This window comes from Peromyscus californicus, unplaced genomic scaffold (assembly GCF_007827085.1).
Source record: "Peromyscus californicus insignis strain IS unplaced genomic scaffold, ASM782708v3 Scaffold_8__1_contigs__length_139910024, whole genome shotgun sequence".
Classification (NCBI taxonomy): Eukaryota; Metazoa; Chordata; class Mammalia; order Rodentia; family Cricetidae; genus Peromyscus; species Peromyscus californicus.
Window position 1 is genome coordinate 97,253,188 of NW_026294606.1, and position 71,522 is coordinate 97,324,709.

At 44.1% G+C, this 71,522-nt stretch overlaps 2 protein-coding genes, 1 long non-coding RNA gene and 1 pseudogene across 4 annotated transcripts in view; 2 read left to right on the forward strand and 2 right to left on the reverse strand.

Annotated features, from left to right (window-relative positions):
• Positions 1 to 21,392: 21,392 nt before the first annotated feature.
• Syce1l (synaptonemal complex central element protein 1 like) lies at positions 21,393 to 36,621 on the reverse strand. The gene is made up of 11 exons (XM_052728202.1): positions 36,390 to 36,621; positions 27,763 to 27,825; positions 25,958 to 26,017; positions 25,719 to 25,817; positions 25,111 to 25,158; positions 24,821 to 24,875; positions 24,159 to 24,222; positions 23,347 to 23,416; positions 23,183 to 23,267; positions 22,994 to 23,066; positions 21,393 to 22,781 (listed from the first exon to the last, which is right to left on the reverse strand). The coding sequence occupies exons 1-11, from the start codon at positions 36,619 to 36,621 to the stop codon at positions 22,677 to 22,679; spliced, it is 954 nt and encodes a 317-aa protein (XP_052584162.1). The 3' UTR covers positions 21,393 to 22,676.
• On the forward strand, positions 29,594 to 30,175 carry LOC128103665 (phosphatidylinositol N-acetylglucosaminyltransferase subunit P-like; annotated as a pseudogene).
• Mon1b (MON1 homolog B, secretory trafficking associated) lies at positions 34,553 to 45,748 on the reverse strand. Of its 2 annotated transcripts, XM_052728201.1 has the most exons (6): positions 45,362 to 45,748; positions 44,985 to 45,142; positions 43,236 to 43,595; positions 41,898 to 42,717; positions 41,461 to 41,608; positions 34,553 to 37,691 (listed from the first exon to the last, which is right to left on the reverse strand). In XM_052728201.1, the coding sequence occupies exons 2-6, from the start codon at positions 45,130 to 45,132 to the stop codon at positions 37,491 to 37,493; spliced, it is 1,677 nt and encodes a 558-aa protein (XP_052584161.1). In that variant the 5' UTR covers positions 45,133 to 45,142; positions 45,362 to 45,748; the 3' UTR covers positions 34,553 to 37,490. The 2 variants fall into 2 exon arrangements, with proteins under 2 accessions (XP_052584161.1, XP_052584160.1); XM_052728200.1 differs by having other exon boundaries at positions 44,985 to 45,738.
• A 10,504-nt stretch (positions 45,749 to 56,252) lies between these two features.
• The window catches only part of LOC128104021 (uncharacterized), a 26,502-nt gene continuing 11,232 nt past the window's right edge, over positions 56,253 to 71,522 (forward strand). The window contains exon 1 of the long non-coding RNA XR_008215842.1: positions 56,253 to 56,327. This is a non-coding gene — a long non-coding RNA (uncharacterized LOC128104021). The remainder of the gene's footprint in view (positions 56,328 to 71,522) is intronic.

Here is a 71,522-nt window from a genome sequence, read left to right on the forward strand (position 1 = left end):
CATTTCAGTGTTCACAATGAAGCCAAATACGGTCTTTGCAGACTATCAATTCGCAAGCAGAATCTCTCCTTTACTCCAAAGGAAACACTGTAGGAACCAGGATTCAGAGACGATGGAAGCAGGGGTCCAGCATGTACCATAATCACGGTAGTGACCAAATTCATAGGCATGAAAAAAGTCTGGGTTTACTTTCTAGAGTGCCTATGAAATGACACTTCAGATGCACAAACTCAAACCTCGCTGTCTAAATCCCATGCTGTAAACATTTTCATGCTGGACTCATATTCATCGTGATCTTATGTACAAGGATAGTAGTTCTCACCTCTGAGACAACCAAGTGCGTAGGGGGCACAGACTGGTATAGGTGTAAGCATGGTTTTCCTGTATGCCTTCTCCCACAATTTCTCCTGATTCTCTGATACCAATTTTTTTTGAGAACTTCTCTGAGTAGACCAGCTATGTTCTCCTACTTCCTATCCGGAAGATATTGTGGCCCCTTCCTTCCATTCTCCCAATCCTCTTTGTCCCTCAAAAATTTACTTCTTGGATTCACTTTAAATTTACTACAGTTTTTTCTTTTTTTTTTTTTTTTGGTGGCGACGGGGGGGGGGGGGGGGGGGGGGGGGGGGGGGGGGGGGGGGGGAGTTACTTGTTTGTTTTTCCAGAAGAAAAAAAGCAGTAGTTTAAATGAGATGGTCATAAGATTTTCCAGAACCTATCACCGATATCATTGCAAGTTGGAGTCAGTTTCATCTTTGGTCAGACCTGGACTAGGAACAGACTTGCCTTGAGCAATGGAAACTGTTTAATCGAAAGTTGGAATGTTCATTCTACAACCAGACTCCCCAAATGTCTTCAAACACCCTTCTTTGGCCTCTTGAAATGGTGGAGTGAGACCACAATATAAAGATACTATGTCTACCGCATTTAAGGCTAAGAACATGGTAGGAAATAACTAAGGGACCAGGGGATTTCAGCACCAACTACCAGAAACGTGAAGCCACCTGGACCACACACACACATGATAGCAACTTCATAAATGATACCAGATAGATCAAAAGGAGAAACACCTGGCTGAGACTATTCCAGGCTAGGACTCTTGAGCTAACACCATCATGACTCCCAACTGCAACCCTGGGCTCTCCTTAGGTAGCCACAGACAGTTTCCCTGAGTGCGCTTGAAAGTTTACAAATGTATGGCCCTTCACAGGTACTTTTGTGCTTGAGAAGGCAGATGGTTCCCATGAGAAAATCCTCTTCCCTTTGTGCTCCTTATCCAACTAATACCTACTGACTACTGTTGAAATTTGCAGGCAGCCATTGGCGTGGACAAGGCTCCGACACTGTCCTCACCAGACCAAACCAATGCAGACTTTAATGACAGTAGCTAAGCTTTGGTTAATTGCAGGCTGCTCTGAAACCACTTACCCAATTAAGCTGTTCCCAGTTCAGGCCTCTATGCTGCACTCCCGCTTTAGATAAATGCTGTCAGCCCGTGCTTTGGTGGGAATTCACAGAACGTTCTTTTAGTTCCAGGAGCTGCATGTTTCGTGAATTACTTGGTTTTGTTTTGCTCAAATAAACTCTACCACATTTAATTGGTCTGAGGAATTTTCCTTTCTTAGTGCTATTCAGGTCTCAGATTGGACACCGTTCCTCTGGGAATTGTTCCTGCTCCTTCACCCACCCACCCACCCATCCACCCCTCACCCCCGTGAAAGTGTTCTCATGGCCTCCTCGGTGTTTTGCTCCTTCCTCTGGTTTTTTTTTAACTATTATTATCACATTCATTTATATATTTTCTCTGTATCTGTCTCTCTGTGCCTTTGTCTATGTGTGTTCGTGTGTGTCTGTCTATCTGTGCAATAAAGTACAGTGAGCATGTGAAGGTCAGAGGACAACCTACAATTGTCTATTATCTCCTTCCACCATGCGGGTCTTGGGGATCCAGACCAGGTAGTCAGGCTTGGCAGCAAGCTCTTCTCCCTTCTGAGCCATCTCACTGGCCCTCTTTTCTCTGTAACACACCATGTGTCTCCCATCCTGAGGCTGTACTATGAGTTTCCCTCCCCAGACTGAAGCCTTGATAAAGCAACGCCAGTGCCTGTCTTGACTAGCACTGTATCCCAGCATCCAGCTTAGTACAAGCCATTTGTAGAAGATTCCATTATGTTTGCCATCAGTCCAACGCCGTCATCCCTCTCTGATCAGGACACCAATTTGATGATGGGTTCCTACTATGGATGTAGGACAGTGGTTCCCAACCTTCCTAGTGCTGCGACCCTTTAATACAGTCCCTCATGTTGTGTTGACCCCCCCACCATAAAATTATTTCGTTGCCACTTCATAACTGTAATTTTGCTACTTTTATGAATCGTAATATAAATATCTGATATGTGACCCCCAAAGGGGTTGGGACCCACAGTGTTAATCCCACCAATTGAAATAAGACCACTACCACAGTTTAAAGCCAAATTTGAAGCAAGCTGTAATTAAATACTGACCAGGTGAATGGGCTCTGGCCAAGTCTATACCCAGGTTCCCAGAAAAGGGCCCAGAATCACAGTTTGCAGCAACTTAAAAAAAAAAAAAAAAAAAAACATAATTCATTGCATTTTCCATCAGGTCCAATTAGGAGCAAGCATACACCCTGACATACCTCCAACCTACAACCAATCAGGGGCAAGGGTACATCCTGACGAATTTCCTGCCTGTGAACCTCCTGCCCACATGTGATCAAGCACATCTGGTGCAGATGGGTCAAACAAACTTGTTTAGGGAAGTGAAAACCTGTGACTTGTTATCTCCATAAACAACAGCCTCCAGCATTTCAGGAACTGTCTGTCCTTGGGCAGGGGGCTTGCAGATCAGAGGCATTTTTGTGTCATGGATCCCTAAGGCATAATAATTAAAACTTAAAGTGTAACTTTGGCTCTCACAACAGGTTGAGAAGGGTTGATGTAAGGGATCTACTCCACCTCTGTGTCTACCTCTGTTCATAGGTCTGTATCTGACCACGTTCCCCCTGCACTCCCCCCCACACACACACTGGAGTGCAGGTACAAGGCTCTCCCCATTACCTCTCCCCCAGCCTATAGTGTAAGGAGCAGCTGCACCCCCAGTTCAGGAGGCCTGGCCCAGAGTCTTAACCAACTGGCCTGATGCTCTTCTGATACTTTTCTAGTTGCCAAAACAGATTTTCAAAAGGTTGCAACTGAAGCTCAGCACCACCCTCAGTGGTCTGACCATGGCAGGGTAGAAAAAACTGATGGCATCTGCGACTTAGAACCCTATCCCTTTATTAATAATGCCACTTGGAACCCTCACTGATTTACTAGGTAGCCTGATTTTGCTGATTTACACTGGCCTCGTTGCCAGCAACAGCCTGAGTGAGAAGAGACTTGGCATCCACTGGCATCCCACCTCAGACAGAGGATGGACTAACATTGTAAGTAATAAGCGTGGCCATTTTATTTAGCCTTGTTTTAAAATGCATATAATTTGGCCTTTTATATATTGTTATTTTTTTAAACTATAGTATGCAAGGCTCCTGAGACTTCCATTGAGCCAGAATTCCATATCTCATTCAACTTTACTAGAACTTGCCTTTGGCATAGACATTTCTGTTCAGCTCTTGGGAAAAGTTTTCTTTTACTCAATGGCATTCTATTTGAAAAAGGAAAATGACTTACAAGTGACACTAAATTCCTTTCAGATAAGTGAATATTCTCTTACGTCGTAAGGGAAGCCAGAGCCATAGAACAAATCTGGGCGTGGGTACCAGGCAAACTGGAGCTTAAATTTGTTGATGTTTTATGACATTGGGGATCTAACCCAGGGCCTCACACCTGCTATGCAAGTACACCAAGCCCTCAGCTCCACGGCTGAATCTTTTTTCTATTCTGTTTACAGTTTTATTTAGAAACAACAACAAAAAGTGTCTCGGAGGTGACATTAAAAATCAACTTATCAAAGCATAAGGAAATGAAGATATATTGCTTGTGGTGTCAATTTATATATCTACATTGATGTAAGTCGACACAACCTCATTTGATACAGCATCAGGGACCATGGCCATGGTGGCAGGTACAGTGTAGGAGCAGGCATCGGATTTGTCCTCATTATTTGTTTCTTGGTTCCTGGGAGAGACAACTCCTATCCAATTTTTACTCTCAGTGCTCATGATGTCTAATAAACGCTGACACTGAAACCGGATTTGGGGACCAGGGAGACGTCTCAGTCAGTAAGAGTGTGTACTGCTCCTGAGAGGACCCAACTTTGGTTCCCAGAAGCCAGGTCAGGCAGCTTCTAACTGTCTGTGACTCCAGCTCCAGGTATCTGATGTCCTCTTCTGTCCTCCACAAGCACTTGCGCTTATGGGCACGTACCTAAGGATAGACACGCGCACATAATTAAAAATAAAAACAAACTTTAGGAAGAGAGAAACAGGTGTTTGGTGCAGAAAGCTTTCTCTGTATGACTACTGCAATGCAAAAGGAAAGGTAAAAATATCGTGTCTGAAAGATTAGACGTTATGTCCGGATGGAGAAAAAAGGAACATAGAGCAATGATTTCCTAAGTACAGAGTTTCTGTTTTGTGTGATGGAAAAGCCCCACAAACGGACAGTAGTAACAGGACATAATAACATGAATGTAATAAATCATATCATAAATATAGTTATTTAATGAATATTGCGAATGTAATCAATGAATACCACAAATGTAATTAATATCATGAGTGTAATTAATGAATATAATGAGTATAATTAATATCTTGAATGTAATTCATGCCACTGAAGTGTGAGCTTAAAAATGATTACAATTGCAAATATTATGTTCATTTAAAAAAAATAAGGAATGTAATCACCAAAAAATAAATAAAGTGAGCAAAGCTGAGGCTAGACAAAAATAAATATGGTGTCTGTCTTTTCTGTTTCCCTCTCTCTGTGTGTATTTCTCTCTCTCTCTCTCATCTGTCTCTCTCTCTCCTCTCTTTTTGTCTACCTCTGTGTGTGTGTGTGTGTCTCTCTCTCTCAGAACTCAGAAACTTTGTCTCAGCTTGGAAATGTTATGTGATGGCATGCACATGTGGAACAGTCACACTGATGTAGAAAACCGTAGACACAAAGGCTATTCTTACAAGAACCTCTAAACCAGCCCTTGCACCCAGTAATGGAGCCTTCTCGCCCTCTGCTGTTCGTTAAACATAGTACATGGCATCCTGAGGTATTTAGAGGGGGTTTGTGTGTCTCTGGGCAGATGCTGCCATCTTCTGGTCACACTTACACTTAGCAACCCTGCCGAGGCAGACTAGAAGTTTCAAGGGCTGGGTCTATGTGACCCGTATCTCCAAACAGGTCTTGGAAGGTATGAAAGCTCAAGAGACAAGCAAGATGGCCACTGTGAGAGTTTCCAATGGCCTCAAAGTGCCTTCCTGTCTGGTGGGAGCTCTTTCCTTAGAGTTGAATGTTCTCTTTTGGAGGGAGCAGGAGACTCATAAGACTGGATGCTCAGAAAATCATTAGTAACAAAGCCCCTCCCCCAGGTTACAGAAGCAGTAACAGCTGCAGGGGTGTGGAGAGACTCCACTTGAGAGCTGCCTGCAATCTGTGCAGCTCCAGGAAGCAGCTTGCACGAGCTGTCCCCCACGCTGGAGCAGGCTTTTCACTGACACAGCTCCCTTTTTCACCCCTGCTGTTTGAAGGGACCCCAGCAAATGCTTAGCTTACCAGGCTAGAACTGGGTGGAATCTTTGATCTACAATCATTGTTCTATCCTGGGTGAGGAGATGTTTGTCTACATCTCCCAGGGAAAGTCATACAACACTGCCACCCACATATCAAAAAACATATTGTTTTTCTCTCTGGGTCCCACCAAGCCCTGGCAGTTCCGTAGCCCACTTGTAAAATAAACACACAGATGCTTATAGTATTTAAACTGCTCAGTCATTAGCTCAGGCCTGCCATTGTCTAGCTCTTACACTTATACTCAGCCCATTTCTGTTAATCTATATGTCGTCACATGTTCCATGGCTTTACATGATGCTTCCTGGACGGCAGGCTGGCATCTCCTCCAGACTTCCACCTCCCAGCCTCTCCTCTCTGTTTGTCCCGCCTATCCTATACTTCCTGCCTGGCTACTGGCCAATCAGTGTTTTATTTATTCACAACGTACAGGACATCCCACAGCAACAATATATGTTATATATTATTGATTTTATAATATATACATTATACAATCAATGATTAAAGATTAATGGATTGGGGAGGGGGTGGAGAAAACATATATGGCAGGGCTATGAGCAAGGAGAGGGAAGGGGAGAATAATATAACTATGTTTTAATTAAAATTTAAATGAGGGAAAGAAAAAGCAAATATGCATGTACTTTAGTGTATAATGCTGTCTTAGTTGGGTTCCTGTTGCTGGGATAAACACCATGACCAAAAGCGACTTCCAGAGGAGAGAGTTTATTTCATCGTACAGCTCTCAGGGCATACTCCACCACTGAGAGAAACCAGGGCAAAACCTCAAGGCAGGAACCCAGAGGCAGGAGCTGATGCAGAAGCATGGAGGAGTGCTGCTTACTAGCTTGCTTTCTATAGCTTTCTTGCTTGTTTTCTTATACAACTCAAGACCACCTACAATTACCTGGAGTCTCCCATATTGATCATTAATCAAGAAAGGACATTTTGTCAACGGAAAGGATTTGAAATTTTTTTTCTGTGAAGAAATGACTGGAGACACAGATACGCTTATCAAGATTTAAACATCATATACAATATATTCAGGTATCCAAACACCATGTGGCAGCACTCCATCATATGTACAAGTTTAATGTATCAATTAAAACATTGTAAGAGAGCAGTATGAAGGCACACACCTGTAACCTCAGTACTTCAGATGCCGAAACAGGGGGATTGCTGTAAGTTCAAAGTCAGCTTGGACAACACAACACACGCCAGCTAGCTAGGACTAAATAGCAAGACCTTGTCTCAAATAAAACAAACAAATAGAAAATTGTCATATGTCCAGAGTATGGTACCCAAAGTAAGCACAAATAAAAACTAATTTCTACCTTGGGAGATGTGGAGATGGGCAGGTGGGATGCAGAGCAGTGAGAGGTGGTGAAGAGAGGTGCATTGCATAGGACTAGGAGGGAGGGCCTGGCTTTCTGGAACAAGGATTTGGGGCTTAACCCTGTAGTTCATAGGAAATCACCAATGTAATAAATTGGTATCAGTTCATTGTTTCTGGCCATGCTGTGGTTGATAAATGCTCATTTGATGAGACTAGAGGCAAAGTGAGGAATCAGATTCTTAGAGATGCCAGGCAGGGGCAATGACAGTCAGGGAAGTTGGTGGCACGAGGCGAAAGATGACAAGAAGGTAGGTGCCAGACGCACACTTGACAGACAGGAGGGGGATGGTAACTTATGCTATGAATTTTATGTAAGATTCAAATTCCTCTCCTTGCAATGAGGAATAAGAACACTGTGACAAACAGATGGGGCGGCAGACCCGAGAGCCCTCTTGAACTGCATAGCTTCCAGGACTCCACACTAACACAGCTCAACACCAGCAAAATCACCAGCCAATCAGGAAGGCTGATGGAAGGCCAGTCATCTGTGGGACCGTCTGGAAAAGAGCCTTTGGTCTTTTAAAAGTCACTCACATTGCAAAGCTAAAGAGCCATCAACCCACTCTGAAAATAGAAATGGATGCGGTAGGGTTTGCTGGACACTGCCAGCTGTACTCCATCTCCTGGATAGTTTTACAGTATGGGCAGCGCTAGCCCATTCGGATGAATGTTTCTCAGTTTCACTCTGATCCAAAGCAATCATTCAAGGGCCTAGAGGTTTATAAAGAATTAAAAGTGGGCAAAGGTCATTCCTCTACATTTAGCAGACTCCCATGGGATAGTACAAGTTGAATAGCTTTTGGACTCAGGTGGACCTAGCTGGGCTTCTCTGTTCTGTTACTGGCTTTGAATAAAAGATATAATCTCTCTGGAATTCAGACCTCATTTGTCAAAAAAAAAAATGGGGAACTAGGACTTTTTGGTACTGTGACAGGAGGTATCAAGAAAACATAAAAAGCTGGTTGTCAAAGGAAGACAGGAATTCCCCCCACAACCCCCATGCACACCCCCAACTATGGTCTACATATAACAAAGCAGAGCATGCCCAGAACAGCCCACTACCTCTTAATGTTGGTACTTACCGGCATTCTATTTATGCCATCAGGGAACCCACCAACATTTAAGGTGAGTCTTCCTACCTTAATTGATATAATCTACATAATCCTCCACAGATCTGCCCAGAGGCTTGTTTCTATGAAAATTTTAGAAACTGTCAAGTGAACAATCAAGATTAGCCATCATAATGATCTTGGGATCAACTCCTCTGGAAGGGGAGGAAGCAGGACTGAGCAGAGGGAGAGGTTTTAATGAAAGCATCAACTAATCTCCCCCGGAATTTTGAAGATATGATGACTCTTTAAACTGCTCCAAACCAAGCCAAGGCCAGGTTTCTACACCTCACATCCAGGGCTCATTTAAACCTTCAGGTCAGTGACCACTAGATGTGGGCTACCCCAGGAAATGCGCAGGATCTTATACCAGCTCACTGCCTCACTGAGAGAACTCCTGAAAGTGGATGACAACAGAGGGTATAATACCGCATTTCAAAAGTGGGATGGGATGGTATAAGTGCAATGCTCACAACCTGCTGCACTTGTGTTACAAATGTGTGGGTGCCTCAGCAAACAGTCTCTGCTGAGTGTCCTGGGGGTGGGGAGGAAGGTGTCACTTAAATTGATGATGACTTTTGCTAAGCCCTCAAGTTCTCTCCCATAAAAGCTGCCGGTGACTTCACCCAGAAGCCATAGGAAGGGCATACAGCTGGATGGTGTGTGCTTCAGTCTAGGTCATAATCCACAAAGAAATGGAAACTCAGAGCTGGAAGGGAAGAGGGTTTAGAAGAAAGCACAGCAATGGAGAAGACTAATAGATTTGGGCTTTTATGGGCTATGGATCTTCCGGAAGTTACAAGTCTTCACAGACCTCAATATCTCAGTTTCCTCATGGATGAGAGTATTGGCATGGACCATGGTGACCATTGTTGCTTGGCAAAGTTCCAGTATTTCAACTTCGCAGATCACAATTTTCCAGAACCCTTTTGAAAGGATGAACGGTGCTGGTTGGTCAGCGGAAAAGCCACAAGCCATGGCCGTGACTACCAGAGTTATAAAGAGCTTTATTAGAAAGAAATAGGGGATAGGAGGGAGGAGCCAGGCCTGGCAGGGGAGGGAAGCAGAGAGCAGAGCAGAGAGTAGAGAGGAAACAGAAAGAAGAGGGTGGGGGGTTGAGTCCAACTTTTTAAGGCAGGGATTTCATCAGTGCCTGCTGATGATGTAAGATGTTAGACCCAAGCTGCACATGTACACAATCCTAACATTCTAAACTTTTTGCTTATTATAAAAAGCAAGTGAATAGGAACAGTGGTGACATTTCTCCCAGAAAAACTGCTTCCAGCTGACTTTGTGGGCATCGGTTGGCTCTTGGGAGGTAGGGAAGGGGGTCTTCCAGAGGTAGACAGGCGTTCTGGGATGATGGGCTGTCCTGCTGCCTTGGGGCTGTCCATCCCTCTTGGCTTGGCACTCTGGCTGCTTTTGTATCTGACAGGATGCTGGTGAGACAGGAGAAGCCTGAAGTAGATCTGACCTGTCCAGAAGGATTTAAGCTGTTTTCTGGAGCTTGGGGGAAATTTTGAACATGTTAAGGAGCAGCCATGAGAAAGTTAGTTAACATGGTAGCGTTTAGTACTCTGCTTATATTGGTTAGTGTTAATGAGAGAGACAGAGAGATTGGAACATGTTTTAAGCTTTATCAGAGACAGATTATTTTAAAGTCTGTCTTTGTAGAACCCAGATGCTTTTGGGTCTGGGGGTGTAAATACCTTTTAGCTGTTACAGTTTCTTACTTGATGATCTCTGGACTCCAGTTCTGTGGTGGTCCTGTACCATTAGCTGAGCAGTGAGTTAGAAGTGGGAACTGGGAAGAGAAAAGCTTGTGGTGCATGAAAACTTCTTTCTTTGGAATTAGGGACAAGGCAGAGATCAGGGCCCTGTCTGTGTGCATGAGGAGAAGAAGCACAGGCAGGTGGGTCTGGAGTGAGGCATATGGAAGGAGCAATGAAATGAAAGCTCTTATCTTAGCTGGAAAATCTTTTCTCGTTAAGTAACCCTGAAAGTGCAATTAAATCTGGTAAGGTGGGTAAGGCTGTCCTCCCTACCCCGACAATCGGGAAACGAGGAGAGGTGAGACCCCAAAACTCCCAAAGTGGCTCTGGTGTCCAGAAGGAAAGAAATGGACCACTTCCATGCTGCATTCTGGGTTCCCTGCATGCCTGTGACCAAGCCTAGGTCTGCTGGAGGTCTTAGCTTGATGTTCTCATGCCATCTTGGTACCTGGGGGCAGTCAACTGACCGGTTGTCTTTCTAGGCAGCACTTTCAACAAGGCTCAGCTGATAGCCTGGCAGGGCACTCACTAGCCCGCGTGGCCTTTTTCCTCACTTAAAACAGGGACCCAACAGCTTTCAGGAGCCAACGTGTGCCAGCAGTTGGCAATTTTGTTCTCAGGTTTTTAATCTCTTCCCTGATACACCTTGAATGCCACAGATGAAACTTTTGCCTGTGGGGTCAGGAGTCTTGCTCTCCAGATGCTTAAGTTTTAGTCCCATGTCTGTGCCTCTCAGGCAGCTTGAGAACGAGTGGGAGGAGTTAAGGTGAGTTAGGGTGAGAGTCAGCAGAAGCAGCCTGCCCAATACTGGAAAGCAGAAGTCAGATAGACAGAAGTGAATGCACATGGCAGGGGGCTGTAGGGGAAGGGAGAAGGGTTCAGAGCTTTGGAAGGAAGCTTGAGGATAAGGTAACTCTTTTCATTTGCCCATTTTCTTGCAGAAATTTCCGTGAAGCCAATATGCAGCCAAATTTACTGGTATCCGCCCCTATGTCCCATGGCTACAGCCGAGAGAGAAAAAATAAAAGAATAAAATAACAAACCGGGATCCTAGGCTCCTATCTCAAGTCCCTGAGGTAGAAGAAGGATCTATGAATCAGCACAGGTTACTCAAACTGTCGTCACAGTATGAGTAAAGGCTGGGAGAGCACACAGCACATGGACCACCCGGTGGTCTGACAGCATCCTATACTTCATCAAGACAGAAAGTGTCCTTGCCAGTGCAGCCCAAAGACCTCCCCCCGCCCCCAGGTCTGGCGAAAATAACATAGGTCAGGCTGCAGCCACAGGGAACGGTGGAGGACTCACATGTGGTGGGGAGACACGGCAGTGGGTGGGAGCAGTGGGTGGGTCCAGTGGCTGAGAAAATGAAAAAGCAGATCTGGCAGTCACCGGGCAGTCACAGGTCCTTGGCTAGGTTCCTGACATTCAGCCCCAGACACTGAGTGCACAGAATTTCCTATCCAAGTCACAGCACCAATGAAAGGATGAACTCGGTGCTGGTTGGTTGGCAGAAAAGTCATGGGCCACAGTCATGACTACCAGAGTTATAAAGAGCTTCATTAGAAGGAAATAGGGGATAGGAGGGAGGAGCCAGGCCTGGCAGGGGAGGGAAGCAGGGAGCAGAGCAGAGAGCAGAGAGAAAACAGAAAAAAGAGAGTGGGGGTCCAAGTCTGACTTTTTAAGGCGGGGATTTCATCAGTGCCTGCTGATGATGTAAGATGTTAGACCCAAGCTGCACATGTACACAATCCTAATGCCTTTTACTTTCATTTTTAATGATTCTCACTATTATGCCTTTTTCTTCGGGAAATTTTGTTCAGGCTTTGGTGAAGGATGAAATGTGTACAATGGTAACCCCTCTAAACAAAATAATTCTTTGGAAAAATCCCCGCCACTGGGGAACCATATAGCGTGATAACTCTGCCTACTCCCACACAAGTTAATACCAAGCTGCTAGAAAATTTAGGGAAGTAACATGTACTTGATGTTTGATAATCAAGATTTATAAATTCCTATGGTCTACTGAGGTTCACAGTAGTATTTCTCTAGCTTTGTCTTTGCTCACTTTAAGCTTTAGCTATTTGGATAAACTGAGTCATACAAGAAATGGCAATATTCTATAATGGAACTTCTGATCCCCCAAGAAAGCCCTTTCCCAAGGCAAGTCTCCATTTCCTCAGGGGCTTGAAGAATGTTCTTGCTTGCTAAAAAGGGAATCAAATTCTTATCTCTGGCAAGAGGAACTTGTTGGTCCTTCATTAACATATGATTAGTGCCTATTGTTAAGGTCACTGCTAGATTCCTGAACCCCCATCTCTAGCTACATCCCAGCTCACATGCCTCCTTTCTTCCATTTAATCCGATGTGCAACTATACAGTTTAAAAGGTGTATTCTTTTTTTCAATAAACAGGATGACAGTCATCCTGATTCACCCTCAGATAGGGTAAGTCTCCTTCCCCCCACCGACTCCACACATCCTCTTTGGGACCTGAACCCCACCAAAACCAGTTTCCAGCAGAGTACGTCCCATGGTGCTGGTCAAATAGCCAAGAACACAACAGTTAACTTTCCATGGATGAATTTCTACACCAACTTCTAAAGCACTCACACTCACTTTCACCCACCAGACCTTCACCTTAACATCCCAACTACTGCATACATCTGCTACTCACTTGTCAGCTGCTGCCTATGCAGTTACCTCTGGTAGAGGAGCTTGTCATATCCAACATGGCATCTGATTCTTCTATTGGACAGTAGTATTCATGAGCAAGTCTTCACTCACCTCTCTGCTTCCTTTATCATACGGCAGATGCCTGCATGCAAAATACTCTCAAATTCTTCAGTCTCAGCTCTCCTGGCAACTTGCTTCTAACTTTTGTTCCACTATTGACCCACCCTACTCCCATTTGAAAATGAAGATTTTGTGAACAGTCAACTCAAAGTGAGTTGTTAGAGTTTTATCAGTGTGTATAAAGACGATTAAATATGGTTATAAAGGGATGCTGGGGAAGTGGACCAGGCAGTAGAGTGCTTGCTGCACAAGCATGAACGCCTAAGTTCAATACCCATAACCCATGCAAAAAGTTATTTATGATGATATGTGTTGGTGATCTTAATGCTAGGGAGGTGAAGCCAGGAGGATCACTGGGGCTTGCTGGTCAGCTAGCCTACCCCAATAGGTGAGCCCAGGTCCCAGTAAGAGATCTTGTTTCAAAAACCAACATCTGAGAAACAGCATCTGAGCTTGATCTGTGACCTTGGACTTCCCCAAGCTCATTTACCTGCCCACATATATACACTTAAAGGAATATACATAGATAAATAAATGTTTAATGTCATTTAAACACTGTATCTCCTTAATGGGAACGTCCAAGCTTTCTTCATATAGGGCTAATCTTTTAGACTTGTATAAATTATTTACATTTATCCCATGATAGGATCAGTTCTGACCTGTATTTACAGTTCCTATAGATTCACCCTCACTTCTTTCTGACTCTGACAATTCAAGGCTGTGCTTTTTAGTCAGCTTTCCTAAGTACAGGAAATACTGTTATGCCTAGATCATGGGGACCCCAAAAGACCACCATGGAGACCAAATCCTGTATGTAAAAGCAAAGAGTCTTTATTTCAAGTTTGAGCTTGGTGTCTCTGTCTGTCCGACGCAGTGGTGAGAGCAGAGAGTCCTGAGCCCGGGCTGTGTAGGGTTTTTATCATAGCAGAGGTTGGGGTGAGGGGATTTTCAGGGTTCAAAACCCTGATTGGCTGGCATTTGTTTAGGGGTATCTTGATAAAAATGGGAAATGGGTGTGACTTATGCTCAGGGACATCTGGCTATCTTATCTAATCTTATCTAACCATTGGAATGTTTGGGATGTCAGGTACTTCACCTTAGATGCTGGCCCATCCCTGAGTGGATCCCTGGGTGGTGTCAGCTTATGGCTTTTCCTGGATCGGGGGTTGCCTGGCAGTAAGCCTGTCATGGCAGCTGTGCGGTCAAGCTGTTTTGCCCCCTCCTCCACTAACTTTCATGTCAGCCCTTCTTAGCCACAGCCGTGATGATCCCACTCATTTTATTTGAAATATTCCTTTCAAGAAACTTATTTTTAAAATATAAATTCATTAAAGGGAATGTTATTACTAAATTTGGCTACTAATGTGAATTGGCTTTGGAAGTAGGGTACAAAAAAAACAAATAGAAGGAAAATAAATCAAATAAGCTATATTCTAGAAAAAAAAAAAGAGCTGCTTGTCCATGGTTTTATTTAAAAGGGGATATTCAAAGTTTAGAGTTGTGTTTCAGGCATCTTGACCCAAAATACAGGTTTATTTCTTAAAACTTTGAAAGGAGATTAACATTAAGTTAATTAAGATAAACATTAAGTCATTCAATGTTGTGTCACCTGGCCTACATAGAGCATGGTAACATTTGCCCCACACTGATCTAAGTTACTCATAAAAAGACTATATTGCTGGGGTGTGAATGGAACATGTATGCCTTTAATTCCAGCATTCGGCACGCAGATGTCACTTGATCCCTATGAATTCAAGGCCAGACTGGTATGCACAGCAAGTTCTAGGCCAGCTAGGGATGCATAGTGAGACTTTATCTCAAAAAGAATTCTATTTTGACAGATTTATATGTTTATTGTTTATAACTGGGATCTAGCTTAAACACAGACATGCCTGTTATGAGTTATTGTGCAGGGGAGACGCTCGAGGATATCCCATATCTGCAAGGAAACATGCGGTAGCTGTGGTGGCAGCAGCCAGTAATTCACAACCCAGATGCTGCATCCTCATGAAGAGCTTATTATAATAGAGAGATGAAGAGAAAGATAGGAAAAGAGAAACAGAAAGAGAGAGAGAAAAGAGAGAGAGAGAAGTCAAGGCTACCACCTCATGGGAGGAAAAGCGGAAGGGAGAGAGAGGAGGGGAGGAGTTTGTCCTTAGAATGAGGCTTTTACGTCAGAACACAGATGGTGCCAAAGGGGTGGATTTCAAGGGGTGGGTCAGAATATTAATATTCCTCCGTTTTGATTATTATTAAAAGAGGTGAGTTATGGAAGCAAGTGGGGGAACAAGGGTGCTGAACTCTCAAGGCTACTCCAAGCTGACAGGGGGTGAAGTGGGGAAGGACAACTGGGAGTCACACATGGTGGGAGGCAGGAGTGAAGAAGCATTCAGTTAGCTGTCATCGTGGAAATCTCAAGTGTCTGTTCCTTGAGGTTGCTAGGAGAAAAAAATAGATTGTCCACGTTCATGTTTTTTTTTTTTTTTTTTCCAAAATAAACTGAGCAGATAAGGAACAGATAAATTGAAGCATTTAAAAGTCAGTCAGAAAGAAATATAGATGGCCATATCAATCATACATTTCCATTCGCACATAGGAAATAGACTTTGTGAAAGAAAGACAGAGAAGTAGCAGTACAGCCAGGCAGGAGAGAGGAACCTGCCCCCTGGACTGTGGCATGGGGTGAGCAGCCGCAGGGCAACGAACCCAAGCCATGGGTTGACGGCAGTGGTGGGGGCAGGGAGCCACAGGTGCATTTTTCCACAATGAGGTATAAGGCCCAGAAGACTGACCTACAGCATCCCAGAGGGTTAGCAAGGGCCAATGATAATGGTGCAAGACAGCCAATGGACCATCATCACAAAGGCTATGGGCCATGGAATTGAGAGGGCACAGGCTATCTCCATATACTGTCACATAGGGATGGGGGCTAAAGGGCTATGAGCCCAAAAGACATGTGGTACGAGCAAGTGAAATGAGATGAATCTGACCTCCAGCATCCCAGAGAGTCAGCGAGGACTAATGAATGGCACAAGATAGCCAATAGACCATCCTAACAAAGGCTATGGTCTGTGGAATTGAGTAGCACAAACCGACTCCATATGCCATCACACAGGGATGGGAATTGAAGAGCTTAGAGCCCCAAAGACATGTGGTACCAGTGAGCAAAATGAGATGAATCCTCACTTGTGGGAAAATGGCCAGAAGGGAAGGGAGGAATCTTACCGATCCAGTAGAGTCCGTGGTGGTGCTCCAGCCTGAAAAATGGTGGATGGTACAGGATCCCAGAGTTCCTCAGACTGCCAGCAGGCAGGAGAAAGCAGTGGGATTGACTGGCAATGTTGGGCACCAATGATACAAATTATTGTGCGTGGTTATCCCACGGGTGCAAGGAAACATGCTGGGCAGATGCAGCAGCAGACTGGGCATGGCGGCAGTGGCAGCAGTAGCCAGTAATTCACAACCCAGATGCTGCATTCACGTGGAGAATTCATTATAATAGAGAGATGAAGAGAAAGATAGGAGAGAGACAGAGAGAGAGAGACACAGAGAGAGAGAGAGTCTGAGGGTGCACATCTTGTGGGGAGGAAAAGTGGGAGAGAGAGCGGAGGAGTGTTTCCTTAGAATGAGGCTTTTATGTCAGGGCACAGGGTGGTGCCAGGGGTGGGATTTCAAGGGGCGGGTCAGAATATTAACAATGCCTGTCATTCACACCAAATCCCTTATGAGGAGGAGAACATTTGCACTGCAGATGAATCAGTTGGGATTGGGTACTCCACAGTCCTCTATTCTCTGTGATCAAAATGCATCCCAAAAACCCCACATATGGTTGCATGAACAAGACCTGCATAATGACAACACCAGGTTGCATACCAATGTGCACAGGGGAAATTCCACATGGCCCCACCCCTAGATGAAGAGCTATCTGTGGTCAACGTCTGCTCAGAAAAAGGGATGACTACTTTTCTCTATGGATGGGTTCCCACATCAGATGTCCAATCCCAAGTAGTCAGCCCTGGACACATGTACATATGAGCAATGATGAATGGACTCGGTAGGTTGAATATACATGTGTGCATACACACATACATAGACACACAGGCATATGTATATACATGTAACAGTAATAATTAAAAAGAGAACATGAATTTGGGAGGGGAGACAGGTGGAATTTGGGAGGAGGGCAAAACGGAAGTGATATACAGTGCTCATGAAATAAAACTTTTTTTAAAAGAGGAAAAAGAAAACTGGCATTTTACATAACTCTACTGAAGCTATTATTTTAGTCTCCAATTTGCAGATGAGGTGCAGATTATGGGTGTAAATAATTTTTCTTGGGTTGCACTTTGTTTTTTTCAGACAGATGGTTGTAGAACGTGTTATAGAACAGTTCTTACTGGCCCATGGCCAAACATCTAATCTGACAAATGACCAGTTGTTCCTTTCTCAGGAAATCTGTCTCTATGTATAATTCAGCATGGTCTCAGACTTTCAATCCTCCTGCCTCAGCTTCCCAAAAGATGGCATTATATGCATGTGTCACCATGCCTGCTCTCTTGAGTTGCACTTTATAATAAAAGGGTGCCAGGCTTGGATCAGGAACGTCTGGCTCCAAGAGCCATCTTTTGAAAAACTCTACCACAAGAATACAAATGAAAAGCAGACACCAGAAGCTCTTTTCTGGAACAGTTTGGTTCTCAAACGTGGACAGTAGAGCCAGCCGGTGGGCCTGTGAAACTCAGATCTCCGAGTCCACCTGAAGTGTTCCTCTCAGTAGGTCTGGGTTAGGAGCCAGCATCTTGAGTTCCCAGCCAGTTCCCAGGTGCTGCTGATGCAAGGGAGTCCAGATATCACTTTTCCTGGAGCTTGACCTCAATCAATACTCTTTCTTATTTCTGGGTAAGTGCTCTGCAAGGCCAAGTGCACATCATCTACTGGAAATTTTTTAAGTAAATGCACTCATAGCTGGGATATTCTGTCCCAAAGAATCATGCCCTTTGAAGGCAATTCTGGGCATCTCTATTCTCATGAGGCTGCCGTTGACTTCTGCCTGCAGCCCAGTTTAAAAAAAAAAAAACCAGTGGTTTGTAGAATATACCCATGAACACAAATATGCTTTGGGCGGCTGGTACCATGTTTTTGTCTTTGTGATCTCTTTAACAGATTGCCTGGGCTGTGGCCCCACATACTGACTTAAAGCCTATATAATGGGAAGACTGTCTTCTTGGTTACATTTTGTGTGGAAGTCTCCTGGGTTGGCAGAGGGTTTTGTGTTCACCGTTTCCTCGGCAAGGTCACAGAGAACGGAGTCACAAGTGTAGTGCCCCGCTGCTGATGAGGTGCTTCCCCACTGGCACCCTTGTTTCTTGTACTCAGCACATTTCCTCCTGCCGAGTCTCTAAGCTCTATGATGGCAGAACCTGCGAGAGCAACATTTTCTATAACTTTCTCAATAACTAGCAAAGTACCAGGAATATTGTGGGTAGTCAAAGCAGGTTGAACAACAATTCAATTGAGTTGGGACAATTAAATAATCCTGTTACCATTTGAGAGTCCAAGTTTTTTTTTTTTTTTTTTAGGAGAAGTAGGGTTTTTTTTTTCCCCTTTTCTATTTTAATAAAAAGAAAAAAAGAAAAAGCTTATAACTAACATAAGAAAAACTATAAACAAAAGTACAATAACTATATACAATATAAGTTCATTTGTATTTGACAAATTCAGAGAAAATAATTCCATTATCTATTCTATTGTATCTAATTCACTTTCTATCCTAATTAATCTTTAACTATAACTAACTAATCTTCAGCTCCCTCAGAGACCCAAGAAGGAAATAATATTAGCTAACAAAAAAATAAAAACGGGAAGTATATGCAAGCAACTTCCAAAAAATTGTGAGTTGACAGAAACAGCCAGCTGCCTGGACAATCATCTGAGGTTCCTCCACAGTGTTGGGGCATCATCTTCGGCCTATAGGCTTAGCGTGTTTGACAGACTCATTTGTGAAGTAGGATGTACACAAGGTCAATAGTTCAACCTCACATTGGGTGAGAGCAGTCCATGTACCAGAAACACCTGAATTCCACTAGTGTCATGTCATGATTCAGGATTTTAAATTCTGGAAATTGTTGATGGTTTTTTAATTCAGCTGTCCATTCTTCTTGGCTGTGTATATATGGCTTCATCTCAGCATCTCGTTCTTCTCCACATCCCTCTATCAAATGCCAGTCTACTATTGAGAGGCATGAGCTTAGTTACTCTTCAAGAATAACTGTTTCAGCTGCTGTTCCATTGCACATCAGAGGCCATTGGCCCACTGCCTGTTCAGCTGCCTTCGAAGAAAAGGGCACTGTACCTTTTCCGAATTGCGAAGGCCACTTCAGGGATGGTGCCATATTGTCCTGGCCTCAGAAGATGCCTTTTGATAAAGCCATAGCCACACTTGTTTTGGCAAGAATCAGTAGTCCTTTGTTTCATGTCCTGTCTGTCCATTTTGTCAGCAGTTGATTCGAGGATACTTTGTTGTCCAGTGGCTAACTTTTGCCACAATGAAAGTTAACTCCATACGCAGTTTCTTCAATGCCCATATTTTCTCTGAAGTAGATTGGTACTGCCAGGAGCCAACATGTCTCAAAAAAGAAAAATTTTCTAAGTTATTAAAACATTTTAAATGCCATATTCTGTAGATCTCTGAAGGATTTGAAGATGACCTGTCTAAAATATATCTGCTCAATTTTGAAAACATATCTAATATGACTACAAGTTCTATTGTAATGTCTAACTACTAACCTTCATTTCTTTATATCCTAATAGTTGGTAATAATAACATTCAAGGATCAGAAAATTGCATTACATTGTTAAATGAACGGTACAATTAGAAATATACATAAAGCATTTTCTAACAATATCAATTTCAATATATATAATTTGTATACAATATAAAACAATCCAATCCAATGTAAAGTATTTAAAACTAGTAATTGTCTTTTTCTTCTTTCTTTCTCTCTCTCTTTTTTTTTATTCTATTTTTTTTAATTTATTTTAATTTATTTTGCAATACAATTCAGTTCTACATATCGGTCACGGATTCCCTTGTTCTCCCCCCTCCCGTCCCCCTCACCTTCCCCCCAACGCCCCCCCCCCCATTCCCATCTCCTCCAGGGCAAAGCCTTCCCCACAGACTGAGGTCAACCTGGTAGGAGAGTCCAAGTTTTTATGAGAAGAAATATATCCCTTTTAGGAATGGAGATATGGCTCAGTAGTAGTATGCTTACTTGGCACACTCAAGGGGCCTTCCATCCCCAACACCACCAAATAAACAAGCTTCATTTAACTGCTGTATGAGATTTAATTGCCATCGTGAAGGAGTGAGAGAATGGACACTTGATGGGACTTGATGCTCAGAGTCCTGGCTTTCGGAAAATAACTAGGATTCACTAAGATTGCTAGGGTGGGCTTCCCATGCTTTAAAAGAACAGGAAAAGACCAGAAGGGATACACAGGTATGCCTTGTGTCTCCAGTTATCTGAAGTCCTGTCACCTCAGGACTTTGCCAGGAAGAAGGCTATCACCAGGCATGGCTTCTCAGCCTTGTGCCTCCAGGACCATGAGCCAAAATCAACTTCTGTCTTTATAAAGTTCCCTAGCCTCTGGTGTTCTGCTTCACTGCTGAAAAACAAAATGGAGGTTACATTCACTTACAAGATGGAGAGAAAGGCTAAATGATATGAAAGGTCTTCATAATAATGATGGCTACCACCTCCATTGTCTTTGCAATAGGCTGATAACTGTTACAAGCACTTCCCATGTGTTATCAGTCTAGGTCAGTGGTTCTCAATCTTCCTAATGCCGAGACCCTTTAATACAGCTCCTCATGCTGTGGTGACCCCCAACTAGAAAATTATTTCATTGCTACTTCATAACTGTAATTTTGCTCTTGTTGTGAATCATAATGTAAATATCTGACATGTCGGATATCTGATATGTGACCCCCAAAGGGGTCACAACCCATAGGCTGAGAACTGTTGGTCTAGGTCCTTCACACAATAGCTGTGTTTTACAAATGAGGAAACTGAGGTGGAGGGAAATGATTTGCTTAAAGCCAGAGAGCTTGTATGCAGCAGGGGAGACAGTCCGGCCCCGGGTTCTTTTCACTAATGTGCCCAATCTCTGAAGAGAGGCACATTATCCCCTAGGGTGACTTGAATGAGAATGCTGCCCCCACCCCCATAGACTCATGTATTTGGATGCGTGGGCCCTAGTCAGTGGCACTGTTTGGGAAGGTTATGGGACTTTTAGGTACTGCAGCTTTGTTGGAGGAAGCATGTCACTGGTGCTTATCTGTGGGAGAGTGCATATCTGTGGGAGTCCAGCTCCCACCTTTTGAAGGGTTCTTGAGTAGAGGAAAGAGAGGTAAGAAAATAGCAGATAGAAAGACAGACCTAGATGATGAGAAGAAAGACAGAAACACAGGATAGCTTCGGGAGGGCCTGGGTCAACACCCAGTCACCCAGAGATTTATTCAAAAGGGCTTTTTATAATATGCCAAGGGGAGAGGCAAAAGACCTCCTCCTTGCAAGATCAAAGCACACTGTACAGCCAAGTATAGACCCTTCCAAACACCTGATAAAGAAGCCCATGGCCAAATCATCTCCTTATGCAGCCCTGCTGGGTAAAGCAAGCCCAGATTCTCTGACCCCGAGTAAGTTGGACCTCCACAGTTCCCCCTTCTTAATAATATGTGAGGTTCAGAGCTTAACTCTATGCAGCTCCGAATCAGCATTCCACTAAGCAAATAGCTGGAATAATTATAGCAATCCTTCTCCTCCTTATGGCTGCTACACCTCCCAGTAAAAGAACAGAGGATGATAAAGATGGAATGGCCTTTTTGAATGGGTCTAAGATGACGATACCAGCAGAGACTTCGGACTCCAGCAACAGGTAAAGCAAGCCCAGATTCTCTGACCCTGAGCAAATTGGGGCCCCACACATATCCTGGTCACACTTGCGTTCTCTGCTTCCTGCATATGAGTAGAAATGTGATCTCTCAGCTTCCTGCTCAAGCTACCTGCTGCCACTCAGTCCCTGCCTTATGGACTCTAGCCCTCTGGAATGGTAAGGCCAAATAATCTGTTTCTTCTATAAATTGCTTTAGTCATGGTCTTTTATCACAGCAACAAAAAATAACTACTATATCCCTGCCCTGCTTCTAAGGAAACCCACTTTCCCAGCCTCATCCTGTCCAGTGGCTGCCTGCCGGGGCTATGCTCTGAGCACTTCCCTGACCAGCCTCCACTGGATCCTTTCCTAGTCTTCACAGTTGGTTTCTTTCTACCTCAGTTCTAATCTGTATTAACAGCACTGTGGTGACTGCCAAAGTCTCCAGGAGACCCAGTGCTGTGGGCACTCCAGATGAAGGCTTGCTCTGATGGGATGTTGGCCTGGAGGTCTGGACAGCAATGAAAGGCCTCTTTGGGACAAGAACCCAGCTGTGAGAGGGACCACAGGAGAGAAGAACCGGTCTGAGATGTCAAGGACCCTGCAGGGAACAATAATACCTGGGGGGCGGAGGAGCTGTGACTTCTCTGGACCACAGGAGTGCCGGCTTGGATCTCTGTTGATGAGTTGATACTTCTGTACCCCTGGGCGTGAACCCTCATTATCTGACGTTCATTCACTGGGCTGCTCAGGAGCATTTATTGAGTATTTGCTGTATGCCTATGGCTGATGAGTGAAGTCCAGCTGATGTTGTACCCAGAGATGCCCTGGATACCTGCCCACCACATGGCTGGGGCCTCTTCCTTCCAGCAACTTCACATGCACAGACTCAGTGGACTCCAGGAATCATCTTTATTTTTTGGTAGGCCTTAAAGGGATGTGAGCACTGGTGGGTCCTCGTGGCCTAGCAAGGGCATTCTTGTCCCTGGCAGCTCTTCCAATGGCTCCAAATGATGCTGCTCCTCTTGGCCAGCCTAAGGGCAGCGGGAGCAGGTTGCTGACACCCAGAATCCTAGACAATCTTACTCAGACACCCTTTTGTCTGCACCTGCCAGCTCCTGGTGGCTCCCTCAGCATGTCCCAGTACTGGAGATGCCTGGGCCTCTCTAAATTCCCTTCTCAGGGGACCTCCGGGGGCCCCCACTTACTCCTCTTTAGCCTCTGCTTCTGTTCACTGGGTGCCTACCTCTCCCCTGTTGTTCTGGGTTTCCGTGATGCTCTGTGACTGCCCCCCACATTTATTCAGCTCTGACTTCAGCCTATGAGAAAAGCAGACAAAAGAGAACGAGCAAGTGCCCAGGGCATCAGGGAGGAAGAGTCAAGACAGAGGCCTGAAGAGCTGAGGCCCAGGTTGAGGGGCATGACCCTCTCTCACCCACAGTTCTCAGGGGTGTTCTGGGCCTCCCTGGCTGTCTGCAGCCGCTTCTCCACTTCCTGCAGCCGGGTACGCAGCAAAGTCCCTGCAGACAGTGTCTGGACATCAAGGTGGGTTCTCTGAGGCATTGTGTCCCACCACCCACCACTGCCCGAGAGCCTCACTCTCCAGCAGCAGCTGCTCTTTGCTGCATTCCATTGTGCTGATCTCCTGGGTCAGGCGATGCTGCAGGACCTGCGAGGAAGGAGGCCTGTCTCTCTGTCCCTTGTCCTGACTACACCTCCAGCCCACCCCTCTTTGCACTTTTGACAAAGTCCTTCCCTCCAGTAGGCCACTCACTCATTTTTTAACTCTGCAGTTTCTGCTGCGGCTACAGACTTACTTCACACCAATGTCCCCTCATATTTCTCAGAATCTATTTCTTACAACTCTTCAGATCCTCACTCCCCAGTTGCTATTCTTTGAATGTTCCAGAAGTCCAGCCTTTCTCAAGAATGCACACTTATCTTCTGCACTCAAGTGCTCAACATGTGTGGTCAGATGCCAACAGGTCAGAGACGGTGCCCCAGGCTTGCAGCATCTATCTGCTTTGCCTTCTTGGCTGGAGTCTGGCTATGCATTTCCCCTGCGCCTAAGAAACTTGAGGTGGAAAGGATCTTTTGGTATACTGCTGCCTCTCCCTGCCTGGAATGTCGCCTGATGCTTCTATCTGCGGCTGATGAAGGTTTTCTCAAGGTTCCCGTGGGCCACTTTGAGAAAACACAGAATCCATAAAAGCCATGACAACTGCCAGCAAAGGATGCTAGGTATGGAAGTGAGGGATGGGGCAAAGCGGCCAGCTGTGGGGTCAAAGGTGACAGGAGAGAGGAGTCAGGGTCTCTCCCAGAGCACTGAGCCTGAGCAGGGCTGGGGACCAGACCACTCACACACTAAAGCCGTGGGAGGAGTGGAAGTTGGAAAGGACATTGTCTCTTACATGGAACTCCCAGAGGTCCTTGCGCTGACTTGTCAGATCCTCCAGTTGCTCTTTAGCATTCAACCTGTGGACAGACACCCAGCCTTGAAAAGTCAGGGCCAGGACCCACTCGGCAGTCAGGTTTGGGGTGCCTCCTGCTCAGGCCTTCGGGTCCTGCCAGTGCTTCCCTTCAGGGGTCTGTAAAAGTCTCCTCTCTTCAGCACCTTTTCTTCCGGCAAGCTTCACTCGCGCCCTGCTTAGCTGCCCACCAGACTCCAGGCTTAGGAATAACTCCAGCTTCCTCAGTCTGAATCTGACAACTGGACGGTATGCTTCCTGGGCAGGGACTGGATCATCAGCAGTCAGACTCTGCCTGGGCCCTCACTCTCTCCAAGAATGCTTCTCATTCTTTTGTTACAGGTGATCCGTTATGGATCCCTACGGGGGACCACAGCCCTGTCCATCTTGTTGCCCCTGCAATCGTGCCTTCCCGTGAAAACTGTACGAGGGTGCAGTGGGTCAAACTGTTGAATTTACTCTATCACCACCCGTAATGATGGGGGAACTATCCTGTCTGGTGCTCTGCTCCACAGAAGGGAAATACGGAGTGTGTATCCAAGACTCATCACACTAGCTCTCGCCTCTCCTCCTCAAGTTGGGGCAGAGCTGGGAAGGACTCTTACCACTGAGTCTCACTTTCCCTCTCCTGGCAATGCTTCTGGAGAAGCATCAGAGCCTCTGTGGAGAAAGCAGACAAGACAGCCTGATGAAGGACCTTGGCAGAAGAAGGTCAGGCAGAGTCCAGGGGCCCCACATGACCTTGGATGTTGGTGGGCACTCCAAAGACTTGCGTGCATCCTCCACATGAGTGGAGCCAGGGGAGACTTGAGAGAAGCCCCACGGGACTCCTGTGGCTGCTCAGGAGGGTGGGCTTTGTGAAGCAGTGGGAAGAATAAAGAGGAATGGCGAATACCTTTTTTTTTGCACAGGACCTCCTCTAGGTGTCCTTTCTCTTCATTCACTGTAAAACATGGCGACACTTTCAGCCTCTGGAGGCTACACCCCTTATCCCCACTGCAATTCCATCCAATAGGCAAAATCACACAGAAGATGGGGGAGAAGTGAGGTATCTTCTTTCTACCCCTGTCACCACCTCCCACAGGGCACCCCCGATTCCTTCCCCCATACCCCCACATCCATGTTCTCTTAAGTGCCAACAGCGTCAAAGGAGTGACTATGACGAAGAAAGTTCGTGCTGGAAAGAAGAGTGAACCACTAAAGAAGGAAATACCATGTCAGGTAGAAACAGAGGCTCTGAAGAAAGAAACTAAGCAGAAGCAGAGGGAGGGAGAAGCAAGGGGGAGAAGGGGTAGGAATCCGTTTTTAGATGAAATCATCCAAAATGGTAGTGTTAGGGCTAGCTGAGCTGTGAACTGAAAGATAACATGATACAGTGAGCAATCTGAATTGTATGGGCGAAGGGGACTGCAGGCGAGGGCACAGCCTAGCCGAGGGCACAGCCTGGGCGAAGGCCCTGAGCCATGTTTGGAAGTGCCAGCAGCGCTCAAGGGACCCACTCACAGGAATCTAGTTCCCGATGCATGGCCTCCTGGAGAGCTTGAGCCTCTCCCAGCTCTTCAATGGATCTCTTCTTCGCTGGACCAAAAAAGGAAGAAGGGGCTGTGTTAGCGCAGCCCTGCTGTTTCTCTGCGGCTTGTGACATGGCTTATTCTTTTTCAGACAGCCCTGCATGGGAGGTACTCACAGTCCAGGCTCCTTCCTGCTGGTATCAACTGGCCAGTCTAGGTTCCCAAATTTACCTTGCTGCAGCTCATTAATTCGATGAATCAGGTCCTCAATCTGGGGTTCCAGGCTTCCCTCTGAAGAAAGAAGGCAGATTGAGCCAGAAAAGACAGGTGCTTGGCTGTCCCAGGCAGCTAGAGTAGGACTGCTATCTGATGCTGGGTTTCTCCTGTTAGCCACCCACAGGCTATTCTGGAGCACCCGCTTTGTGTTGGAATCTGTAACAAGTCCTTGCAGGGCTTGCCTTCTGGGTGGGTGGGGGGTGGTGGTGGCTATGACTCAATCTGGTGGCAGTACCAGTTACAACTATGACACATGGTGGGGTGTTACAGAACAGATGGGTATTAGTGCTTCTTGATATGGAAAGACCCCAAATTAAGGGAGAGAAACAGACCCCATACATGGTGGGGAGGGGTGTGGGGAGTGGGAGCTACTGCAGACAGAAGGAACAAGGATGAATCTCCTGCAGTGCGAGTGGGTCCATAGCCACAGAGAATGGGTATTCGAGCAGGAGGAGCAGAGAAAGCAGGAAGGGAGGATCTGCAGGACCACAGTGGAGGAGCCCTCCCATGAGCTCCACCCTCTTTGGGGGTGTGGAAGAACAGGCTGCTTGCCATTCCTGCCTTCCTGGTCTCTAGCTGTCATGAAGGCAGCAGGGCTTTCCAGTGAGAGGTGGCACCTTGCAAGTTCTCAATGACTTTTTAGAGAGTCACTTCTGAACTCACAGCCCATTTTACCTCTCTACAGGGAGAAGCCTTCCTTCTGCTCTAGATCAAAGATGAGTCACAGGTATTGGGATATAAAGCTGCTTTACTGGGTCTCACTGCCAGCCCCTAAAGTAGCCTGGGGTTCATAAGCTTAGCTCTGGACTTTTCAAGATGACAGACTCCCTTTCTAGGAACCTGTAGAAGAGTAACTGTCCTCCAGGGTGCTGATCGCAACTGGCAAAAATCTCTGCGGCCCAGGAACATTATTTCAGTGGAGATGGTCAGGGTAGGTCACTACACATCTCTAGTCCTGCAGTTTCTATACAAAGTTTAGTCTAGGCAGCAGCTGCAATGAACTGTGTGAGCTAGAGGGAGATGGAAAAGGGAAGGTTCCCTTTTGTCTGAAGCAAATCAGTGACTACAACAGTTGAAGCTGAGAATGGGCTGGTGGGGCAGAAAGGTCTTACTTCAAACTCAGTATTTGCTCCAGCCCTTAAATGGGTACTCAATGCAAGCTGGCTCCCAAGTTCCTTCTCAACAAAAATGCCAAGTGCAAAATACTCTGTATTGTCCTTTGTCATTTGTGGGTTTAAAAATGACAAGAAATATATACCCATGGATGCTGTTTATTTTAAAAGAATCTCTGGAAAACACTTGATCATTTCATAACTACTGCTATGGGGAAGTAGCTCAGTAGTACAATGGTCCTAGATTCAAGCTGCAGAACTAACAAATAAATAAATACTGTTGCTTGTCTGTGGGTCAGGAAAATGAATAAACAGGTATGTGGTTAGATGGATGGATGGATGGATGGATGGATGGATGGATGGATGGATGAAAAGATGAATGGGCTGATGAATGGAGTGTGTGTGTGTGTGTGTGTGTGTGTGTGTGTGTGTGTGTGTGTGTATCTATATGCCCCTGTAATGGAGGATCCATCCTCTTAAAGATTTTGAATTTTTAACTGTAGGACTTCATTTTTGGCTCAAAGAATAAAAGCAAATAGAATAAATACATGCAATAGGATGATTTTCCAGAGTTGTGAGTTAAGGGTTTTAGATTCTAACCCTGTTTTCCTGACTCAAAATCTGAGACTCAGACACAGGATACCTGACCTTTCTGCAGCTTTTTTACTGTCTCCAGCAAGTCTTCAGTCTTACTCAACGATGTGGCCTGCCCTGTAGAGATGAAAACCAGAATTACAGGACCCAGTAGGAGTAAGGATAAAGCCAGGAAAGACACAGATCCTGGTAGAAGAGCAGTGAGGATTCTGTAGACCCTCCTGGGCTACAGCCGGGCTGGGGGTCAGGTTTCCACTACAGTAGGGCACCTGGGGAACCCTCTTCTCTGTATCTAAGGATTATGGTATATATTAGATGAATCAGCTTTTCCACAAGAGGACAAAAGACCCTCCAGAACTCCCCTAGTCAAACTCAGGGTGAGAAGAGTGTATTCTTGACTCTGCGGCTGTTGAAAGTCATCATGAATTCTAATCCATGCAACAGGGAAGATAGATTACATACTGATTTTTTTTACAATTAATTATAGCCCGAATTTGTAAATTCTAATGAACTGATAGGTCTAGACATGGCTACTCATGCTGCTAATACATATTTATTTAACTCGTGTGTGTATGTTGCAGTACATGTGTAAGTACCTCTATGTGGAGCTACATTTATTTATGTGGGCAAATGTATAGGCCAGAAGTCAACTTCCCTGTCACACTCCACTGTACTTTTTGTGACATAGTTTCCCACCGTACATAGGGCTGGTCATGTCAGCTGGACTGGACAGCCAGCCTGAGTCTGAAAATCTCCAACCCTCATCCCTACTTACTCCATGCTGGGGTTACTGTGGTGATATTTTATCTGTGCTTTAATAAATAAAGCTTGCCTGGAGATCAGAGGGAAAAGAGCAGCCATTATAAGCAAACAAAGAAGTCAGGCAGTAGTAGCACACACCCTTAATCCTATCACTTAGGCAGGATCTCTGTGTGTTCAAGGCTACACTGGAAATAGAGCCAGGTGTGGTGGCACATGCCTTAATTCCAACACTCGTTAACCATGGAGATATGGAGGTCTGTACAGACAGACAGAAAGTGGCAGAGCTGTGTAGGAAGAGGAAGTAATGGAGGTGGACAGAGAGCAAATCAGATGGCAGAACAGCAAGGCATATGTGTGTGGGTAGGCAGGAAGTCGCGGCATCTGGAAGCTGCAGAGTTGGTGAGGTAAGGTTGGCTGGTGGCTTTCCCTATTTCCCTGATCTCCCTAAGGCTTTCACCCCTATATTTGACTAGGTGGTTTTTTATTTATTTATTTATTTTTTATTTAATAAGACCATTTAGAAATTCGTCTGCAGGTTACAGACTCTGACTGCTATACTTGGCAGGGGATCTAGGGATCTGAACTCAGGTCCACACTTGTGCAGCAAGCACTTTACCCACTGAACCATTTCCCAGTCCCTAATCATTTTAAGCAGAAAGAAGTGGGTGTGAGGAACCTCTTGATGTACAACCAAAACACTGTTTATGAAAGCAAAAAAGAGCCCAATGAGGTGCTTAGTCCTACCTCAACTTGATATGCCATGTTTTGTTGATATCCATGGGAGGCCTGCCCTTTTCTGAATAGAAATGGAGGAATTTGGGGGGATGGGAACTGGGGGAGAGACTGGGAGGAAAGGAAGGAGAGGAAACTGTCAGGATGTAAAACAATAAATAAAGAAAGCAAGACCCTACCAAAAAAGTGGAATTACTTTTTAGTACTAATCTAGGATACATACAAAGGACAGGTGAACATGGTAATGATGCTATTGGGAATCTACTCAATATTATGAAGACTAGGAATCAATACACACACATACACACACACAGACACACACACACACACACACACACACACACACACACACACACATACACACGCACACGTGCACATACATCATAAAAAAATTGGGGGGGAAATCTGACATTAAGAAAGACTTGTGCCTACATATCTCAGGCCTCACTTGAGGCAGGGACAGACCCCTCACCAGAGGGCAGGACCCAGGGACCTCTCTGTTCAGCCCAGGCTTGTCCTCCCTTCCCCTTAGACTATTGAAAGGCACAAGGAAGATGGTGGGAAATGCACTGTTGTCCTTGCCAGAAAAGGTAACTTGTGGCTTTGTTCTGCTCTTAAACTCTCAGCTTGGTGTCACAGTTTATCTTGTGTGGGTTTTCATTCCTGAACCTTGGTTAAACTCCTCAGGTTTAACCTCTTGGCCTCAAAAATATTGAGCAATTGGATTACCTATCTCCCTCCTTATTACCACTGTGATTGGTTATATACTCTTATTTGGAGTACTTAGTGTACCTCTCCACTCAACTTCATTCATACAATTATATGTAACTACTAAAAATCAACAATGGAAAAACTACCAGCATTAAGAGATATTCTCATTGGTAAAGTTAACAGAATGTTCTTCCTTGAAGCCAAAGAATTTAACAGCCAACTCTGTTTTGGGTGTAAAGATCCTAAGACCAAACATTTGTAAGTTTTGGGCTGAATAATTTTGAACATAATTACACTGAGTGTCCCTTTAATACCCAATAGTGAGATCTAAAAACATGAACATTGATCTCTAAGATTGAGTTCAGTTAATATTGTAAATGCTTTCAAACATGAGTTTGAATGGACAGAAGAAATAAAAAAGAGAAAGAATGACCTGTAGCCTATATCAACAAACTACAATGGACTGGACGTACTTGGCTCCTGATTCAAGCAAATACACTTTTCATGATGCATAATTCTATAGATTTTTTTTTTCAAGACAGGGTTTCTCTGTGAAGCTTTGCGCCTTTCCTGGATCTCACTCTGTAGACCAGTCTGGCCTCGAACTCACAAAGATCCACCTGCCTCTGCCTCCCAAGTGCTGGGATTAAAGGCATGTGCCACCACCGCCCAGCTTCTATAGATGTTTTAGCACAAGCTCATATTACTTTAAAATTCAAACAAACAAATAATGCTGATATGGACATAGTTGAGCATGTATCTTTGTGGTATGACTGAGCATTCCTTGGGTATATGCCCAAGAGTGATATAGCTGGGTCTTGAGGAAGACTTATTCTCAATTTTCTGAGAAACCGCCATACTGATTTCCAGAGTGGCTGTACAAGTTTGCATTCCCATCAACAGTGGAGGAGTGTTCCCCTTGCTCCACATCCTCTCCAACATAAGCTGTCTTCAGTGTTTTTGATCTTAGCCATTCTGATAAGTGTAAGATGGTATCTCAGAGTTGTTTTAATTTGCATTTCCCTGATGACTAAGGCCCTCTGGATATGGAAGATGGTTGTTTGGCTCGAGCTGTTTGGGGGGCACCCAGGCAGGGGGTTCAGGATCCGTTCGTGGTGCATGGGCAGGCTTTTGGGAGCCTGGTGCCTGTGGTGTGATGCCTTGCACAGCCTTGGTGCAGTGATGAGGGGCTTGGACCTGCCGAGGCTCAGTGTGCCGGGCTCTGCTGACTCCCCATGGGAGACCTTGATTTGGGGGATGTTGGGCTGTGTGGTGGCTTGGGAGGGAGAACTAGGGGATGGGAGGAGGGAGGAGGTGGGATCTGTGGGTGGTATGTAGAGTGAGTAGAAAATTTCTTAATAAAGAAAAATGAAAACAAGGAAAAAAAATCAAACAAACAAACAATCAGGAAGAACGCCATAACTTCTTGAAATCAATGATAAAAGCTCAAAAACTAATGACCTGCTCCTTTCCATAGAAAACTGGACAGAGAAGAAAATATAGCTCATAAACACAGACCACAGGCAGAAAATGCTTCTTCGTAATAGTAAAGAACATCCCTTAGCCTCAGACCCCAAAGTCCCCAGTCTCTCTTCTTCTTCTTCTCATTCAGTGATCCAAGCTGTGGACTGACATACAGGCAAATATCCTTTCTCCACAAACAGGACACTGTGTTGTACAGGATGTCACAGATCTCCTATTTTTCTTCTGACAAGGTGTACTGGTGATCAGTTTCTTCTTTTTGGTAGCTGTATAGATTTCCACTATACATATGCCATAATTTAAGAGCAGTTTCCTACTTTTTTCTATAGGTTGTCCCCTTCACAGCCATAAATGATGCCATGGCTATGATTTCCTTTTCTCAGCTGCTGAGGCAGAGTACTATAAAGTAGGTCTTCCCTCTGTGTAGGTCATCAAATGCCATACTGTGTATCATTGTGCCTTATATTTCCTTTGTCTTCTAAGGATATTACCACTGAATTATGGTCCATCCTAAGCCAGTACGACCTCATCTTCAGTAGTTATATCTGCAAAGATCCTATATGTTGGTTAGTTTATATTTTGTTTTGTTTTGATGTGTATAGATAAATACCTGCATGTATGTTTGTGCACTACATGTCTAGTGCTCAGAGGTCACGAGTCAGACCCCCTAACTGGAGCTATAGGAGATTGTGAGCTGCTGTGTGGGTGCTGGGAATCAAACCTGGGTCATGAGGAAAAGCAGCCAAGTGCACTTAACCATTGAGCCTTCTCTTCTGCCTGACGGTTTTAATTATTCACTTGCCACAACCTAGAATCATTGGAGAGGAAAGCCTCAATTAAAGAATTACCCAGATCAGGTTAGCCTGTGGGTATGTTGCTGGGGATCATCTTTACTGTTAATTAATGCAGGAGGGTCCAGCCAATGTGGTGCATTCTGAGTTAGGGGTCCTGAAAAAGAGAAAAAGGCTGGCTGAGAGCAGGGAGTAAGAAGGAAGCATGGCTACATCTGTTTCACTCTGCCCTTGGCTGCAAATGTGTGGTAAGACTAGCTGCTTGAGTGAGTTCCTGCCCTGACTCCCCTGTTGTGATGGACTATAACTTGGAACTGTAAGCCAAATAAATCCTTTCTCCCCTAAGTTGCTATTTATCACAGCAACAGAAGTGAAACTAGAGCATTCTGTTTCCAAATAAGGTCACTTTTTGCATTTTTTTTTTATTCTGTAACAATTTCATACATATGTATAATGTATTATATTTTGAGGCTCTGATGGACCCAAGCTAGGGAAAGGGTCACACTTTTAGTTCAATTAATTAATTTTGGGGATGTTGTACATCAAACTTGGAGACTCACACTTGTTAAGCCAGGACTCACACATGCTAGCCAAGCTACAGGGCCAGCTTGAGGGCCACACTTTTACCTAGTATCCCATCCAATATGTGCTTCTGCTTTCATTGGCCTGTGCCTGCTGGACACATCTGAATACTATTTAGAGGCTACATGCTACATCAAAGGCTGTGCCTATCATTAAATTTGACTGACAAAACCAGTGCTATATTTCAAGCTTCCTGGTAGTTTACACCACGACATTCTTATCTCCTCTAAATCTGAAACTCCATTCCTAAGAATACATCTTAAAGAGACCATTAGGGGAGGTAGACAAGATCTTCACTGCTTCACTGTTTGCAGTGTTAACACATGGAAGTAACGTGAAGGTGCCTCGGAGAGTTAATTACAGCATTCTGGTAGAATGAAGTTCTTTACAGCCATTAACAGTTACATTATCCAGTGGTTTTTCTTTTTTGTTTGTTTTTTATCTTGAGCTCATCTTGTTGGGATGTTGGGTGCTTGCTCCCCTTCTTAGCATCCTTTTGTCCCTCTGGGATCTATGATAAACTAGTATTCATTCATTTGTCTTTGCGCTTTAATTTTTTTTTAATCACTTAGACATGGACAGTGAACATGGCATTGAAAGTCTGTGGGAGGGAGAGATGGCTGAGAGGTGATAAGGGCAGAAGTACTACTCTTCCAGGGGACCCAGTTCAGTACCCAGCACCTATGTCAGGTAGCTTACAACCACCTGACTCCAGCTACAGGGACCCAGTGCCTTCCTCTGGCCTTCTCTGGCACCTGTGCTCACATGTACATAACCCCCCCCACACACACACACACATAAACATGAAAATGTAAGTAAAATCTTTTTTAAAAAGTCTCATTTCACCAACACCCCCCCTTCTCAGAATTAACCACTGCCAGCAGTGACTATATTTTCACTTTTTAGAAAAAATATTTCATGTGTTACTTATTTAAAAAAATTTTAATACTCAAATAGCACTCTAAAAATCCAAACACTACAAAATCTTTGAAGAAATGAAACTTCCCCTTCTCTTTGGCCCTGAATCTCATTACCATGATACAATCATCTCTGATAAGTTGATGTATCTCCCCCTGAGACATTTTTATTATTTAAAATAATTTTAATATTTTGCAAAGAAAGAAAAGCTCATAACAGAGAAAGGTGTTTGTCTGCTTAACATTTTATGAGAAGTTTCAAACACAGAGTGTGAGAATGCCATGATGAACCCTCATACACATAGCCCAGATGCCAGGACTGTTAACATCCACCCATATTTGCTTTTTGTGTTACTATAATCACACGCAGTATGATTAGCAATCATCATGCAGTTTCTCCAATACTCAGACCACATGTAGTGTTCTCTAACTAGCCCATGTGCTCTCCAGCTGGCCTTTGCAACTACTTCTGCAAAAGCTCCATCTGTGGTTTTCCTCTCTGTCTTTTAACTGCTAGTCGTAAGATCCCTAGTGAGTGATAAGAGCAACTTTTAAAATTTATCTTTATTTAATGTATTAATGTTTTGCCCTGTATGTGTGTCTGTTCATCACTTGTGTGCCTGATCCCTGTGGAGGTCAGATCCCCTGGAACAGGAGTTACAGGCAGCTGTGAGCCACTGTGTGGGTGCTGGGAATTGAACTCGGTCCTCTGCAAGAGCAGCCCATTCTCTTAAATGCTGAGCCATCTCTCAAGCCCCCAAGTGATAAGAAAATTTGAAAATTTTAATTTAAAGTCTTAAATCTAATATCTCCATGAACAACAAAAAACCTCCTTGTTACAAAAGAAAAGAGACTGTGGAGGATAAGTCCCCTTTTAACATTTTATTTTGAAATTATTTCAGATGTACACAAAAGTCGTAGAAATAGGCTGTGGTACTCTATCAGAGCCTCCATGTTTTGAGTGTTTTTCAACTGTAAGTTGCAGATAGTATGGCCCATTAATATTTAATATTCCAGTGCATATTTCCTATATACAGAGACTCCAAGTAACTGCACAATCGCCATTAAAATCTGGGAGTTATCATTGCTCCAATGTTAATGTATAATCCTCAGGTGCTGCTCACCTTTCCCTTTCCTTCTTATACTTTAAATTACATATTACTACCTATTTTTCTAAGTGATAAATAAAACAATGAATCACAAAAGACCTCCATTTTGCTTCCCTCCCCAATCCAAGGCCCTTAACCAGTTATCAAAGTGTGCTTACCTCGCTTTCCAAGCGGCTCTCCTTGACACCCCCTTCCTTTCTTGTTTCAATCCCAACTATTCCATAATAAAAATTAAACTTCTGCGGTCCATTTTTTTATAAATGAACAATTATATCAACTGAAAATTGTTTCTTCGCCTCTTTAAAAAATCTACAATCTTCACGGCTATCCCTAATTTGGTCACTTTTGTGATCACTTCTTGTATCTGTCATAAGTCACCACTGCCTACCCTTGGTCCATTGGTGTTTGTGTATTCAATCTTCTGTGATTACCTAGCATGGGGGCTACTGATGTGGAAGGCCATCTGCTAAAACCATAAGCCTCCACCAGAAGGCCTGGATGCCACTGGCGCTAAGAATTATCCCCCTACGCCCAATTCAATGGCTAAGAAATGTAACCTGATATGCCTTCCAACTTCCTCTAGTTGAGTCCCTCAGTGAAGTCCCTCATTACTTAAACATTGAGGCTGATGCTAAGTTTTCAAATCTCTGTGGCACTGTAGCAAATGCTTAATAAAGTGTGGTTCGTTGCTGTCTGATTTTTATTCTTTGAAAACTGGCACCCAACATGTGGCTGCAATTTAAGACAAATTCTGTTAAAACGATTTCATTATTCATCCATTTGAAAAAAGAAAAAAAAAATCACTGTGTACCAAGCACCAAGTAGGTGTTTCGGGTGCCCGGGTGCCCGGGGAAACTGCAGTTCTTGAAGGTCACACCCATTGTTTTGGAATCTGAATAGACAGGTCTGGCAAGATGCCGCCTCCCATGTTTGGTCATGTAGTGACAGACCTGGTGCTCGGGAAGGGAAGGTGGGTATAGATACAAAGACAAAGTTTGAACACCCGTTGAAGCACAGTCCGGGTCACTGGTCATGCTATTTTCTCTACTGCACAATGTTTGGGAACTTTCTATAATCAAAACAAAAAATGTTCTTCGGGTGGATTTACTGTGAAAGATATTTTCAAAGAACTGCAGTTTCCAGTATTTCTAGGCTGGACTCCAGTTCCTTGTCCCCAATGAGGGGAGAAGCTGTCACGACTTAAGTCACAACAAATTTGAAAACTGAGAAAACCATTCTCAAGGGCCTGGAAAAGAATCCCTGCAGTAATCATCTAGGCTGGCCGCGAATGACATCAGTTCTTCCTTCCCTCGGCTGTGCGGCAACAGGGATTTGTTACAGTTTTTGTGACAATGTCACTATCCCTTCCCGATTTGTTTAGTAACGGGTCCTAAAATGAACTATTTAAGTATTTAATTGGGTCAATAAAGGTGGCAAGTTAACCTAGGTGATGAGAACAGGCATGTTATTTATTTCCACTGTGTGGAAGTTAAAAAATTCAATAGGCTAAAAACATTTTTTTTCTAAAAAAATTACTCTCGATTATTTTAATGGGCCAAAGCCTCTCTCCCTTCTACCCTGTGGGCCCCCACTACCTCCGGCATCCTCAGCCTCCTCAGGTCCCAGCCACTCCGCCATCAAAGGCTCCAGCTCCGCAGCCATTTCCCAATGTGGGGCATCTGCGCATGTGCCATAGAAAAGTGGAAAACAGGGAAAAGCAGCACGTGCCACTACAACCATTGCAGGAAACCAGGGGGTGGGGCAACACAGGTATCTGCTCTGAGCAAGCGCAGGACATCTGCAACGCAACTGATAGTTAGCACGCATGCGCACAACCACAGAGCCATATTGCTAAAAAAGGCTGGAAGCAGGGTAGTGGGCTGTTGAGGAGGGTTGTGCGTACAAACTCTTCAAAGGTTCTTCTCCTTTAGGTTGCTGCTGCCAGCGGCCAACGTCCAGAACAAATGGCAATAGAGTTCCAAGCCCTGTCTCCTTCACAGTTCACAGGTCTCCACTAAAAGGGCCTAAAGAAAGCTCTCTCTCAAGTAGAAGCCTTAGAGGATAGGAGCGTCTTCACAAAGCTGCATCCCGGCCGGCCGCTGGGTGAAGTCATGTGGCATGTGTTACACAGGTAGACACTGGAGGCAACCTTCTTATTAATGTAAGAAACGGCCCGAATTGGTGGGGCTTGTTTGTTTTTTTAAAGTAGGGAAAAATGGTGGAGGAAAAAAAGGACACCAAGGACAGAAGAACGTCGTGTGGGATTCAACTTTAGGCCCTTTCTGTAGTTTTCTTCAAACATCCTTAGGCTGGTTTCAAGCATAGGCTAGCCCTGCGTTCCAAATTCTAGAGCCCTTGTGGGTTACCCGCCCCTACCCTGAGGGGAGCCTTGGCCCAGTCTTAGGTCTGCTTGGAAGATGCACATTGCAGCAACCTGTGCTGCCAATGACAGAGGGTACAGTGGCATTCAGGTTAGTCACGGAGGTGAGGCAGAGGAGGCTTTCGACTTTCTTAAGTGTGGAGGTGCCTGAGGGGGCTCAGAGCACAACCTGTGCCCCTTCTCCCATTTGTGGGCAAACCCTGAGATCTTGCCCACCTGCCCGGGGAAACGGGGACCAGCCCCACACAGACTTCTACCCACATTTCCAGAGTAGAGACAGAATTTGAAAGCCAAATGTGGTCACTCCAGCAGTCATTCAGAGTCCAGAGAACAAGCCATTGTTGGGGGCCTGCTCTACCGAGGAGGAGGGGGGTGTGGAGTACTTGGGTGGGTAACGGATGAAAAGCCGATCCTCTTCCTTCCTCACCCAGCGCAGGAGCTTTGTCACTACTAAGATGGCACCTGCCTTGGTCACCAGGGGGCTGAGGCAAGTATAAAGCTCAAATTTGGAGGTCACCTGTGGAGATGGAGGGGAGATAGTCAGATGGGCTAGAGCTGGCCATGAGCAATCCTGTGCTCCCCAACCCAACCTTGTGCGCTTCTGAAGCTTGGAGACATGCTTAGCAGCAACTGGATGTGCCTTGCTAGGCTAAGGCAGGCAATCTGGGATTACCCTGTCAAGGGCAGACAAGAAGCAGCTGGACCAGTGGCTTCACCTGGGTCATTCTGACTGTGCGTGTCTCTGTGTGTGTGTGTGTGTGTGCGTATCTGTGGACTAGAGATAATGGTCACACCAACACTCAATATTCAGTGAGCAGTCATTACATACAAGGCTGTTCTCTGCTCCTGGCCCTGTGCGTTCATCATCTATAGCCTTGTACAACATGTTCCTCGCACCAACCCAACACCTAGCCCAGAGGTCTCTGCTGTCTTTTCTATGCCACTTCCCACTGTTCTCTCTGTGTTCTCTTTCTGTCCCAGCCACTCTGGTCTTTCTTTGCTGGTCCTCAGACACAGCTAGCCTCAGCCTTGCCTCAGATCTGCAGTACTTTCTTATGCACAGGCAGTTCCTCCCCCAGGCACCCAGGCAGCTCACTACCTTCTCTCCACTGGGAAGCCACCTTTTCAGCACACCGTCTCCCAAACACCTGATTAACAACCCTGGACCTACTGAATCTTGGTTTTAAAATGTCAACTCTTTAGAAGAAGATAGTAAGGCTCCTTGGCAAAATGGCTGAGTCTAGGAAGGATGTAGAAAGTAAAGTAAGCAAGCTGTGCTCATATGTGATAGAAACTTGCTAATGGGAAACGGGGCTCAGGCTGCCTAAATCAGGGGGTCCACTGGCTAAGTCAGAAATAACTGCAGTAAATGCTAGAAAACATTTTAGACTACTGAATTCAAGAGCTATCGCATGAGGTCAGATTTCTCTAAAATAGAAGATTTGGGGCCAGTGAGATGGCTCAGTGGATGAAGGCACTCACCACTAAGCCTGGCACCCTGGTAAAAGGAGAGTACGGATTCCCACAAGCTGTCCACTGGCCTCTACACTGACCACATGTGCGCACACACATGTGCTAACTACATAAATGTGATTTTTAATTAAAAAATCCAATAAGAAGTGTGTTCTTACATCAAGTCCCAACTAAAATGTAGAAAGTAGGGCAGTTAGAAAACCACCAGCAGGCAAACACCTAGTAACTGCTGCAAGTTCAAATCACGGAGGCCTATGAAAACGAGAGGGGAGTATAAGTCTAGACCCACAAATACACAGGCCACAGGGGCCACAGGGGCTTGCGAACTACAAAGGGCAAACACTTACTTTCTAGCAGAAGTGTGACAGAGTCCACCCTAACTCAGTGAGCCAAGCTTGCATCACATGCCCTTGAGACAGCGCAGAAACTGGCTCACGCCACCTGCTGCATGACCCGATCTGATCATGGTCCAGCAGCGAAAGACCCAAGTCAAGGGGCACTCTACGAGCAAGCCTGCCGATGTCCTTTGACAGTGCCAAGGCCACAAGGCCACAAAGCCTAGGGAACCTTTCCAGAACAAATGAGACCAGGGAACATAAAAACAGATCCACCATGTGATCCTGGACTGGGTTCTGAACCAGGAAGTTGACATGAATGGACAACTGGCAGAATGCTAATGAAGTCCGTGGACTCCATGGCAGAGCAGTGTTAACTTCCTGCTTTGGCAAGCTACTACAGTTTTGTGAAAGTTTACCTTTGGCGAAAGTGAGTGGAAGGCCTTTTTTATGGTAATTCTTTATACTAGCTTTGCCACATCCAACTCCAAAATTACTTGAAAATTAAAAAAAAAAAAGCTTTAGTAATGTTTCTTTTACAAATGTGGGTGCCCTTGTATTTGGGGCATAAATGTTCAGAATTGAGACTTCATCTTAATAGATTTTTCTTGTGATGAATATAAAATGTCCTTCTTCATCTCTTTTGATTAATTTTTCTTTGAAGTCTATTTTGTTAGCTATTAGGATAGCTACACCAGCTTGCTTCTTTGGTCCATTTGATTGGACCAACCCTTTATTCTGAGGTAGTGCCTGTCTTTAAAGTTAAGATGTGTTTCTTGTATACAGCATAAGGGATGGATCCTGTTTTCATATCCATTTTGTTAGCCTGTCTTCTTATTGGGGAATTGAGTCTATTGATATTAAAAGATGTAAATGACCAGTGATTGTTAATTCCTGTTATTTTTTTGTTTTGGTAGTGGTGGTGGTAGTGTGTGTGTTTCCCTTCTTTGGGTTTTGCTGGTGTGAGATTATCTATTGCCTCTGTTTTTGTGGGTACAGCTAACTTGAGGGAGCAAGTTGGGCGAGCTGGGTGTGGAGGCGAGATAGGGTGAGAGTAATGAAAGAGACTTGATTTCAGTCTCTTTCTCTTAGGGAGAAACCTGGTGCTAAGGAAACTCCCAGGAATCCACAAGGATAACCCCAGCTAAGACTCCTAACAATAGTGGAAAAGGTGTCTGAACTGACCATCTACTCTAATCAGATTGGTGACTGCCCTAATTGTCACCAGAGATACTCTATCCAGTAACTGATGGAAGCAGATGCAGAGATCCACAGCCAAGCACTGGGCTGAGCTCTGGGAGTCCTTCTGAGAAAAGGGAGGAGGGGTTGTATGAGCCAGGGGGGTCTTGATGGGGGAATCCACAGAGACAGCTGATCTGAGCTTGTGGGAGCTCACAGACTCTGAACCAACAGTTAGGGAGCCTGCATGTGACTGACCTAGGCTACCCTCTTCATGTGTGTGACGGTTGTGTAGCTTGGTTTCTTTGTAAGGCTCCTAGCAGTGAGATCAGGACCTGTCCCTGGCACTTGGCTGGCTTTTGGGAACCTGTTCCCCATGCTGGATTACCTTGCCCAGCCTTGACATAAGGGGAGGAACTGGGTCCTGCCTCAACTTGATGTGCCATGCTTTGTTCAAGCCCGTGGGAGGCCTGCCCCTTTATGAATGGAGATGGAGGAGGGGAAAAGGAAGGGAAGAAGGGTAGATGGGAAGTGAAGGAGAGGACTGGGAGGAAAGGAGGGAGGGGAAACTGTGGTCGATATGTAAAATAAATGAAAAAAATGTTATTTTAAAAAAAACCCTAGCCGGGCGGTGGTGGCGCACGCCTTTAATCCCAGCACTCGGGAGGCAGAGGCAGGCGGATCTCTGTGAGTTCGAGGCCAGCCTGGTCTACAGCGCGAGATCCAGGAAAGGCGCAAAGCTACACAGAGAAACCCTGTCTCGAAAAACAAAAAAAAAAAAAAAAAAAAAAAAAAAAAAAAAACCCTAGCCTAGAACAATGCTGGATCCATATTAATATGCACTGTTATTTAAAGAACGTGGTGGGGAAGGTTTTACTTCCTCTGGGACTGCCTGCCTGGCCACCAGCCTCTCTCAGTAGCTGAACTTTAACAGTCCCAGGTAGAGGGCATGGAGTGGTCCTGAACATGCAGTGGTCAAGGAGAGCGGGGACTCTAGACTGGGAGACAGGGAACTGGGGAGCACAGTGATGGTTGCAGATGGGATCCTTGAAAGTCCAAGACCCTGTCTTGATTGCTCATGGGGGAAAGCAAAGGAATGGCAGGGCTAAGTTAGGGTTGTAGACAATGAGGAATCCTTCTGTAGTTTAAGACACATGTGCCCACAGGGTCAGTGGTGCAGATAAAAGGCAGAGCCTGGCAAGTTCCAGTGGGCCTATGGGGGGAGCTAAAGCCAAAGGTTCATCACAGGGAAAAAAGGCTTGTAGTAGAGAACTACTACTGACAGCCTGACCAACTCACCCAGGCCAGCAGTGTTTCCTTCTCAGCCACATGGTAAATGAGGCGCAGGGGCCGGGAGGTGCTATGCAGGCGAGCATGCAGGCGGTGATACAAGTCGGACAGTCGCTGTCGCTCCTCCTCTCTGCTGTATGGGGCCTCTAGCTCAGGACTGCAAGAGGGAGGCAGGGGCACTGTGAGTAAAGGGCCTGCCTCCCCTCGCAGTCTAGGATTATAATTAGGTTATGGGGCTCAGCCTCCCACATCAGACTTGAGGGTTTCCAGTGTTGTAAGTCAAGGTGCCCCCATTAAACTAGGAAGGAGCCTTTTCCCACTAGAACAGAGAAGTGTCTCTTCCCCCTTTCTAGAGCATGGCTGCCTATCTCTTTTAACTCATGTGTACAAGATGCTGACAGTCTTGGTTAGACATGTCTTCAATCACCTGTAGGGTCAGGGCTCACCTGGTAAACTGTGGCAGCTGGCGGTGTTGGTCAGGGATGTCCAGTGGCTTGTAGAGGAAATGCCGGAGGCCAGGTGCTCCCACAGCCTGCACACTGTAGGCAGGGGCATTGGCTGCTGGCCCGTTAGAGAAGTTGGCAGCCTCCCCAAGGGTACGCAGGGCACCAAGGTTGTGCATCCCATCTTCAACCAAGCGCCGGCAGGCAGCCATGGCATGGAAAGCTTCACGGTTGGTACCAAGCAACAGCAGGCAGACAGGCATGGAATCCAGACGGGCCACATAGGCATAGAAGAAACCATCTGGGTTGAAGCGAGGCAGGCACACAGGTGCCCATGCCTCACCTGCTGCAAAGGCTGGTGCACCCACCCAGTCAAGCAGTAACTGCAGATCAGCTGGGTCCAGTCGGCACTCAGCCAGCACATTCCTCTCCTGGGCTGCTGTTATCAGTCGGCCGCCAACAGCCAGTACTGACAGGGCCAGGCCTGGGGCTGTACAGCGCCGCAGTAGTGTACCCAGGGCATCCCGCAGTGGACGGGCCAGAGGCACACAACGCACAGCACCCAGGAGCAGGGCACCAGGGTCTTGCTCCACACTGTCCAGGAGCCGGTCCAGTGTGCGCTCTGAGCCAGCCAGCAGACGACGTAGATCATAGTTCTGCTTATGTGCAAAGATGCGGGCCACGCTTGCACGAGTCAGTGTGCTTACAATTTGTGCATGCACTGCAAGCAGCTCACCCCGTAGCTGTGCTGCTGACTGTGGAGTTCGGGACACAGCCACCAGCAGGAGTGGGCCTTGCTGCAGGAACACCAGCTTGTGGTCCTCTAGGGGAAGGAAAAGTGGGCAGGGGCAGAGGCAGACCAAGAATGAGCCAAGGAATCAGACAGGACACCTTTCCCAAACACTCTCCAACAGATACAGCACCTGGCCCAAGTCTGCGCTCTTCCTCTGCCAGCACCAAAATTAGGGCAAGGACAAGCTAGGGGTATTGGGACATTTGTAAAGATGGGGCTGTGGAGGAATCAGGTAATCTAGACAGACAGCATGGAGTCAGGGTGGTGGGAAAGGTGAGACGGCCAAGGACTGAAACAAAGGTCACAGAGCACACGTCCTCACTCCCAGACAGCCAGGTGGTATACTGCCAACCACTTGGATGGAACAAAGAGAGGGACCTACATACAGTTACTCTCACTGACTCACTTCTGGTGGCTAGACAGAGACCCATGTAGGCAGGCAGACAGGCAGATCTACCCATGGCCAGTTACACAGACCTCTAACCCCCAGCCATATTCCCAGCCACTAGCCACCAGTCCCCATTATGCCCTCCTTTCTCTTCACTCACCAGCATAGATGGCTCGGATGGCATCTCCTGCACTCTGTACGAAGGACACAAGGGCTGTCATCACACCCATGGTGGCAGACAGTGCCTCCACACTACCATACCGTGAGTAGATGGGCTTGCCTGCCTCACTCAGCACAAACACGTGCTTCCTTTGGCTGCGCCAGTCCTCGTCACTGGGGTCACCATCATTGGGGTCCCCATCACTGGGGTCTTCTGCCTGGCCCTCAGAGCTACCCTCAGGTTCTCCAGTGGGACTGCCATCTGAAGCTGTAGTTTTCCAGTGCTCACAAGTGCTTGATGGGGCCTCAGCCTGAGGCAAAGGTGACAGGAGGCTGGGTGGCTGGTCCTTGGCCTTGGATCCTGCAAGGGAGCCCTGAGTGGCTCATCTCCTTCTAACCCCATGTTTCAACAATCTATCAAAGCCTTACCAGTCCCATGAACTGCAATGACCCAGGCATGCTGACAAAGGTCTCCATATGTCTTCCCAGCTATTCAGTGAACAATGGATGATGATGGCCAAAACCTTCCTACCTATGTCCACTAACACTAAGGTTTCAATGAGCCCCACCCTAAAACACAAATAATCCAACATGTTTTCACTGCTGTTCGCTGGCCCCTCCATTATTTCCTTTCAACACTGCCATTCCTAGGTCTTCAAAGCACCCCACTCTCCAAATAACTATTAATCTGCTTATCTGCTGGGCTCTTTATTAACTTCTCTGACCCCTTATTTATCCTATTCTGATGTGTAGGTACCCCTCAATGGCCACCATTAAAATACACCCACTGACTCTAATCCTTTCATCCACAGATGCCCACGGACTCTCTTGGTTAACCATACTCTCAGCAATGGTCCTTATTTCTCCCATTATTGTGGCCATTAACAGCCACTGGCATCCAGATCACCAGGACTCCCCTAACCTTCAACCACTCCCCCTATTTACTTATCCTGCTACATTAACACCCCAACAAGTATATATTAATATCACCAACACTTTAGTCTTCAATAACCTTACATGACAGCTCTATGCTCTTCCACTCCACCAATGGCCACCATTAACCATCACTAACACGCAAGGCTTTCATGCCTTCCACTTGCTCTTCCTCCAAGATTATCATTTTGAATCCATAATGAACCCCCTTGCTTCCTTCAACACACAGACTAATTCTCGCTGGCACTGCTGTCTACTGACTCTCACGCAATGACAATCATCGACATGCAACCTCATCTAATTTTCTCACACCCAATGTTTTCAAAGTTTCTTAATGTGTACTGATAATTCCATGTTCCCAAACACCCAAGTAACTTGTCTCAATTCCCATTACCTGTAAAGATGACCCTTTTTGAGCCCAACCACGCCCTTCTTGATTCTTCAAGAATCTAAGCTCAGGTCAAGTACATTCTGATTTCCCTACAACAGAAGGGTGTCCCGGGATGTGGGAACGCCAATGTTAAAATGAGACTTTCCGGACAAATTAGCACAGTCCATCTTCGTACCCTTGACCCCTCATGGCAAGAAACATCTTGCCCCTCCCGGACAAAAGCTGACACCCCCTGGCTTCTTTATCATTTCTCAATGATTTCAATTAAATCAGCAAGTCTGTGACCAACGACTGACCGAGTTACGCCTCAGGCTACTTTCTTGGGGCCCCAAAGACTGCCCACTGGTCTCCCGTTACCTTTCCCCTTCAGCTAGCAATGACAACCCCCAGGGACTGGTTCCAAGGCTCCGTTGAGGGGAGCTATACCTGTGTCCTCCGGGTCCCCATCTCCGGGATCCGGCGTGCTCGAGTGAACCCTTTCACTGTCTCCAGCCTCCTCAATGGGGAACTGCGTGTCCACCAAGTCCTCCACGCCCCCGGGGGCTGGGACAGCACTATCTCCTCCGGCCTCCATTTGCACATCCCTGGGGAGAAGGGGAATCGAGGGTGATGGGCAGCAAGAGAAAACTTCTTAAAAGCCGTTAGGGAGCCAGGCCCCCTAGATACATTCCTAGTGCTGTGGATTCCCCTAGAGTTTTCGACAGGACGCAACATTCAAAAACATGATCAAATACTTGCACCCTCCGGCACTTTCGGAAGGGTGACGCTCCGGTGAGTCTCCGCGAACAATGACACATTAACACCTGTTTCAAGCCCGCATCTCAACTGGGTGGACAGCAACACTTCCAGGAGCCGCGGCGGCACCACACTTCCTGGTGTGGTGGGGAGATGCCACACTTCCGGAAGCGACGCCTCCCGGGACACTTCCGGTTTCACAGCGGTATTCACTCTCCGGTAGCGCCGGTGGCCGCCTTACGCTGCGTTCCCTCCCCGTAGAGATGGCGCGGGACTCTCACGAAACTCTATGGAATCTTCTCTGAGCGACTCCCTCCCTGATGCAGCCAGCGTCAGCTGAGAACTGGGACGCGGGCGGCTCACTTCTTGTACCCAGGACTACCGGCTGAAGAGGGCGCAGCTTGCACGCTGGGCCAAGAGGGAGGGGCCTGGTTCCTTTCACCCAATCAAGCGTAGTCTTTCCCTTATGCCCCTCCCCATTCTGGTAGCTCCTCTGCAAATACTGGGCGCTAATTGGCAAACGCCATCCCTTGACTGACATCTCACTGTCTCTAACCGAAACCTTGAGCCTGTTCCTGTCTTGACTGGAGCGAGATCATGCCGAACCAATGAACTCGCTCCCTCAGAACTGGGACAACTTCAGTCTCCTTTATTCAACAAGAGAGGCAGGGGCGGTCGTGGGGAGGAGCGTATGCTTGACGGACAGTCTCTCCTTCCAATCGGAACGTCGCGCGCAGTCCAGCCAGCCTATGGAACTCGGATGCTGAGGCAAGAGGCGGGTCTCTGCTTGTGGGTCTGACTCTTGAGAGTCTGGACCGCGCCAGCCTGTGTGGGAAGCGGCGCTGCGGAAGCCAAGCCAAGCTGCTTAGGGCTGGTATGTGCAGGCAACACGAGCCCTCCCCACTGGCAAGGAGAGATTCTGTGAACCGAGCCAACTAGACCATCAGCCTAAGCCTGGGGCGGGGTCGGAGGGGTGGGGCTTTCAGGGACTACTGCGTTCTGGTTGGCTGAGGATTCGGCCGCGCTGACCGCGTCCGCGCATCACCATTGGCTGGATGATGAGGGGAAAGCTACAGTAGTAAGGAATCTTGTGTATCTAAGCCCCTAGAAGCACTTCCTAAAGACTGCACCGATGCGGGTGTCCAAGCGACCAGAAGAAGGCGCTGCAAGATGACAGTTTTGTTGGTTTTGTTTTTAGTCAGGAACTCCTTACATAGACCAGGCTGGCCTTAAACTCGCGCTCCTCCTCCCTCAGCTTCTATCTGCCTCTTAAACTTAAGTCAGGGCAGATTACAGTTGTGCTCCAGCACCCCAGCAAAGGCATCAGGTTTAGAATGAGGGTGTGGATATACCTGCTCTGGACTCCAGGTCCTTTTTCTCTGGGTCTTTCTGTACATTGGTCTTTAAGACCGCTTGGGCCTCTCAGTTTGTGTCTCTGGGTGTTACTATATTACTCTCAGAGCAAATGGAATTCAAAATAATACCATAATGATATAAAGGTCGAAGATTTCTGGTTTTGAGACAGTGTTTCATGTATCCCAGACTGGCTTTGAACTCAACTACGTGGCCAGGATTATTCTGCTTCCTGTCTCTGCTTCCCTAGTATTTGAAATTACAGGAGTGCCCATGACACCAGGTTTGCGTGGTGCTGGAGTTTGAACCGAAGGCTTCATGTATGCTGGGCGAACACTCTACCATCTGAGGTACATCCCCAGCTCCAAGATCAAGGAGATGTCTTCAACCAGAAGACATAACATCTCTAAATAGTTAGACACTTACAGACAAAACTTCAAAGTACACTACTACCAAGCCAACAAAAGTCAAAGGAGAAATAGCTCATAAGGATAGGTGTTGATTCCGTGCTTAGTAAAAAGTGGTCAGAACTGGTAGGCAAAAAAAAGTAGATAGATAAATAAATATAAATAAACAAGGATACAGAAGATGTGACCAACAGTAGCCAAATTTAGTTAATTGATGTTTATGAAAAATATTACAGCAGAGTAGAGCACATGTCAGACTATAAGAATGTTAATACATCTTTAGAAACTAAATCCTTCAGAAAAAAATTATTTGATTATGACAGAAATTGTATAAAGTGTTAACAGAGATTGGAGAATTCTTTCAGCATTAAAAATTAGGTCAATATTCATCATATGAACATTTGAACCAGATATTAAATCCATGGGATATTAAGGAGTATCTTCAGCTTTAATGAAAGCAGAAACAATGGAAAAATGCAGATAATGCAAATCATTAGTGCTCACAGGAAATATATAACTTTGTATGCTGACATAGATATGAATAAAGATTCCCATAACCAGTGATCTACATGTGAACCTTAAGAAGATAGAAAATGAAGAGGAAGCTAAGCCTGAGTAGAAATAAGAAAATAATAATAATTGAATTGAGTAAGATAGAAAACATAAAGTCAAAAGAGAAAATATAGAAATATTTCTTTTTTTGAAAAGTTCAGTATAGTTACTAAAATGTGTGTTTGAATGATAAAACCAAGGATCAATAGAATTGAAAGTTAACATTCTTAGAGATCTCAGACACTAGCTAGCGTGACTCAGGCTTGGCTGGGAAGGACAAGTGACTGAACTAGAGACCAACAGATACTCAGACTTTCACACCTTGTCCCAGGCTTGTACCTCATTGGAGACTTTGATTTTTTTCCTACGTCAGAGTTCTTTATCTGTGGGTTCTCAATCTGTTGGTTATGACCCTTTTGGGGGTCAAATGACCCTTTCACAAGGGTTGTCTAACATCATCCTGCATCTTATTTGTTTACAATTCGTAACAGTAGCAAAATAACAGTTACAAAGTCGCATGAAATAATTTTATGATTGGGGGTCACCACAACATGAAGAACTGTATTAAAGGGTGATAGCATTAGGAATATTGAGAACCTCTGCCTTACATTGTGCAAGTTGGTAAGATGCCTAGGAACCAGTGAGATTAAGGAGAGGGTAGAGGAGTAGATATAACTTTACTTGCCTTCAACATAGTTGTCTTTTGCAAGAATGGCCAGTAGATGGCAGAAAATCCACGTAATGGATCTCTCAATTTACTCAAGGCCCAGTGAACACCAGGAAAACACCAGGAACTGTCATGGGCTTAGGTCCTCCTCACCTCCATGACAAGTACTCAATTTGAAACTGTCTCAAGACTCTTGTTTCCCTTACACTTCTCTTCATTAAGACTCATTAGGAGGACCCAGTCTACTCTGAAAACTCCTATTCAAAAGGGTTGAATATGCTACTTTGCTGTGGGATGGTCTGTATGTCAAATGTGTTGCTGATTGGTCAATGAATAAATCACTGATTGGTCAGTGGCCAGGCAGGAAGTATAGGCGGGACTAACAGAGAGGAGAATTGAGAGAACAGGAAGCTCGGTGAAGGAGACACTGCCAGCCGCCATCAGGACAAGGAAGATGTAAAGTACTGGTAAGCCACAAGCCACGTGGCAAGGTATAGATTAATAGAAATGGATTAATTTAAGCTGTAAGAACAGTTAGCAAAAAGCCTGCCATGGCCATACAGTTTGTAACCAATATAAGTCTCTGTGTTTACTTGGTCGGGTCTGAGTGGCTGTGGGACTGGCGGGTGTCAGAGATTTGTCCTGACTGTGGGCCAGGCAGGAAAACTCAAGCTACACTACTTCACACTTGTTACTAGAATGTTCTGAATTATAGCAGAGATTGACAGCCCAAAGTGGTGAACCTCAAATGGCTAGAGAGATGTATGGGATAACTTTGCACAAGAGAAAGTTCACCTGTCTGAAATAAGACACTATTATAGTTCAGAAGTAATAAGAGCTGGTATTTGTTCAGAACTATGTAGTAGGCAAAATTGATAAACATTGAGAAGGAAAATGTGGCAACTAAAGATATAGCTTGGTGGTTAAAAGCACTTACAGAGGATCCATGTTTAAGTCTTAACACCCGTGTCAGGCAATTCCAGGTCCAGGGCATCTGACATCCTCTTCTGGCCTCTGCTGCTACCCACATTTATGTGGCATTACATAGACAGGTAAATTAAAATAATAAAAATCAGAAGAAAAAGAAGGAGGAGGAGGAGGATTGCTTATTGCCCTAGCATGCTTCTCTGTTGCTGTGCTAGAACACTGACCAAAAACAACATTGGCAGGGGGAAGGGTGTGTTTGGATTACAGGTTGTGCTCATCATCCAGGGAAGTCAAGATAGAAACTTGAAGTAGAAACCACTGGGGAACATTGTTTACTGGCTTACTCAGTAAACATGGCTGGCTCAGCCTGCTTTCTTATACAACCAGGACCACCTGCCCAGGGGTGGCACCACCATGATGGCCTGGACCTTACCACATAAATCACTGATTAAGAAAATGTCCCACAGACTTGCTCCCAGGCCAACTTGATGGAGGCAATTATTCAGTTAAGGTTCCCACTTGCTAGGTGACTCCAATTTGTTTCAAGTAAACTAACCAGCACACTGACCCTCATTTAAATATCACACAATGTATATGCACAGTTTTATATAATTTAAAAATTAAATATATAGTGAACCCTTTCCCACAATAATGAGCCTACTCCATGTATAATGGCATTAATCCATTTTAGATGGTGGATCCTCAATGCCTACCCTCTAAATACTGTCACAATGGCACTTAAATTCAACATGAGTTTTTAAAGGGACAAATCTACAAAGTGTTTTGCAACAGTCACATGACATGACATTTTATATAGTTTTAACTGGGAAGCATGCTGGTACTCAGAGATCAAATACTTGCCCAAGATCACAGAGTTGGAAAATTATACATGACTATTTTCATTTGTTTATAGTATATGGAATTAGCTTGATGTTAGTAACATTGAGGCCTTATGAATTCAGATGAATAGTATTTGCTGTCTTGACCGAATGAAGCATGTGCTAAGATCTTATTAACTATACTACTTCGAAGTGTGGATGTAATTGGTCTGCCCTGAGTCAGGATGACCCTTAGTTAATTTGTTAGGAAATCATCTGGCAATAGCTATGCTGATGTGGACAGAATATTTGAACCCAGTCTCCCCTGCTGGCTTCAGGTTACATGACTCTCTTTAGTGCAAATAGATGGAGTAGTTACATCACACAAGCCACCTGCTGCACAGGACCAACTCATTGTTCTTTGTCTCTTTCTAAAGCAAGACATGGCTCCAGTTCTTCCCACCTGCTGTATATCTCTGGTGGCATAGCTCAGTGTTTAAGAACTTCATGCTATAGATGAACATCTTCAGGACCAGCTTTGTTCTCATTACAGTACACTAAGAGCTTCTGCACCTAGGAAAGAGTATCTCACTGTTCCCTTTCCTAAAACTTAATACAATGGTTAGGGTTCTTGGCTAAAAGTAAGAGAAGCCAATCCCAGGCAGCTCCTTGAAAGTCTGTTCAAGTATACCTGCATCGCTCCTAACAAAGATGGTTGGAGACTAGCTGGATACCATGAAAGACAGAACTGGAGACTAGAGAGAACCTGAGAACTATACATTGGGTCTCTGTCTATGATTTTCTCTGAGAATCTTTGTTGTATGCCCAGGTTAACTGAAGTTCTCTAATTCCCATCTAGTTTTCATCCATACAGGGAAAGTTGACTTGCTGGGCTAGACTTCAAGTCTTTCTGAAAACATGGTGAGGTATTTTGGTGGCGGTGGTGGTAGATTTGTTTACATGTTACTGGGGATTGATCCCAGGCCTTTGTGCATGTAGATCATGTACCCTACACTGGATTACACTCTTCAGCCTTTCTCTAAGTAGAGTTCACAAAAAAAAAGAAAAAAAAGAAAAGAAAAAAGAAAGATGTGACAGAAAGCCCTTATGGGTGTCTCCACTAGACTAGTGTGGATGATTTCTGTATGATGTCATGATTCAGCCCCCCCTTGGGAAGACAATACCAAAGGGAGCAAGGGCTGTGTGAGCTGTGATTCCATTCTGTGTCTTCTGAAACTACTGCACCTCAAGGGAGTATCGTGTCTATTGCCTACATAATCCTTTTGGCTCACAAATCATCAACTCCCAGCCTTCTTTAGCTTCAGTAATGGAGGACCCGAGGCAACCCAGTCCAATTAGAATACCCTAATACAGACCATATGATTAGTTTAAGGAGAGAGGAGTGACCCAACATGGACTGTATGGAACAATGTACAGTTCTTCTTGGAACTTTTAACACCTGAGAAATAACCCTAGTTCTTTACTGGGGAGATAGGTGATGTAAGAGTGGGGCTCTAAAAGCCGTCTCATCTGCTGCCTTTGTCACTGTTTACATCAAAGTGACCAAACTACTTCTCAGAAATAAGAAAGGAAAGGTTTATTTTGGCTCATGTTTCAGGGGCAGGAAAACATAGCGAATAGCTTAGCAGCCGGAGACTTCAATTGATTTGGGCTGTACTCGCTCCTTCCTCCTAACAATGTACTTGCTATCTAAGACACCAGACACATCAAGCTACACATTCACCCTATTCCAAATAATAGGATAACTTCCTTTTCCTCTTGACAGCCATCCGTTGTGGATAGTTTCTATTTATAAAATATTTCCAGTTTACAGCTGGGTACCAGAGCAAGGAGCTGATCCATCCTGAACTTGTTTTGGATGCATACACAATAAGGTAGAGCACCTTATGCATATTCATAATTGGGTATTCATAGTAATAAAATTAGATGCAGTGTAGGAAAGGACAGTAGAGAAAAGTTTATAACTTCATAACTCAAGATAGATATATATATATATATATATATATATATATATATATATATAGTTGTATAACTACACAGTAGAGGGAAAAGTTATATAACTCATCTGTCAATCAAAATAGAGAACCACACAAATTAGACCCCTTAGTAACCAGTGTTTCTTTTAGACCCCATAAAAGAAGCTCTAGGCAATAACTTGGGGTGCTTGCATAATGTTACTCTCATGACTCTCTGTTACTCTTGGTAGCTTACTTCTTTTTGATCTGTACTACCGATCACTTTGATTTTGAATAGTTTTCTTGCCACTTTGCAATACATATACACCTTAATTATAATTCTTTGAATAAAGTGTCATAAAACTGTAAAAGTCTGGTCCACACACTGATCACTAGTAACAGCATCAGGGGGTTACTATACATCATGGCAGGAAAGGCAAGGTGGCTGGGGTGGCTCCTCCCATGGTGGGAGGAGCCTGAGGTGAGGCTTATTTTCATCCCAGTTTACTGCCCCAAGGGACCTACTACTGGTAGCCAGGCCCCACCTTCTTAAGGCACCAAGTCCCTGCAAATATCGTCTGTTGCCAGATATTTAATTACACTGTGTAAAGATATGTCACTCTGCTTTAATAAAAAGCGAAATGGCCAATAGCTAGGCAAGAGGTATAGGCCAGACTTCTGGAAAGAGGGAGCTAGGGGAAGAAGAAAAGTGGAGACACCAGGAGATGCAGAGCAAGCAGGATGTGCAGGAGAAAGGTAACAGTCACAAGCCATGTGGCAGAATGTACATTAATATAAATGGGTTAATTTAAGTTGTAAGAACTAGTTAGAAACAAGACTAAGCTAAGGCCAAACTTTCATAATTAATAATAAGTCTCTGTGTCATTATTTGGGAGCTGGTGAGACAGAGAAAGACTCTTTACACTTGCTAGGAAACAAGTGTTCATGAGCCTTCAATGGACACAGCAGATTTAAATCATAACATCCACCATGCAGAGGGGGACACTGTATGAGGAATCATGTCAAAAGAGGCAGTGGAGCTCTGAGGTGGAGTCAGACATCAGGAGTCCTAGTGTAACACTGAATCTGGGCTGGTAGGCTGGCTCAGCAGCTAAGAGTGACTCCTCATCTTGCAGACGACTGGAGCTCAGTTCCCAGCACACACATATATACATCAGGTGGCTGACAGATGCCTGTAACTCTGCTCCAGAAGAATCTGCCACTCTGACTTCTGTGAGCACCTGTACATGTACACACACACACACACACACACACACACACACACAGAGTTAAACATAAGATAAAAACTTAAAAGCACTGAATCTTTGGGTCAAACCAGCACTGATGTGAGTTGCAGTTCTGAGTCCTCCCAGCAAGAGCTCCCTTAAGTCTCTTTTGCTTAAGATACTTTATTCTGGTTTTCTGGACTTACAATCTAATGCATTAGCTTTTGTGCTTCGACCCAAAGTGGGCTCTGAACATTTCCACAGGCCCTGTTTAATCATTTCACTGATGGTAGATTATTTTCCTTGCAGAGATCTTCAAAGGAGGTCATCCACTCAGCCACAGAGCCACAGAACTCACTCCATCACTCTTCAAAGTAGTTTTCATATCTGGTATTACAATTAGCAATGTTTTCAGTTGCATCAGGCAATAATCCTTAGGTTTAGAAATATTATCTTATTCTTATCAGTCCTCTCTTAGCTGAAACACTTAGGGAGAAGACTGAGGAATAATATTTGCAAAGATAATCGCCTAACTCATGGGGGGAATATTTCAATCTTAATGTATTAGGGATTTCTGCAAAGCTAGATAAGATATATTTAGCTCTAATTACCCCCATCATGCTATATATCATATTGGCTTACAGTCAATAGTTTTCTCTTTCTGATTGCTCTTTCTAATTTAAAATTTCATGTTAGAATTCCACCATTGGCTTCTGGAAATGAATTTAACTCTTCAAACAGAATCAAAGTAGTTGGTGACTTGAAATTCTATGCAAGGAAGCTTTTTTCATTGTCCCAGGCTTCAGAAGTTGTTGTTTTTGCTTTTGTTGTTGTAATGGGACTGTTCTTGCTTTCTTAGATAAGGCTCTAGCCACACCTGTGATATAACCTGTCAATTTCAAGGGACTTTATAAGCTGGCTGCAGTCCACATCTTCAGAATTGGGAAACATCTGTGCCTTTTGAGATAGAAAGGTTCTCATTCCCCCCACCCTTCTTTTGGTGTTCTTTTTCTTTAATCTCCTGAAAACATGGGTTCTATTATTTCAGGTACCACATGTGTCTTTGACAATATGCAGAATGCTTTTAATGAGCAGCATCTCCCGTTGCTCAGCTGTAACAATGTATTTTTATTTTTAGGGTGCCTGGGAGCCCCTGGTGAGATATGCATTCAATCTGAATCACCCACAGTCTCCTGGTTGGTCACAGAGGATACTGTACTGTCGTGGGGAGCTTACATTCCCCATTTCTTTCCATAAGTGGGCAGACAGACTTTCACCTAAAAGTGACAAGTAGATACTATGTGTTTGTACCTATGTTTCTTGTTTGCACTACCACTTCTCTGCATATCTATCTAAATATGAATGGAGGTTAACCCCTGGCATGTGTCTGAGAGCAGGCTAACTAGAACCCGAAGTTGAGAGTAAAATATGTAGACCAAGCCATCAGGGTTGGACCCAGGCTTCCAGGGAAGCCTCTAAGGTGTTTCTGCTGTCTCTTCCATTTTCATCTCTGCTCAGATTAGAGGAAAGGCTGCAGGAGTGGGGAGGATGTGTTTTGGCTCTTTGCTCGGCGATTTTCATCTAATCTCCCAACACTTGAGAAATTCACTGAGAGCCTAATCAAGAGTGGGACAGTGGGAGGCATCTTATAGAGACTGCATACCTTATAGAGATGAGGGGCCTTCCAAAAGACCAAAAGACAATTTTATGCCCTAAGGGGATTCCTGCTTATCCAGGGAATTAGCTTGAAGAAAGGGAAAAGGAACAGGAAGCAGGCAGCAGGAAGGAAGGAAGATGGAATGTGGTGGCAGCCCATCATTTTGAAGCAGCAAATGTGAGCCACAGGGATCAGGAGGTGCTTACTGAGCAAGAGCTGGTCTCAGTCTTCTGTAGGCTTTATATCAAAACACCAGTCACTCTTATAAAGCCCCTGTCTTAGCTGGGGTTTCTATTGCTGCAACAAAACACCATGACCAAAAAGCAAGTTGGGGAGGAAAGGGTTTATTTGTCTTACACTTCCATGTTGCTGTTCATCACTGAAGGAAATCAAGACAGGAACTCAAACAGGGCAGGATCCTGGAGGCAGGAGCTGATGCAAAGACCACAGAAGGGAGCTGCTTACTGGCTTGCTCCCCCTAGCTTGTTCAGTGGATATTCTTATAGAACCCAGGACCACCTGTCCAGGGTGGCACCACCCACCATGGGCGGGGCCCTCCCTCATTGATCACTAATTGAGAAAATGCATTATAGCTGGATCTCATGGAGGCATTTCCTCAACTGAGGCTCCTTCTCTGGTGACTCTAGCTTGTGTCAAGTTGACACACAAAACCAGCCAGTACAGCCCCTTTCTCAGGATATAAAATTAATTCTTGTTAAATTCTATACACAAATATGAAAGTAATGCAATAATGACGTAAAGATAATATAGGGACTGGAGAGATAGTTCAGTGGTTAAGAGCACACTGCTCAGTCTTGAGGAATAGAGATCATGTCCCAGCACCAATATTGTGCAGCACAAAATCTCTTTTAACTTTGCTCCAAGAGACCACTACCCTCTTCTAGCCTCTGTGAGCCGCTCACACAAATAAGCCCATACATTTGCACAGACTCACAGATACACATAACTATAATGAAGTAAATCTTTTTAAAAAAAAATAAACACAATTTAGGAAAATACAGTCAGAGATTTGCGATTTCATTTTCTTTTTTCCTTTGTGGTACTGAAGATTGAAACTAGGGCCTTGCATAAGTCAGGCAAATACTCTACCACTGAGCATTTCCCCAGTCTTTTATTCAGTTTAAAGAGTCTGACTAATTTGCTGAGATTGTCTTTGAACTTGCTTTGGACCAGTGGCCGGCAATGAACTTGCAAACCTCATACCCCAGCCTCCTGTCTAGTTGAGATCACAAGCCTGAACCACCAGTTCCCCTGCCTGGCTGGCAACTTTTCAATATAACTTACATAGGGTGACACATATAGTCACAGGGGTTTTACACAACTGAACTTTCTATTCGCACAATCATATCATTTCAGAATAATACTCTACCTCTGGATCCTAGAGGATTAGAATCCAACCTATGCCTGGACACTGACATGAAGATGGAAGGGTAGGTATGAGACAAGGGGGGACTTTTCTATGGAAAAATAAGAAGCTGGTCGGAGGAGTTCTTATCTGAATCAAAGACAGACCTAAGTATACCAGCAGGGCAGGCCACAAAGATATTTGCATTTGAAACCCAGGTTGTTTCTAACAAAAGTCTCAAAAAATCATGAAATGAAGAAAAACATCAGCTGAGGTAACAAAGAGAGTTTGAATTCTGTCCCAGCTACATGAGACCCTGTCTTAAAAACTAAAACCCAACCAACAACAAGACAAACAAATAAAAATCCAAAACAAAGTAAGTTTAGTACTTACTTAGTATATACAGCAACTGGGTCTGTGTTAGCTGGTTTACATATACTGCTCTTCTCAGCCTCTATTGCTGTCCCAGGAGTAAAGGTCATTGTGACCATTTTATGAGTGACAAAGCTGATTAGCAGGGTGGTACCTGCCCATAAGCCCTGCTCATGTGGATCAGCAGTCTGTGAAGACCACAAGGGCAAAGGTCCTGGTGGACACAGTATAGAGTTCAATCCCCACAGTCATTTCATTGAAGAAGCTACAAAGCTAGAAGCCATTTACATAGAAATTTTTTGGAGCACATATTGGCCACTGCTAGCCACCACTATATGATAATTTGGATTGCCTTTCATAGAACTGCAGGACTTCCATAATCCTGTTTTTCACATTCTGTGATAAGTCATTCCACCACAATGCTTGGAATGAGACTCATTTAGCCTTTGGAATTTGTGTGTGTGTGTGTGTGTGTGTGTGTGTGTGTGCGCACGCGTTTCGCGCGCAGGCACATGTGTACCCCACAGCATGCAGGAGGAGGGTAGAGTCAGTTCTCTTCAGCTACCTTGTGATTAAACTCAAGTCCTCAGACATGTACAAAAATGCTTCTACCATCTGAGCCACCTCACTCCCCCAGGTTTGGAAATTTTGTTTCATGATTTAAAATAGGGCTGATGAGATTGCTCGGCAGTTAAGAGCCCTGGCTGTTCTGCAGAGGACCTGGTTTTGATTCCCAGCACCCACATGGTATAGTACATGATTCTCTGTAACTCCAGTTCCAGGGGATCTGATGGCCTCTTCTGGGCCCTTCAGGTACTAGGTACAATATGGAGCATAAACATGCATTCAGGGAAACACTCATACACATAAGATAAAAATAAATAAGTCTTAAAGATAAATAAAACCTTAAAAATACAATCTTTTTAAAAAAATCTTCAGGAATTGACTCTGCACACATGACTGAGAAGCACTGAATCAAGCTAATGGATCTTAGTAGAACCATGAATTCTGAAGCTTTGGAGGGCTGCTCCTATTCTGCACCAGCTTCCTGGCATGAACATCTGCCTGCCTGTTCTGAGTCAGTGGTTGGGCACCGGATGCTGTTCTGCTTTGTTGGGCAGGCTGATTTCCCACAGAGCAAAGAGAAATCTTTGCCCAGGAGCAATTTTGGAGACAATGGGAAAACTGTATCTCACCTAAGCTTGCAGTGCTTGCTAGATCAATCAACTAGAGAATGGAACAGCAGCATGCTGGGGATGCAGTCCCTGCAAAAGCACTGAACACACAGAGAAGAAATTAACTAAACAAAGGCACTCATGGAGGAGGGGAGAGCAGAAGGCACAGTCACTACCACAGCATGGTGAAACTGGAAAACGCTTGATAAATACCTGACAAAAAATAAAAAAGTAAAATTCATGCAGGAGGAAAAAAATCACAAGGAATTCTTTGGGAGTGTATGTATGCATGGGGGTGAGACATAGGGTTAGTAAGAGTGAACTTCCTAGCATTTATTATAAATACATTCAAAGAAGTCATAGAAAGTATTTTAAAGAATTAAAGGAAATACCATGATGGTGAATAATAAAATAATCAGGAATATGATGATTATTTATAAAATAGATAACTATTGGGGCTGGAGAGATAGCTCAGCTCTCTAGAGTATGTATTGCCCTTCCAGAGGACCTGAGTTCAGTTTCCATATTGGGCAACTCACAACCACCTGTAACTCCAGCTCCAGGGGATGCAGTGTCCTCTTCTGGCCTCCACAGACATCTTCTACATCTGCTCAGGGTGGAGAGCCCCCAAATATTTTCTTGCATGGCAGAGGGCGGGGACACTGACAAGTGGGTGGAGCACATACATGAAGCAGGGATTGTGAGTTCTTTGTCACATCCCATAGATTCTGTTCATATCCCAACACCTTTCAAGGCTGATGAAGCAACCCTAATAATATTGGTATTTCTTTGGTAAATTCTGTCAGACAATATGAGATTCTCCTTGGGGACATGGGAGATGCCTTCAGTATCTTGTTCATTTGCATTAACATAATATAAACATGATTAATACCCCTCTGGTGGCATTAATTCCACTCTGGCTCCTGTTGCTGTGTCTTAATCTATATGCAATTTAGACACTGTTTATGCGTCATTGGTATGACTTCATTAATAGTATAATTGAAATGAATATTATAATTAGGAATGAAAAGATACTTGTAAACAGGGAGATAAATCCATATTTTAATGAGTTTTGTGCACTTTAGCAGAGGTAGGTCCTCATTTACTAAAACAATGTTAATTATTGTTAGTCATAATAAACACTACCACTGAGTAATGATAATAAATACAGCAGAAAACAGAACCCACCAACCGAGTCCTCTGTCTCAAGAACTCAGGCTTCTTTCCTGTGTGAAATATTTCATCTTGCTTGTAGCCCTGTGGTGAAGGTGTGAGTCATCCACGAGATACAATTGAGGACTCTGGGGCAAAGATACAGTGGATAAACCTCCCTGAGGCATGACAGCTGTGAGCAGAGAAGGCTTGAATGTTAACCTGAGTCCGAGTCCTTGAGCACAGACTCCCATCTAGTCAACCTGTGTGTCTCTCATGATAAACAGGGTACAACAGGAGTATCCACATTTGGTCAGAAATGTTAATGTTATGTCAGTGAGGACAGGGACTCAGAAAGGTCTTTTCCTGTCTGCAAGGCTTCCAAATGGCATGATTCCCATTAGTCTCTGCTCTGTCTCCCTCCTCCACTTTCTGCTATGTACCCAGACTGGGCTATTATTTACTGCTATTATCTGCCTAGACAGGCCTAATGTGCACTGTTACACCACCAGATGGGTTGTATAGAGGTTGATGGGTCTGGAAGAAAGGAGAACCCTTTATCATGGACATCATGTTTCCCATTGGTTTCATTTTATATTGTTTCTTCCTTAAGGAAAAATAATTTTTGATTCCTGTTATTTTAGATTTAAAGAAAAGTTGCACAGACATGGCTGATAATTTCCATATATGTTTTACCCAACTGTTCTTAATGGTAGCTTCCTCTATAACAATGTGGAAACAGAATTAGCACTGGTATAATACTATCAACAAAACCTCAGAACTGACATGGGTTTCTGCCATGTTCATTGTGCTGTTGTTCTGGGTCAGTACCTCATCCAGATGCCACACTGGGTTTGGTGCCATGTTTCAGAGGTAAGAGCAATTCGGGATTTCCTTCCTTCTGGATCTAATTTAGTTTTGTGAAGTGTGCTTAGGTATATGTCAGCACTTGGTTTTGGTTTTGCTTAATGAATAGACTGGGGTTGTGGGTTTTTGTAATGAGTTACATGGGTGAGTTGACTTCACATGACTCTATCATGTCAACATGACTTGTCATTGGGGTGTTAACATGGACTACATGGTTAAGATTGAATCTGCCAGATATTTCCATTGTAGAGCCATGATTTTCCCCCCTCCATCCTTCATCCTTTGGAAGTAAATCAGTACTAAATCTATCCAACACTCAAGAAAAAGAAAGTCAAGCTCTATTTTCTAGGGAAGTAAATATATACATATATTATTGGGAATTTGTTTTCATAAAAATTTGTCTCTTAAATATTTTTTGTATACACTATTCATGCTTCCATAGATATATCCTTTAAGATACAATCCAGGGGGCTGGAGAGATGGCTCAGTCAATAAAGTTCTTACCCTATTATCATGATGAACTGTATTCAACCATCAGTTCAATCATCACCCATACAAAAAGCCAGACACAGAGATGCCTCTTGGCAACCCCAGCACCGGGGTTGGGGTGGATCCTTGAAGCTCCCTGTCCAATCCAGGTCATTGAGCTTCAGGTTCAGTGAAAGATACTGTCTTTAAAAAAAATCAGAACTCAATATATGAGTTCTAGATGTACGTTTCTTCCTTCTCGTACCTCCTCCCTTTCCTCCCTGCTCTGTCTGTGCTGGGGATTGAAGAGAGGGCCTTGTGCATACTAATGAAGCACTTGTACCCAATGCTTGCTTTCACTGGCCATTTCACCAGTAGAGCTAGGGAGTATGTCACCCACAACACATACGGGTTTATCAGCGTCTTTCTATGTATGCATTTCTTGTACAACCATGACTTTATATTAACATCTCTGTCTAATCTAGAGCCACTATATCTTTCAATTTTTCTCCCTTGTTTGCTCCTTGTCTTAGTTAGAGCTTCTATTGATGTGAAGAGACACCACAACCACGGCAACTCTTATAAGGAAAATTTTTAATTCGGGTGGCTCATTCACAGTTGCAGAGGTTCAGTCCATTATCATCATGGCAGGCAGCATGATAGTGTGCAGGCAGACATGGTGCTGGAGAAGTACTTGAGAGTCCTACATCTTGCATACAACGGGAAGTCAACTGTGACACTGGGCAGTATCCTGAGCATAGGAAACCTCAAAGCGCACCCCCACAGTGACACACTTCCTCTAACAAGGCCATACCCACTCCAACAAAGCTGCACCTCCCAATAGTGCCACTCCCTATGAGATTATGGGGGCCAATTACAAACTACCGCACTTCTTATTTCTCTGACTTTGAAAACCATAGCTCCTAATTCACACCATTTATCCCAAACTTATCTGATTTTTATTTATGTGCATTCTATAGAGGGCATATAGTTCCAGAACTGATATCTTGTACCCATGAGGAAACTAACTTTATCAACTCATCACCAATGTTACTCTTTAAAGATTTGTTTTATTTTTATTTGTGTAAATTTGTGTGAGTATGCATACATGCATACAGGTGCCAATGAAGTCCAATGCATTGGGTGTCCTAGAGAAGTAGTTATAGGCCATTGTGAACTATCTAATGTAGGTGATGGAAACCAAACTTGGGTCCTCTACAGGAGCAGCAAGCTCTTACCCACTGAGCTATTTATCCATCCCTCAATATTATTATTACTACTATAATTATTTTGTTTTTTCAAAACAGGGTTTCTCTGTGTATCCCCAATATTATTTTTAATACAAACATTAAACTATTGAAAGTTAGTAGTATCAGTGTAATTACCTAAAACACTATCTCAAATTATTATATAATAGTGAAAAGTGTAAGGAAGTAGGTGCAAAGACCTTCTATCATTTCATCAGCCTGATCTGTAAAATCAATAGTTTCAAGCAATCTCCCCAGTTAGCTGAAGGTGGATATGTCTGTCCACTCTGGGAAAGAACAATCAGTCCCCCCACAGGAACATGTGACAAGGATTCAGACTTGAGCATTAGTTTCCAAGGAAGAGAAATTGGTAAACAAAACCCTACTGCCAGTGATAAGAGTGATGAGAACGTGATCAACAGGAGAAGAGTTCTTAGAAGGGATTTTGTTGTTGTTGTTTTCGTTGAAAGAGCTAATTTCCTTAGACAAACTCTTATAATTTCCTATCCATATCCTCTCATTTTCTATATTTGTAGAAAGTACATTTTCATTTTTAAGTAAAGGAAGAAAACAAAGGTATAATTTTTTCACACCTGTGCAGGCTGCAAACTCTCTTCTCCTTCACTTCTCTATTACATTCATGGTATGTATGTACCATGTACACACAGTATCACCAATGTCTGCAGTAGGTAAATAAATGTATGGACATGGTCAATGAGAGAAATGTAGTCTTTATCTTAGGGTAGAAATTGCTTCTTCACTCTTAGAAGATGGAAACCCAGGGCCCCCTCTCTCAATGGCACATAAACTGTTCTAGCCAACTCTGGTGAGTAGTAGCATCAGCCCATAGGAACATACATGGTTTAGCATTGTAGTTTGCATGCCAACATACCTAGACAAACATCTGCTTTGCCAAGACTCTTCTAGGTTCAGTATCCCTAAGGATAGAAAAGCTAAAGCTTGTGTGCTTTTTGCTTAGGACCTTAGAAATGTGTGCTGCAAAGTAGAGAAGACTGGGCATGGATTCGCTAGATGTCAAAATTCTCGATTTTTAAGTCACTGTGTCCTCTTACCAGTGAACACTGTGCTAAGAACACATCAATTTCAGTGACACCTGTTGACTTCATTCATCCTTTCTAAGCTCTCCTTTGGATCTTCTGAGTGCTTAAGACCTTCTTATAGACCTTCTTCCTGTTCGCCAGGCAAGCACTCTATTGAGTTACATCCTTAGCTCTTCAAAACCTTAGACTCACATCTGAATAGGAGTGATTAGATTTTCAAAAAGGTATGACTAAGTGTTCTCTATTATTTTAGAATATTAAAACATATACTGATTTCATAATTTAGAAAGGAAATGCAATACTCTCTAAAAGCCGGAAAAAATTTAACATTTCTGTTCCTTCACAAAGCATCTATTGTTGCTTTCTACAAATTGTGCCATTTAATGAACATCCTAGTATTTTTTCCCCTGTGAAGATGCTTTACATAACTTCATAACTTTTGCTTCATATAATTTTGTCATCTGTAATATTTGTCATTTTAGGAAGAACTTTCTTTCTTTTTTTAATGACAAGGTCTCATTTAGCCCATGATACCAAGGATGACCTTGAAATACTGATCCTCCTGTCTCTACCTCCCAAGAGCTAGGATTACAGGCATGTGCCACCACACTTTATCTGTGTTATGATGGGGAATGAAACGAAGGCTTTGTGATTGCCAGGCAAGTACACTATTGACTTACATCCTCAGCTGTTCAAAAGGTCTTTAATTTGAAAGCCAGCGTGGTTCTTCTGAAGATAAGGGATTCTTCAATTTCTTGTCTTCCTTTAAAATTTAAGAGAAATTTGCTGGGATTCAAAATTTTCTCAATTATCACTATATTAATGCTGTTGAAAATATTATTACTGTTTAAAATATTTCAGTAGATAGAATTCCAGTGTTCATTTTCTGTTCTTTGAAGAGATAAGATTCTGTGGTTAATGCCTAGTTTTTAATGCATGACAGTCACCAGGGGATTTGTCAACGAACAATTAAAGGCAAGTTCTATGACCACCTCCACATTCCTCACGTTTTAAATAAGAGAGAGTGGTAAGATCCAGGCTATCATCACAGGAGCCCTCTCTGTGCCAGGAGGGCTACCTCCCCACAGAGCTCACTCTTCACAGTTGCCTCTAAGGTTGCAGGTTGCAGGAAGGAGGATGAGGTCAGGGACAACAGGCACAGGGATCATGAGCTTCTTTGTTGCCCATGAAGCACAGCCAAGCCCACACAGAATTTCTATCCTTTGAAGCACCTCCATCTTATTCTAGAAGTTTTACAAGAAAGGACTTGCTCAATGAAAGGCTGAATTTGGGAGTGTGAGTAGGTAGTATCAGGTTGAGGGTACAAATTCCAGGCAGAGCCTTCATTCCTGACACGTTACTTACATTACTGTAGATCACCCTGCAACAAAACAGAAAGGAGGGAAGAAGGGAAGAAAAGAAATGAAAAACACTCAATAGACTCCTCCACATTCCATCCCTCTCTATATGCTGACTTAAGATGCTGGTAAGCTGGCATTATCCGTGTAGCAAATGGCATCTTGTACACTTTCCCTGTTGTCAGATATCCTGAAACAAAAGGAGGGCATGGCCAGAGGGTCAGCACAGCATAAGTGACCGTCCCCTGGGAGGATCAAACTGTGATCTATGGTCAGTCAGTACCTGAAAATCTGGAAATCCTAAAACTGGCAGAATTGGTCAGTCTACCTGTTCCAGCATGTTCTGAGAAAACAGCTGCCAGCTTGTGGAGAAGAGGCCCTGTGCTGGTGGAGCTGGAGAAATGTAGTGGTCCTTTGTGGGGAGCAGTGGTAGGAAGGCTGTGTGTGGATAGGGCTGCTCTACTGCAATAGGGAATTGTGCTTGGAGGGGAGGTTTCTGATGTTCAGTAGTGTAGGAGGCCTGCTCCCACTTTTTCCAGGCTTCCTATGAGGAGGAGAGAGGGATAAGAAATGATAGAAAGAGACCAAGACAACCAGAGGAAAGACAGAAACACAGGATAGCTTCGGGATGACCTGGGTCAAAACCCAGCAGCCCCTTCTGCCTCTTCAAAAGGGTGTTTTATAACAATGCCAAGGGACAAGGCAAAAGACCTCCTCTTTGCTAGATCAAAGCACACCGTACAGCCAAGTATAGATCCTTCCAAACACCTGGTAACCATGCATATGGTCAAAACATCCCCTTATGCAGCCCTGCTGGGTAAAGCAAGCTCAGATTCTCGGACTCTGAGTAAGTTCTCACTAGGAAACCTCTGTGGGCCTCTACACAGTGGGAAGAGATTGCATAGAATTTGCACATCTCCACAGGACCCTTAAATATCTGTGGCAGGGAGATGAAGGGGGTGGGGCAAAGATCATAGATTTTCAGAGATGGCTGTGAATTCCAGAAACCAACTTGTCCAGCAAAAACAGAGAGAAAAGATTGAGTTATTTTAGAGGGATCATTGAGAGGAAAGGAGGTTTTAGATATTGTTTATCTTAGTGACATTGATCCTTATCACTTATTTTTATTATTTTATGCTCCTAATTCCTAACTTTAATATATAGGCAAGATGACTGGGGGGAGGGAGAAATGGGTCAAAGGGCTCATGCATTCGTTGACTTAAGCTCTATCACCCTAAAATCTTTAACCTTTTTGTATTTATATACTCTATAGTGAGAAATCTTCCTTGGCAGAGACTTCCCATAATTCACTCATTTCTGATATGCTGTAAAATTCTGAAGATGCTACAGTTTCCTACAGCAAACATCACAGCATCACAAGGAGTTCATAGAGTCAGGAGCACAGGAGAATGCAGCAGGAATGAGATGTACATGGAAGGGCTAGAGGACACAGAATATAAACTGAGTCAGGAACATGGTCTACCCTAGCTAGCTCATCCACCCAGCTTTAGACAGGAACTGGGTAGAATTGGGGACACATATGCCTCTCTTAATGTCCAGGGACTTGAAAAGTATGGGGTGATCCAGTTCCTATATCTCATGCAACAGATGTACCTAGCTGGAGCCCTCCATTTAAAAGATCTTACCTCTGTTTCACTAAGCTCAGCCTGCACCATAAAGTTTAGTATTCACCTGACTTTCCAATGGCATATCCATCAGCAAGGAACAGCTTGGGAACTGGCAATGGCCATCATTTGGAATCATTCTGTTACTCAAATTCCTTTTGTATGTTTGGGACACATCACCCAGGCAGATGTGATTGACTTTTGTATGCAGTTGCTTCTTAGCACCCTCCTTCTCTGTATGGTTATTCAAGGACATCTTAACTCTACTCATTAAGGGATAGAACCATGGGGTGTTGCCCTTCATGCTTCATCATCTTTGTGGGAATTCTTTGGCTCATGATCCATTTCTGCCATCACAGCTACCAAAGGCTATGCAAGTCTTTGTCTCATTATAACATGTCACCAACGCTACTGGCTTCTTCTGTATTTAAAAGATCGTTGTAATTAAACTGGCTCAGCCCACACATCTAGGATAAAATAATTCTCGACTAGCTGATTTACAAATTTAATTCCATCTTTAGCAATTAATAGTAATATTCTCACTTTTTTTAGATATAATGTGGTCTTCTCTAGGGGCTTCGTTCTGACCTAGACAGTATAGAAATCCATTGAGTATTACCTTTAATGAGGAAGCATGAGCTACACAGTTTCCTTTCCAAGGACACAGAGAATCAGGTTCTCTAGACACTTGACCCATTTTAATCTATGTGAAGGTATTTATGGGAACTCAAGCTCTATGCAAATGGAGTCTCGCTGTGATACCTGGTCAGCATGAAGGCTGGAGCAGCCTGCTTACATCCATCTTTGGAAAGACTAATCAAAGAAAGTCAGGTGAAGGGAGATAAAGCCAATTCTCTTTCCCAAGATCTGGGTCAAGAGCTTACCCACCAGCGCCCCCTTCAGGATAAGGCTAAAGACAGCTGTTTATGATTTGGGGCCTGAGATTGACAACTGTTCTTCCACCTGTATTCAGTTCCCGAGACATCTGCAATGTGTTCTTCATAAGCAACATGATCCTGCCTCTGAGAGCTGTTGTCTGAAGAACCTCAGATATGTCATGAGTTTCTATTCACTTAGCTGATTTTTGTGTCTTTTAGGACTTGTCATGAGTTTTTAATGTGCTTTAATACTTTCTTGAATGACATAATGTCTTTTAGCTTTTTTAATGTTGTATGCATACTTGGTGGTAAGATATTTTAGTTCCAAAATTAAAATGTTTTCTTTTAGGACAAAGACATTTTTCATTAATCTACAAGTTTATTGATTTTTCAATTTTCTTTTGTCTCAGCAGTATCTCCTGTTTATCTTTATCCAATTGTCCCAGGATGCAATCAGGAATCAAGCATAATGTTTATTCAGTTATCACGACTTACTGGACTTCAGACCAAGAAATATTTCCTTAGTTAGTCTTTTTATTCTATTGCCTTCATGTTTCCAGAAAGTTCCATAATCATCTTATATAAAATTTCCTTCAATTTCATTTTGTCTACTATTTCCCATGGCTGAATTTGGAGTATACAGTTTTTCCAAGTACAAGATAAATTGTATCCTGCTGTTGATTAATTCCTGGCATATTTAACCTCACCATTTCCATCTGTTTATGCATTTATTTAGTGATTTTATGTGGAGATTCTCATTCACTATCTCCACCCTTTGTATATACTTCCAAGGCAGGCAAGCTCAAGGACTAGCTTAGCAACCTGGGACACACACACACACACACACACACACACACACACACACACACACACACACCCCTTTCTTACAGTCAACTTGGCAGACCCTGTACCTGCACCTACTGTGCACGCATGCACCCCTTCTGAACAATGAACCTCACAATCTTGAACCCTCACCTGCATCTGCATTGGGAAATGCATACAGCCCTCTCTGAACAGTGGGGTAAGTTCTCCTTCCTACATGAACATTAAACTTGGATGGTTTGTATTCAAATATATTCCCAATACATTTCAGTCTAGGGTGGGTGGGATGGCAGTACAGCCTGAACTGGTTTCGGCAGTATGCACAATAAGACAACATTGTGTTCTCCAGCAAACTTTTACGGAAAATTTCCTATTTATCACCTTACATCTTTCCAACAGTTGGGCATGCAGATGATTAAAGCCAGGTGCATTATGGGAAGAGACAGTCATAGTAGAAAATGATCATATGGTCTAGTATATCAGTCAAACCAGAGAACCACCTTCCCTGTGTCCTCTAGTAGCCAAATCCTCCTCCTTTTTGAACTCCATAAAGCTCCACACAATAATTGGGTATTTTGAGTACTCACTGATGTGGTCTACTGTCAATCTTGATACTGCATCCTTCTCTAATCTCTACTGCTGTGTTTTTTCAAATAAAGCCATTTTTGCTGGCCTTTCAAATCTGTGTGGTTCCTTCTTTTCAATCCTTTGGGCAAGAAGCCAGAACCTGGAACACTTGATATTGACCCCAGCCACCAGTAACATTTCTATGAACCTAGTATACTATTTGTGGATCAACTCGATAAATAGTTACATTCCTGTCTTAGTGTTCTGTTGCTGTGAAGAGATACCATGACCACAGCAACTCTTATAGAAGAAAGCATTTAATTTTGCATTGTCAATAGTTTCAGTAATTTAGTCCATTATCATCATGGGAGTATGGTGACATGTAGGCAGACATGGTGCTGGAGAAGTAGCTGAGAGTTCTACATCTGGATCCACAGGAAGCAAGAAAAAAAAGATACACTGGGCCTGGTTTGAGCATTTGTAACCCCAAAGGCCACCCCCAGTGACACACTTCCTTTAACAAGGCCATACCTCCTAATCCTTCTGAAATAGTGCCACTCCCTGATGACTAAACATTCAAATATAATAACCCTATGGATCCCATTCTTATTCAAACCAACATATCCCACTCCCTGGCCACATAGGCTTATAGTCATATCATAATGCAAAAATGCATTCAGTCCAATTTAAAAAATCCCCATAGTCTATAACAGTCTCAACTCTGTTTTAAAATGTTCAAATTCTCTCCCCAGACTTGTGGCAATTTTTTAACTGGAAACTCTGTAAAATCAAAATCAAAAAGCTCATCACATGCTTCCAACATATAACTACAGAACATTACCATTCCAAAAGGGAGGAAAAGGAGCATAGTGAGGAAATACTGGACTGTGGGAGCTCACAGAGTCTTCCTGGTAAGACCTTATTCAAGGTCAGATAATCTAAGCTTGCTTTATCCAGCAGGGCTGCATGATGGGATGATTTGGCCACAGGCGTGATTACCAGGTGTTCTGAAGGGTCTACACTTCGCTGTACAGTGTGCTTTGATCTTGAAAGGGGAAGGTGTTTTGCCTCCCCCCATGGCATTGCATAAAAGCCCTTTGGAATAAATCTTGAGGTTACTGGATATTGACCCAGGGCCCTCTCAAAGCCATCCTGTGTCTCTGTCTTTCTTATGGTCTCCTTCTATCTTTCTATCTAATACTTCCTCATTTCTCTCTCCTCCTGTCAAGAACCCTTCGACATGTCAGAGCTGAACTCCCACACTGGACCAAAGCAAGACTGAAAACCAGAGGCAGACTCCAAATTGTGCATCTCCATGTCTAATAACAAAGCATTCTTCAGATCTCCAACTGCTTTCAGCTTTGTTGACCACAACACAGTCTCTCTCTTGGACTGATTCCATATCTGGTCTTCAGCTTTCTTTGGCAGGTATCACACTACTCTGGCATCTACAGCATCTTGGGGTTTCCAAGGTACTCCAAGCCTCACCTTCCTAGCATCATGCAATGGCCTCTTTGGATCTTCCTGCAGGGAAACTCCTGACACATGCCTGGCCTCAGCAGCTTTCCTTAGTCATGGAGGAAGGTTCCATAACCCCTTTCTTGTATCCTTGACTCTAAAGCAGAAACACATAGCTAAAGCTGCTAAGTTCTGCTGCTTGCTGGTGCTGGAACATGACCTCGTTCTTCAATTACATCTGGATCAGATTTCTGTTTGTTGGTTTCACAAGTTGGAAGCTTAACTGGATGGGGTCTTGCTCTGAGGTCACCACTCCCTTTATTCCACTTAGCACCAGGATTTTCTTTACACCTTTACACTTTTTTATCTCCATGAACAAAGGTCATAGCTCCATTATACTTCCTGGTACTCCTTTTCTCCTCAAATTATATATTTTTTAATTTTTCCTTGCTCAGCTTGCTCCTTTTCATTATAGAGCTGCATAAGAATGACCACTAATAACCACACAACAAAGTCAATACTGGATTGCTTTGAAATCTCCTCTGCCAGTGCTATTAATCTAAAAACTGTTCAATTTAGCCTCAGGCAGATTGTTTTTGGACAAGGACAGAAAGCATCCTTGTTCTTTGTCAAACTCACAAGAATGGTTTGTAGTAGAATATTATTTTAAGGTGTGTTACTTTTGTTTATGTTGCATTTGTTTAACTATGTGAAACTGTGTAAAACGCCTTATTAGACCTGATGGTCTAATAAGAAACTGGCCAATAGCAAGGCAGGAGAAAGGATAGGTGGGGCTGGCAGGCAGAGAGAATATATAGAAGGAGAAAACTGGGAGGAGAGAACGATCTAGCAGCCAGAGAAGGAGGAGGACTTCAGCGACCAGCCACCCAACTATACAACCAGCAATGGAGTAAGAGTAAGATTTACAGAAAAATAAGAGAGCAGGAAAAGCCCAGAGGCAAAAGGAAGATGGGATAAGTTAAGGAAATCTGACTAGAAACTAAGCCAAGCTAAGGCTGGGCATTTGTAATTAAGAATAAGCTTCTGTCTGTGTATTTATTTGGGAGCTGGGTGATGGGCCCCCCAAAAGAGTAATAAAACAACCAACAACATATGGTATTCCAACGTGGACCCTTATTTGCATGCAGGGCTTAAGAAAGCGGAGTTAAGAAAAAAAAGAAAGAAAGAAAGGAAAAAGGGGGAAAAAGGAATATGGCTCCTTTAAGAGTTTCAGTCAGACAGTTTCTGTCGGTCAGTGAGCCCTTGAGCAGCTAGTACATTAAGTAGGAACAAAAAAAAAAAAAAAAAAAAAAAAAACAAACTAAGTAAAAACGCCCGATGCAGTGCAAATATTAGCATTCTAGAGCTCTAGGAAGGTTGAATGCAGTTTCTGGTCAGACAAACTTCCGACCTGTGGAGAGTTTCATGCTTCGCTTTCAGGACCTGAGAAGCTGGCAGAGCCAGCTGAGAGCTGCTTACAAGGAGAATCCAGGCGTACCTTATCAGTATAAAAGATTGCTCATGCAGTCAAAAAGATACTCAGTAAAAGAGATCCAGACAGAAAACCTCTAAACAGATTCCAGTGTGTTTTACAATGTACATAAGTTTAAGAAAGAAAGAAAAAGGGTATGGACAGTCATAGAAAGAAATAGTCTTTAAAATACACAGGAGGAGGCTTGTGGTTGATTTTTTTCTGGTTTGTCTCTAGGCACCATCTCAAACTAGCCAGGGTTTGTTGGCCTGGAAGCAGCATGTTCATGGAGGAGGGCATGAATGCCATCCTTAGCAGTCATCAGATCTAGTCCTTTTTAACCTTGGAGTATGCAGCAGTCAAGGACTCCAGCTGACCCTAAAGGATGTTAAGCTGATCCAAGCTGGTGAGACAGAGTAGTTAATTGATGCAAAGAAGTTGTCAGACTCATCTGTTCTGAGTCTCCAGAACAAGGATCAGAGTGACAAGAAGAGGCATGAGTTGGATGGCCCATGCTCCGTGACCCCTTTTAGCAGTCACCCAGACTGCTTTGTGGGGTTTAGGAGCATTAATCTCTCTGGAACTGCTTCAAGCCTGACCAAAGGCAGAGGAGGAGGACAGCAGTTAGAGTGCCTCAAAGAGGGTCTATCCAAGGGTCCATATTAAAACTTAACAGTTGGCAAAAAAAAAAAAGAGCAGGACACAAGTCAGGATCTGATAACTATACAACTTTGTGGGGGAACATTAAGAAAATTTATA

Excerpts from the sequence above, each read along its gene's own strand:
- Syce1l (XM_052728202.1), bottom strand. The coding sequence starts at position 36,621 with ATGCGTGCTAACTATCAGTTGCGTTGCAGATGTCCTGCGCTTGCTCAG. Across the intron at positions 24,223-24,820 it reads AGGGAAAGTGAGACTCAGTG|GTTGAATGCTAAAGAGCAAC; the intron begins GTAAGAGTCCTT and ends GTCTGTCCACAG. Across the intron at positions 23,268-23,346 it reads AGAGCAGCTGCTGCTGGAGA|GGACTTTGCTGCGTACCCGG; the intron begins GTGAGGCTCTCG and ends CACTGTCTGCAG.
- Mon1b (XM_052728201.1), bottom strand. The coding sequence starts at position 45,132 with ATGGAGGCCGGAGGAGATAGTGCTGTCCCAGCCCCCGGGGGCGTGGAG. Across the intron at positions 41,609-41,897 it reads CAGCTGCCACAGTTTACCAG|TCCTGAGCTAGAGGCCCCAT; the intron begins GTGAGCCCTGAC and ends TCCCTCTTGCAG. Across the intron at positions 37,692-41,460 it reads AGGAAACACTGCTGGCCTGG|GTGACCTCCAAATTTGAGCT; the intron begins GTGAGTTGGTCA and ends CCATCTCCACAG.